Source organism: Gracilinanus agilis, chromosome 6 (assembly GCF_016433145.1).
Source record: "Gracilinanus agilis isolate LMUSP501 chromosome 6, AgileGrace, whole genome shotgun sequence".
NCBI lineage: Eukaryota > Metazoa > Chordata > Mammalia > Didelphimorphia > Didelphidae > Gracilinanus > Gracilinanus agilis.
The window spans coordinates 277,187,389-277,259,477 of NC_058135.1; the positions used below are offsets into that span (position 1 = coordinate 277,187,389).

The 72,089-nt window shown below is 34.9% G+C and overlaps 6 protein-coding genes across 6 annotated transcripts; 1 reads left to right on the plus strand and 5 right to left on the minus strand.

Moving 5' to 3' along the window:
• The first annotated feature begins 1,395 nt into the window (after window positions 1–1,395).
• LOC123251442 (olfactory receptor 1038-like) lies at window positions 1,396–2,367 on the plus strand. Its single transcript, XM_044680696.1, has one exon. The coding sequence runs from the start codon at window positions 1,408–1,410 to the stop codon at window positions 2,365–2,367; it is 960 nt and encodes a 319-aa protein (XP_044536631.1). The 5' UTR covers window positions 1,396–1,407.
• A 20,409-nt stretch (window positions 2,368–22,776) lies between these two features.
• Window positions 22,777–23,730, minus strand: LOC123252664 (olfactory receptor 5AL1-like). The gene has a single exon (XM_044681929.1). The coding sequence runs from the start codon at window positions 23,725–23,727 to the stop codon at window positions 22,777–22,779; it is 951 nt and encodes a 316-aa protein (XP_044537864.1). The 5' UTR covers window positions 23,728–23,730.
• A 4,571-nt stretch (window positions 23,731–28,301) lies between these two features.
• On the minus strand, window positions 28,302–30,372 carry LOC123251563 (olfactory receptor 1044; the record flags this gene model as incomplete). Its single annotated transcript, XM_044680859.1, has 2 exons — window positions 29,454–30,372; window positions 28,302–28,321 (listed from the first exon to the last, which is right to left on the minus strand). Coding segments are annotated over exons 1-2 (939 nt in total), but the record flags the coding sequence as incomplete, so codon positions are not given.
• A 12,062-nt stretch (window positions 30,373–42,434) lies between these two features.
• Window positions 42,435–44,758, minus strand: LOC123252665 (olfactory receptor 1044-like). The gene is made up of 2 exons (XM_044681932.1): window positions 43,837–44,758; window positions 42,435–42,496 (listed from the first exon to the last, which is right to left on the minus strand). The coding sequence occupies exons 1-2, from the start codon at window positions 44,756–44,758 to the stop codon at window positions 42,435–42,437; spliced, it is 984 nt and encodes a 327-aa protein (XP_044537867.1).
• An 8,867-nt stretch (window positions 44,759–53,625) lies between these two features.
• LOC123251548 (olfactory receptor 8U9-like) lies at window positions 53,626–54,585 on the minus strand. The gene has a single exon (XM_044680840.1). It carries the CDS (start codon window positions 54,583–54,585, stop codon window positions 53,626–53,628), a length of 960 nt encoding a protein of 319 aa, XP_044536775.1.
• Window positions 54,586–64,490: 9,905 nt separating this feature from the next.
• LOC123251662 (olfactory receptor 1030-like) lies at window positions 64,491–65,429 on the minus strand. The gene has a single exon (XM_044680966.1). It carries the CDS (start codon window positions 65,427–65,429, stop codon window positions 64,491–64,493), a length of 939 nt encoding a protein of 312 aa, XP_044536901.1.
• Window positions 65,430–72,089: the final 6,660 nt, after the last annotated feature.

The window sequence follows — 72,089 nt, forward strand, 5'->3', positions numbered from 1 at the left end:
ATTTTTCAATGAAATTCCAACACTTAACGGTGTTGTTTAAATACAGTAGGAATTAAATATGTTTATTGTTTTACCAATTGATTTTTTAAATCATGTATCCCTCCTGAGAGGCAGCTATGTGATCCAGTGGTTAGAACAATGAACCTAAAGGCAGTAAAACCCAAATTAAAATCTAGTCTCAGACATATACCAGACATTTAATTTAGGAAATATTACTTAACCCCTGTCTGCTACAGTTTGGGGATGATATGTGTGATAATTAGATTAAATCTACTCTGTCCATCTTTAGATTTAATCACCAATGGTGAACACATTTCCATTTTTGGATGGACTGTAACCCACATGTGCTAGAGTAACAAAATCAGAAATTATTGACTGCCTCCTGAGCAGTCCTTAGAAAAGCGTCCGTTGTGATTGGACACATAAACTAAGAGGAAGGCACAGGAAGTGACACAAAAGAGGCTCCTTTAAAAAGAGAGAGTTGAATGAGTAAGGAGTTCTTCCAGTTAGTGGAGGAGTGCTGGCTGGGACCCTGAGACCTTGGTGAGACTGTTCTTAAATCTTCCTTTGGAATTCCACATGGTGAGTATAAAGACTGAATCTTCCTGAACTTCTTTTAAGGAACTTCCCTTTTAATAGAGGCTTTGTGACTGAAGCTTTTGCTTCATTCGCCTCTGAGGCCCTCTGGCCCTCTGAGTCTCCTACTTTGGGAATCAAGGCCAGATTTTCCTTGGCTGAGGGTTAATTAGATCTACCTGGATTAACTAGGGATGGGAGCAAATTACCTACTGTGTTAGATTCTTATTTCCTTATTTCTTCTTCCTCTTCTCAGTTGTAAATAAACTTCCATAAAAGTCATTTTAACTTGAGGTTACTCTTTATTTGGAGATTGATAATTAATAAATCCCCTGGTGACCTAACCTTTTAATATATTTACCCCCAAACCCCTTTTCCTCATTACATATGGGGAAAATAATAGTATCTATTTCATAAATTTGTTGTAAGGTTTGAGATTTGTAAAATTTTCAATGCAGGTGTTAGCATAGAGTAGGGGCTTAATAAATGCCTATCCAATAATTCCACTCACTCTATTATAATAAATAGGTTTTCTGGAATAATGATGATGAAGAAGAATTATTTTTGTAGACCTTCATTGTTTTTAAAGTGGTTTATATATCTCATTTTCTCAGTCATTCAACTCTTTTTGTTTTCAACATGTTCAGTCCAGTTTTAAGCACACAATGGGTGACCTTAATGCTTAAATGACTGAAAAAGGGGGAGGGACTAATTTCATATCTAGTAAATCTGGAATTCAGGGAACTCTACTTTTCCATAGGTATATATTCTTCCCAAGATTTATGTGGCATTTCCATTCCTCTTTCCCCACAGATCATACCCATGGAATAGATGGCAAAATTCAACTTCACCCAAGTGACTGAATTTATTCTCAAAGGAATTACAGATCGTCCTGAGCTCCAGGCACCACTCTTTCTAATTTTCTTAGCCATCTACACAGTCACAGTGGTAGGAAACCTTGGACTAATTACATTAATCAGGATGGACTCTCGACTTCACACACCTATGTACTTTTTTCTTTGTCATTTAGCTTTTGTTGACTTCTCCTATTCCTCAACTGTCACACCCAAGATGCTAGTACATTTTGTAGTGGAGAAAAATACCATTTCATTCAATGCATGTGCAGCCCAAGTAGGATGTTTTGTTACATTTGTAATAGCAGAGTGCTTTATTTTAGCTTCCATGGCCTATGATCGTTATGTAGCCATTTGTAATCCATTGCTTTACTTAGTTGTTATGTCTCAGAAAATCTGTATTCAGATAGTTGCTGTTGCTTATACATATAGTTTTGTGGGTGCCTTGACCAATACTATTGTCACATTCCGCCTATCGTACTGTGGTTCCAATGTCATCAATAATTTTTATTGTGATGATGTTGCCCTCTTACCTCTGTCCTGCTCAAACACATACACAAAACAGATGATGATATTTGTCTTTGCTGGGTTTAACATAATTTCTTCTTCATTGATTATCATAATCTCCTACATTTTCATCATTGGTTCTATCTTGCGTATCCGTTCTGCGGAGGGCAGGCTCAAAGCTTTCTCTACCTGTGGTTCCCACATGGTGGCTGTCACCATTTTCTATGGTACATTGATTTTTATGTACCTGCTACCAAAGTCAAAAGATTCCCTGGACACTGATAAAATAACATCTGTGTTTTACACAATGGTTATTCCCATGCTGAATCCTTTAATTTACAGTTTAAGGAACAAAGATGTGAAAGAGGCCTTAAGGAAAGCTGGAGGGAAAGGATTTGAAAAACTAAAAAAGATTCAGTCCAGAAAGTGAAGGTATTTCAAAAGCATTTGGGAGAAGGATGAATTTTCCTTTATTTTTTTCAGTTGCTTTTAGTAATTTGACTTCTATGTCTCATTCATTCATTTTCTGTATTATCTTAAGACTTTGTCTTCTTCACAAGGGGCAATCCTGTACTGTACTGGAGATTGTGTGATATCAGAGCTTTCTGTCAGGATTCTCTAGTCTCATTAACTGCCATTTTAATCCTACAAGAAGCCAAGATGTTTTGGTGAATATCCCAAACTTTATAACATAATAGAGCTACTAGCTTGAAGCTGTTATGGCTAAAGGAACCTCTCAGTAAGCCACCTAGTGGTATAGTCAAAAGAGCAGACTCTAGAATCAGAAGACAGATCTGCAGTCCTACCTCTAATGGATTTTTATTTGCCTGACTCAGACAAAATCTCCCAAGTGTGGTGGACCTTTGCTTCCTCATTTGTAAAATAAGGAGATTAAGACAACTGACCTCTAGAGACTCCTATGGCTTTGTGAGTTTGATGGTAATTAGATTGATTTGCAGATTTTAAAATATGGTGCCAAATATAGTAATGCAACTCATTTTTTGAGGTAATTCTAGCATTGGAAGACTCTTCTAAGCATTCCTAATTCTAATAATAAAATAATCCTAATATCCTCTCCTGTCACACCTTTTAAGAACTCAGGTAGCTTCTATGCCCTGGAAAGGCAGCCTTGGAAGAATGCCAGATCCTTCTTAGAGTTCCTCCTTCAAAGAATGTTTCCTTTTCACTGGTAGTCTACTATGAATATGCTGATATTCTTGGCCATTGTTAGTTCATACTGTATCAAAAAAAGTAACTCAGCTCTCTGTGAATAGCTGAGAACAAAGATGATCTACCATCTCTTATGCAGCCCTACCAACAAAATAAGATTTATTTTTTGAGGGAAAAATGAGACAATGAATGTGAAAGTGGTTCTGAATTATGTCACACCCTACATATAAAAATAAAACTATTATTCATTCCATGCAACAGTCAAGATATCACATATTACATGAATATTTATTTTTTCCTTGAAAGGATTATAAAATGCTAAGTTCCCTATAAGACATTTACATGAAATATGTTATCCCATAATAATATATTTAGTCACCGGATGAGGGGTTTTCCAGAAAAAGTTGGGCACCTAAAGATCATCAATAATGCATATGCTCTGTGGTTTCTTTTAAAGCTTTATTATTTTTTAAATTGGTTTGAGGGTTTAATTCAACCAGTCATAAAATTTTTCAACCTAGATTATGTCCAGAGAATAATTTTGTTTTTCCCCCTTTCTCCAAGATAGCCAGGGAAAGTAGAATTTGAATATTTTTATCTTGAGACAAAATTTCTCTCATCCTATTGTTGGTTCTCCCGAGATAAACTCTCATTTATAAAATGAACATATAAATACACATATCCACACATAAATAAATTTAACGATAAATAAACAGTTCAATCAATAGATGGAAATAGATATAGATATAGATATATAGGTATAGATATCTATCTAGCAGGTACATTTGTGTGTCTGCATGTGTTTCTGTGTGTGTGTATAGGGTCTGGGTTCAGTTGCCTTACATTACAATTATCAACAACATAAAGAACATTTAGAAAAGGCTTAACAGTATTTTTCAAAAGTGAAAGACCTTCAGTCCATATCATTTCAGGAGCAATTAAAGGAATTAGAATGCTTAGAAGAGAAAACTCAGGAAGAAACAGGAATGATAGGTTGAATTTATAAGGATTCAAATTTAGACTTGATATCGGGGTATATAATAAAAATAATTTTAATGATTTCCTAGCAGTTACAGATGATCAAAATAATAATAGGATCCTTCAGTAAGGAATGAGTTTCCCTGCATTAGAGGTTTTCAAGACTGGTAAAATATACCAAAATATGAAATATATTACAAATATGCCTTAATGGCATTTCTAATCTTCCAGAAGCCTTCCTTGTAGCCTTAAAATTGATCTTAAGATAGTATTAAGGCTTTTGAAACACTTCAAATACTGAATAAGAAAATAAGCAAAATACATTTTTAAATTCACTTATAGGTAATATATGACATATTTTTAATTGAACTTTTTAAATATTCTGGATTATTTCTGGGGTTGTTTGGCTTTATTTCCTTTTCTCTTTTCCAACTCCAGATTTTGTGATTCTGTGACTAAGAATTGGGATACATTGTAATGCTTAAATGAGAAAATGGATTTAAAGCCCATTGTAAACCTTAAAGTGCTATATAAATGCCAATATTTTTATTAATAGCATATAGTTCCCAGGCCTCTTGTTTAGCAATGACTTCATTCCATGAATTTTCTACTACACTTCAAGAAACCTTGAACAACCTTGGTAGAACAATAAAGGGCTATGCTATAGTAAATATTTAATAACTGGGTCCTCCTGGAAAAAGTACATATTCAAATTTTTAAGTTTTATCTAAATTATTAACATTTCTTAAATCTAAGCAATCAGCAAGACAATAAATCAAGCTTGTCAATTTCTGAGGAATAAATTTTCATTTGAAAAATTTAATAATCACTTCTTACAAAAGGTTATACCAGAATCCAGCACACTCTAACAAAGGAGATATATTAACCCTTGGATACCACTTTATATATTATCTTAAAGTTTCTAGAATCATAAAATTTTAGGTAGAAGGAACAAAAATATAGTGGACCTAGTTCCAACCTGCTCCCTAGAGCTTATTATTAAATTTTCAAAATGAGCATTTATATCTGGGATCTGGAAACTCAAGTAATGAGGGTATGCTTTGTCACTTTGTTGCTTATCTAAACTTTAAAAAGTGATAAAGAAAATATTAACAATAGAGATTAATCATAAAATCATAATCATAAAATCAAAAAAATAATCAAATCAGGAGAAGATGCTGGAGTAAAATCAGCAACTCAGATGGACATTGACAACATTCACTTCCAGAAAACTTTAAAATTATTTTTCAAATTGTATTTCAGGATGTCAGAGCCAAAAAAAATCAGTGTGAGATATTTTCTAGTCCAAAACAGCTCAGCAGGTCAGCAGGAGAGGAAAACTAAATGTTTTCAAACCAGAGCTGAAAAGAAAATTAGTCATTCAAACACAAGACTGAAGAGAAGCATAAAAATATATACACAAAGAAGAAATCTTAAGGGACTCATTAAAGTTAAGCTCTTGATCTTGCCATATGGAAATATGGCATTTATCATGCCTAAGGATTTGATCATTCTTAGAGCAATTAGAATTAATATGAAATGCATGGACATGAGTTGACTGTGAAGGGATATTCTCAAAAACTTAAGATATGAGAATGAAAGATGCCTTGGGAGAAGGGGGAAAGGGGAAGAAAATGTGAAAAATTATGTCAATTAAAATTAGTGCACAAAGAATAACTTTTTAATAGAGGGGAAAATGGCAGGGAATGGCAGGTAACATATTCTTATTGGAATTGTTTCAAAGAGGGAATAGCATACACCTAGTCGAATAGAGAAATCTAATTTAGTCATCAGGGAAATAGGAGGGAAAAGGGGCAAAAGAATGGAGGGAGATGGTAGAGGGTAAGAAAGATTAAGGGAAGAAGTAGACAGAAACAAAACTGACTTTTGATGAGAGATAGAGTAAAAAGAGAAAAAGAGAAGGACAATCAAAGAAAAAATGAAATGGAAGAAAATAAAGAGTTTGTAAACATACCTGTGGATGTGAATGGGATGTACTCATCTATAAAGTTAAAATGGTGAGGGATATTTTAAAAAAAAACTGTTACAAAGGCAACTGAAGCAGATCTCTGAGTAATGATCAATTTATTAAAAATGATATGTGGTTCCTAATGAATTCATCTAAAACATTCTTTTTTGTCAAAGACCCCTCTCCTTATACTCTGCAGGATTTTATTAAGCTTCTAAGATCACTAATGGGAATTACAAGTTCATTATTGATCAATTCCAAATTTAGGGATATCTTATGAATCGCTAAAGGAGAAATTCATCATCATCAATGTTTAGTTGACGTAGGATTGCAAAGAATTATAGTTTTAAAATGTATTTTAAAAATCAGGTACCCCTTAAAAATCTATCCTATGAACCTCATATTAAGAATCTCTGGATTCTATGATCTCTAAGGTCTTGTTTGATTCTCGTGGTCTATGTTTTAATGTTCAATATAGTTCCAAATGCTCTGCTTCTAAGTGCCTGATCTATTTCCTATTATTTTGGGGCCCTTGATCTGGTCACTGAAACTTTAGAACTTCCATCTTCTCTAAAACAGGGCCACTATTCCTCCCCGTGTTGTTGTGAAGAAAAAAATGATTTTGTTCATTGTGAAGTGCTCTAGGAATATTTCTTTTTTCTGGTTTTAATATCTAGATTTGTTTTATTCTATAATTAAAAACTGGGCTTGTTGTGAAGATCAAATGAGATAATGAAATTAAAGCACTTTGTAAATGTTAAAGGGCTATGTAAAATATCATTTAGCTTCTAGTTTCCAGACCTCCAGAGTAGTGATGACTTCATTCCCTGGTGACTTCATTCTCTGATCCATCTAGTACATTGCTAATAAGATTAGACAATATCATTAGGACAACATAAGAGTGAGTTTAATAACTAATTCTGAAAAAAAGGATATGCACAAACTTTTATATTTAATCTGCTTAATTGATGCTTGCTTAAATCTGAACAATAAATCAAGCTTACCGGCATCTGACAAGCACATGCTCACAATGAATATTTAGTTATAAGGAGTTATATAGAGTTTGCTCCAGCAATCTCTTGCAAAGTAGACACATTGGACACCACTTTACATACTAGTGTATAGTTCAGAAATTCGTAGAATAACAGAACCAAGAGTCTGATGAAGAGATAGTTATTTGTCATTTACTAACACATGGCTTACTCAGAAAGCATCTGGTTCAACTCCTTCCTAAACAGTAATCATTTTTCAAAATCCTTGACAAGAAGTTATCAAGCTTTTTTTTTTTTAACACTTCCACCGAAAGGAATCCATTTCTTCCTAAGGTAGCCCATTCATGTATGTGTTTTATTTATACCTTATAAAAACTTAACTCTTTTTCCCATGAACCAATTTTATTCCTACTTCAGTCTTTTGGAACATAGGAGAATAATTTTTATCCCTTTTCCACTACGTAATTCTTCAGTGTCTTAAATAAAACTCTCATATTGCTCTCATGTTTTCCTTCTTTAAGGTAAATATCCTCATATTCTTCAACTGACCTTCGTATGGTATGGTCTTGATGTTTCATTCCCTTCTACTGCTTATGAATGTAATTCTTACAAGGCAGTTCTCAGAAATGAATATGATATTCTCAAGGTATTTGAGAGAAATTGAATGGAGTGGTAGTGTCACCTCACTAGTCCTTGATGCCATGCTTTTCTTAATGGAAATTGTCCACCTATTTTGTTTTATATTCACAAAGCAACTGAGTCTTTCAGATAAATGATTCTCTAAACACCTCCCTTTCATCTTGTAAATAATAACATTAGTAGTAGTAGTGATAGCAACAGCAATCTGTAGTATATTTTGCTATTTTAAAATTTATAAAATATTTTTAAAATGATACCTCTTTTTAATTATCACAACAAACATGAGAGATAGGTGTTTTTGCTATATTAATTTTATAGAAGAAAGAAATGAGAATCACCCAGCTGGTAAATACTTGACTTGGATTTGAAATACAATTTCAGTGATTCCAGGTATGCCATCTAGCAACCTCTAGTACTTAAGAGTATGACTTTTTTAAGAGTAAGATTTTGCATACATCTCTGTTAAATTTCATCAAGACAAATGTGACATAGTAGATTAAGAAATGAACTTGAAGTCACAATGACCTTTTTTCAAGTTTTGCTCCTGATCTACTCTTGCTGGGGAAACATAGGTGAATAATTGAAAACTCTTAGTGGTTCAGAAAACTTTGTATGCCTGCAAACTATAGTGGAGGATATATTCATAATCAGAATTAATCATGCCAACAAAATCAGGTCCGTCTCCTTCCCTTCCCTTCCCACGTATACAAAAGAAATTATATCAGATTTTCTCCATTTTTCTAGCCTGTAGTGATTTTTCTTTTTTTGGGGGGGACTCTATCTCAAACATCTTCTATCCTTCATAGTGTGACATTTTGCTCATATATGAATATTGGTTTTGTGTAGGTGTTTCTATCCTGTCTTATTTTCATTGACTTCCCATTAGAGATTTTCTTGGCAAAGATACTGGAGAGGTTCGTGATTTCCTTCTCCAGTTAATTTTACAAATGAAGAAACTGAGGCAAACAAGGTTAAACAACTTTCCCAGGAGCACACATCTAGTAAATGACTGAGACAATATTTGGACTCATGAAGAAGAATCTTTCTGACTCTAGGCCTGGCACTCTATCTACTGTACCACCTACTTGCCCTTGGTAGGGATACCATTTATGCACGATAGAATCACAGATTAAGAGCTGAGACTCAGGGGATATATTCCCTAATGTCTTCAATTTACAAATAAGGAAACATGCTCATCCAAATTAAGTGACTTCCTCTATAACAGAACACTCATAAATATCAGAGGTAATGTTGAAATCCAGGTGCTCCTAATTGGACATCCATATTTTCTGTCCATGATGTCATGGTGCTTCTCATTATTTTCCAAGATGATAAAAATATTAATTAAGAACAAATTTCCTAGGGCATTTCATTAGATGATTCCATCCATGTTTAAATAAAACTATAAAAAAATCTTCTGGGAGCAGCTGGATAGCTCAGTAGATTGAGAACCAGGCCTAGAGACACGAGGTCCTAGGTTCAAGTCTGACTTCAGACACTTCCCAGCTGTGTGACCCTTGGAAATTCACTTGACCCCCATTGCCTACTCTTATCACTCTTCTGCCTTGGAGCCAATACACAGTATTGACACCAAGACGGAAGGTAAGGGTTGAAAAATAAATCTTCCCAACTCATAAACTCTGTAACTATTACAAAGGACGATTTAAATTTTTTTTAAATAATTTTTATTTTTTAGAAAAGTTATCATGGTTACATGATTCATGTTCTTACTTCCCCCTTCATGCCCCAACCTCCTCCCCACCCCACATATCTAACTAACATTTCCACTAGTTTTAACGTGTGTCATCCATCAAGACTTATTTCCAAATTGTTGATAGTTACATTGGTGTGGTAGTTTCGAGTCTACATCCCCAATCATGTCCACCTCAACTGTGTTCAATCAGTTGCTTTTCTTCTGTGTTTCCTCTCCTGTAGTTCTTTCTCTGAATGTGGGTAGTGTTCTTTTCCATAAGTCCCTCAGAATTGTTATGGATCATTGCATTGCTGCTAGTACAGAAGTCCATTACATTCTATTTTACCACAGTGTATTGGTCTCTGTGTACAATGTTCTTTTGGCTCTGCTCCTTTCACTCTGCATCAATTCCTGGAGGTCTTCCCAGTTCACATGGAATTCCTCCTGTTTATTATTCCTTTGAGCACAATAGTATTCCATCACCAGCATATACCACAATTTGTTTAGCCATTCCACACTAGAAGGGCATACCCTCGTTTTCCAGTTTTTTGCCACCACAAAAAGCATGGCTATAAATATTTTCGTACAAGTCTGTTTATCTATGATCTTTTTGGGGTATAAACCCAATAATGGTATGGCTGGATCAAAAGGCAGGCAATCTTTTATAGCCCTTTGAGCATAGTTCCAAATTGCCAGCCAAAATGGTTGTATCAGTTCACAACTCCACCAGCAATGCATTAATGTCCCAATTTTGCCACATCCCCTCCAACATTCATTACTCTACCCTTCTTTCATTTTAGCCAATCTGTTTGGTGTGAGGTGATACCTCAGCTTTGTTTTGATTTGGATTTCTCTGATTATTAGAGATTTAGAACACTTTATCATGTGCTTATTAATAGTTTTGATTTTTTTATCCGAAAATTGCCTATTCATGTCCCTTGTCCATTTATCAATTGGGGAATGGCTTGATTTTTTATACAATTGATTTAACTCCTTGTACATTTGGGTAATTAGACCCCTGTCAGAGTTTTTTGTTATAAAGATTTTTTTCCCAGCTTGCTTTTTCCCTTCTGATTTTCTTGCATTGTTTTTGTTTGTACAAAAGCTTTTTAATTTAGTATAATCGAAATCATTTATTTTACATTTTGGAATTTTCTCTAACTCTATCTTGGTTTTAAAATCTTTCCTTTCCCAGAGATCTGACAAGTATACTATTCTGTGTTCACTAAGTTTATTTATAGTTTCCCTCTTTATATTCAGGTCAGTCACCCATTCTGAATTTACCTTGGTGTAGGCACGCTATCTACTGTACCACCTAGTTGCCCTTGGTAGGGATACCATTTATGCATGATAGAATCACAGATTAAGAGCTGAGACTCAGGGGATATATTCCCTAATGTCTTCCTTTTACAAATAAGGCAACATGCTCATCCAAATTAAGTGACTTCCTCAATAACAGAACAGTCATAAATGTCAGAGGTAACGTTGATGTGAGATGTTGGTCTAAACCTAATCTCTCCCATATTGTTTCCCAATTTTCCCAGCAGTTTTTGTCAAATACTGGATTTTTGTCCCAAAAGTTGGGCTTTTGGGGTTCATCATACACTGTCTTACTGATGTCACTTACCCCAAGTCTATTCCACTGATCCTCCCTTCTGTCTGTTGTGAGGAAGATTAGGTATTTATTGATTAAGAATTAAGGTTGACCTGGCAGGAAGGAGCTGGAGCTGGGAATTCCAAGATGGAATGAAGGAGCAGGAAGAAGTGCCTTGTGCCCTGAGAGAGGACTCCATTAGTGGTGGGCAAAAACTGTTGCCAGCCTGGAAGAACTCAGAGTAAAAGGACTTCCTTCATCCTTATTTTCCCTGGGATTCTGTGTAGTGGTAGCATCTAGCAAAGAGTCGAGATCTTCAATGCTGTACCAAGGGAAGAGGAGAAGTTTGATATCTGGTGGACAGTGTCTTAAGCACACCCTCCCTACTTGGTACCTGAGACCACCTTTGCTCTTGGCATCCAGAGATCATCGGTGGATTGCAGTGTAAACCCCACAGCCCTTAGCTGTGCTCAAACCTGGCAGGTCCAGGTCTGACGCAGTCACCCAGAGACTCCATTACAGCTCCTTGGGCCCTGTCTGTTTAGGTCACTAAGTTAATGTAGAAACAAGTCCTCCCCTTTCCCTGTGGGTTTTCTCCTTAAGTTTTAAGGTTTTAGAATAGACATCCCTTTCCCACCTTTAGTTGTTCATAATTAAAACCAGTTATAACCTGTTACCTTGCCTGTTGGATTCAAAGCCTCTGGCCCAGGGTGACAGTTGATCAACTGTCCCTTTGTCAGTTAGGAGAAGCTTGGCTGTTCTGGTCTCCATGTCCAGGTCTAGTCTCTCATAAACCCCAGTGTGTGTAACCACAAATCACTTATTTTTATTATAATATCCCTGGTGTATCCATCACCTTTACTTATCATTTTTTACAGCCAGTACCATATTGTTTTTTTTTTAAACCCTTGTACTTTGGTGTATTGTCTCATAGGTGGAAGATTGGTAAGGGTGGGCAATGGGGGTCAAGTGACTTGCCCAGGGTCACACAGCTGGGAAGTGGCTGAGGCCGGGTTTGAACCTAGGACCTCCCGTCTCTAGGCCTGGCTCTCACTCCACTGAGCTACCCAGCTGCCCCAGTACCATATTGTTTTGATGACTGCTGCTTTATAGTATAATTTAATATCTGATACTGCTAGGTCACCTTCCATCACATTTTTTTCATTATTTCCCTTGATATTCTTGATCTTTTGTTCTTCCAGTTGAACTTTGTTATATTTTTTTCTAATTCAGTAAAGAAGTTTTTTGGTAGTTTGATAGGTATGGCACTAAATAAAGAAATTAATTTGGGTAGAATGGTCATTTTTATTATGTTAGCTCATCCTAAACCATGAGCAATCAATGTTTTCCCATTGTTTAGATCTAGTTTTAATTGTTTGGAAAGTGTTTTGTAGTTGTGTTCATATAATTCCTCTGTTTGTTTTGATAGATAGATTCCTAAGTATTTTATATTGACTAGGGTGATTTTAAATGGTGTTTCTCTTTCTGACTCTTGCTGCTGTGATGTGTTGGAGATATATAGAAATGCTGATGATTTATGTGCATTTATTTTTAATCCTGCAACTTTGCTAAAGTTGTTAATTATTTCTACTAGCTTTTTAGTTAATTCTCTGGGATGTTTTAAGTAGACCATCATATTATCTGCAAAGAGTAATAGCTTAGTCTCCTCATTGCCTATTTTAATACCTTCAATTTCTTTTTCTTCTCTAATTGCTAATGCTAGTGTTCCTAGTACAATATTAAATAATAGAGGTGATAATGGGCATCCTTGTTTCACTCCTGAACTTATTGGGAAGGCTGCTAACTTATCCCCATTGCAGATGATGCTTGTTGATGGTTTTAGATATAAACTGTTTATTATTTTTCGGAAAGGCCCTTCTATTCCTATACTTTCTAGTGTTTTCAATAGGAATGGGTGTTGTATTTTGTCAAAGGCTTTTTAAGCATCTATTGAAATAATCATGTGATTTTTGTTTGTTAGCTTGTTGATATGGTCAATTATGTGGATGATGTTCTTCATGTTGAACCATCCTTGCATGCATGGTATAAATCCCACCTGATCATTGTGAATAATCCTCTTGATCACTTCCTGGAGTCTTTTTGCTAGTATTCTATTTAACATTTTTGCATCTATGTTCATTAGGGAGATTGGTCTGTAGTTTTCTTTCTCTGTTTTTGATCTACCTGGCTTTGGAATCAGTACCCTATTTGTGTCATAAAAGGAATTTGGTAGGACTCTTTCTTTGCTGATTATATCAAATAATTTGTATAGTATTGGGATTAGTTGTTCTTTGAATGTTTGATAGAATTCACTTGTGAATCCATCTGGCCCTTGTGATTTTTCTTAGGGAGTTCTTTGATGGATTGTTCAATTTCTTTTTATGATATGGGATTGTTTAGGTATTCTATTTCTTCTGCTGTTAATCTAGGCAATTTATATTTTTGTAAATATTAATCCACATCACCTAGATATCCATATTTATTGCCATAGTCCCAAATTCGAGGGACTTATGGAAAAGAACCATTTGAGAAGCTCAAGTTGAAAAAAAATTCTGTCTCCATTTTTCAGAATTGATCCCTAAGGATGGCAAGAAGGATCAATAGGTAAGAGATAAGTACAATCAACAGAAAAAGAAGTGTGTTGACACAGCAAAGAGACCTATTGATAGTTTTTGAATGTGTCAGAATAGGCCAAAGCAACCAGAGCAACATCATCACAGTAGAAATCATCAATTACATTAGAGGCACAAAAGGGCACATGGAAAGCAACAATGGTCTATAGGATGCCAAGAAACAAGCGATAAGTATAACTGCTTACAGCTATTCCTTTGGAATAGAAGCTTGTTAAGACATAACAAATGTATAGGGGAGGGGATTGCAGATGGCCATATAGTGGTCATAAGCCATGGCTTAGAAGAGGAAGACCCCACAAAATACACATGTAATGAAGTGGCATATCTGAATGGCTCATGCAATGAAGCATATCCTTTTAACATCTTGCATGAAGTTCAGGAGAATGTTTGAGCAATGGAGGACATATAGCAGGAGTCAATAGAAGTCATATTACTAAGAAAAAAGTACATAATGTATAATAAATATGAAAGTTTTAAAGTAATATTGTGGTTGCTGGTTTAAAAAAATTAACTCTTAAGTCATGAGTCAGTTAGCTGCTCTTAACAATTTAGTTTAATAGAGATATAATAAAAAAGAGAAATGTAAGAATGAAATAGAAAGTATTGCCTAGCTAGATACCCTATAATTTCTGTCCAGCTCACCAAGGGCTCTCAAGTCCCAATCTCCATTGGAGTCATGGTAGTCTCTTAAGCCAGGAGTCTTAGTAGTGTCTTCAGCAAGGGTTCCACCAATACAGCCTCCTCCAGGAAAGGAAGGTCTCTCTGGAACCAATTTTTCCAGAAGCCAGGAAAGGAAGGCCAGTTACTCACTCAGCAAGCCAATACAGGATCCATGGAAAGAGTCTCCTCCTTCAGTCCAGCTCATGAAAGCAGAGTGTCCAAAGACAAACTCCGAAGGAGTTCTTCTCTGTTCTGCTAATTTAAGCAGAAGGATTTAATGAGCTTTGATGAAAGGTATTTCTCCAGGTGGCAATGGAGGTTTATAGTTACATTACCTGCAGTCTATGAGGGATGGGTATTGGAGTATCCCTGCCCTCTAAAGACTTCTTGCCTGTCCAATTGATTGGATTAAGCATGGACTGGATTAGTCTTTATTGCTTAATGTGCCATGAGGCTAAAATAGAAAGAGAGAGAGAGAGAGAGAGAGAGAGAGAGAGAGAGAGAGAGAGAGAGAGAGAGAAGGTTGTGGTGGGGAACAAAATGATGTGTTTTCGTGAGCTGTCTAGCAGTAGGGTCCCCTGCTCTGTCCTGCTTTTAGACCTGTTTTTTTTTCCTCTTGAAGTGTTCTGTTCTCTATCTCAGTGTGGTAAAGTATGTAAGTCTGAAGTTTTACTCCATATAAGCCTTCATCTTCCAAGCATTTTTGCTGTGTTTCTCTGGCTTTCTCCTCTAGCCACCTCCCCGGTGCCTATGTTCAACTTCCTGATTCTGGAGCCAGCAAGGTCCTCTCTCTGGGCTGGTGTGCCCACCCACCCAGAGATTTCAGGGGCTGCTGGAGACTCTGCATAGCCCATGGGAGAGGGGTCCTTGGATTCCCCTTCTATACCCTAAGACCCAATAGTTCAAGAATTCAAACCTTTTTCTTGGTATACCTCTTGAGCTGTCCAACAATAGGATACCCCTGCTCTGTCCTGTTGTTAGATTTGTAGATTTGGTCCTCTTTCTTCTTAAAGTGCTTTGTTTTCTATCTTGGTGTGGAAAGGGTGAGGAGGTGTTAAGATTTGCTCTATCCAAGCCACCATCTTCCCAGAATTCTTGGAGAAGTTCAAAAGAGAAGTCAGAAGGAGAAGTACCTTGGACAGGAAGTTCAGGACTTTTTATAGTCCTTTTTCAACATCACTTCCTGTCCTTTCCCCACTTTACAAGAACAATTACATGGGGGAGTCTTTCAATTTGCTTAGCACTGCCCAAGGGGAGTGGCAATAGCTTTTGGAAGTGTGAGCTTACTCTAGTAAGTGACTGATGAATTATCTCACTTAGTGTTAAATAGAGGTGCTTTGAGTTTTTTATTTGTTTAACTAAAAATAGGCAAGGGGAGAGTTAATCCTATCTTTACAATAGGGGTATTAAGTTGAAGACAGATCAGGATTAAAACAATAAAGTCAAGGTTTTCTACAGCACTAAACACATAAATCATTAGAAAGACCCCTAAAGAAAAAGCTGGAGTTCTACTGGGTCTGTGAGCTGTAAGAATTAACAAAATTTGTGGGCAAAAATTCTGAGATGAAAACTGACTTTACTCATGGGTAAACAGTCTGTGACTTCACCACCTGAGTCTGTAACAACAAATATTTTGTGGATGTTCACAGTTGTTTTCATAGGCATTTGGCAGTTACTACAATTTACCCATAAAACACAAGTTTCTAATGAGAAGTGATTAAAAACCAGAATCCAACCCAATGTTTTTACAGGATACACAATTGAAACAGAGACATAGAAAGCCAAAATAAGGGGTGGGAATGGAATCTATTATGTTTCAGCTATAGTAAATGAAGTAGAGCTAGCAGTCATGATTTCAAAGAAAAATTAAAAAATAGACCAAATCAAATATAATACCACCTAAATTCTCTTGGAAATCTTCAATGAATTATAGAAGTAATTATGCAATAAAATTATACTGGTCACATGTCAACATCCCCACTCACAACAAGATAAATCTTATAAATAAGAAAAGTTAAAGGGGCAGTTGGGTAGCTCAGTGGATTGAGAGCCAGGCCTAGAAACTGGAGGTCCTAGGTTCAAATCTGACCTCAGACACTTCCTAGCTGTGTGACTTGACGCCCATTGCCTACCCTTACCACTCTTCTGCCTTGGAGCCATTGGCTCCAAGACAGAAGGTGAGCATTTTAAAAAAAATAAGAAAAGTTAAGGAGATGAATAGAATCTTAGCAAAACTGGAAAGCATTTTGTTCATTGTAAAGTTTTCTAGGAATATTTCTTTTTTATTTTAATCTCCAGATTTCCTTTGTTCTGTGACTAAGAATCCTTTAGGGAAGGATCCTATGTCTATTAAGGATATCATTGAGTCAATTTATGCAATTTAATAACTTTGAGGTTCTAGTTACAAATTATTTTTCCAGAATATCTGTATCAATTCACAATTCCAATAATAGCACATTATAATATTTTTAACAAAGCTTTTCCAATATTTTTTATTTCCTAACTCCTATTATACTAGTTAACATATTTAAATGTCAGAGAAGTAATATAATCACTCCTATGTTCCAAGTAATTCCCTTCTTTTTGGATTTAGTGAGTTTATATTAGAAAAAATGTTATGTTCAGGCACAATTACTCTGAGTCCTCAGTTATGAAATTTTCTAGCATTTAGGCAGAGTTTGAGCTCTCTGTTTAGTTTTCAATTATATAGGCATATAATTTACGCTATTAGTACAGTGGATAAAGTGTCAAGCCTGGAATCAGGAAGCTTCATCTTTGTGAATTCAAATCTGACCTCAGACACTTATAGCTTTTTGACCCTGGTAAGTCACTTAACATTGTTTTCCTTAGTTCTCTCATTTATAAAATGAATTGCGGAAGGAAACATCATGAAATGTTGGACATGACTTAAATGACTAAATAACAATTACAACTTAATCCTTGACTTCTTTAGGGCTGAAGAAAAATTAGTTTACTATAAAAGTGTGGGTAATAGGGCCAATTAAATTATGATGTTTTGGGAATAGAAAAAATATTAGGAGAGAAAGGTCTGGGGGAAATCACCCTTTTTGCTGTGCTTAGCTCAATCTCAGTCTTTTATTCTAAGATGCTTATAAATCAGAGCCAGTGGGTCTGATCAGTATTGCCTTTCTCTGCCACAGCTCAGTCCTAGGCTGTTACTCAGGAACAGGCAGGAATGCTACATTTGCTTTAATTCTCTCAAATGAATTTCTTCTTTACTTGATTGATAATCTACTGATGACTCTTTGGGCATGGCTAAATCTCCTTAGCTTGAACTCAATTTTATGCATTTTTATTGGCTATTCTCCCTATGTAGAATTCTCTCTTTCCTTACCTCCATCTCTATGAATTCTTTCAAATCTCAACTAAGAACTGATCTTCTGCAAAAAGCTTAATATTAGCTCATTAATCTCTCTTGGTTATCTCTAATTGATCCTGCATATATCTTTTTTCATATTGTTCTCATATTATCACCTCTATTAGATTTGAGCTTCTTGAGGGCAGGGATAGTTGTTTTATTTGTTGCTTCTTTGTATCCCCAAAACTTGGAATGGTTATCAGGATATAATCTTTGTATAAGAAGGAACTTGGGCTCACTAGAAGCATTCATTGATCTCTCTGTAATACCATACCTCTATGAGTCAAGGAATAGTCTCTGAAAAAAAGGTTGTGGGTTACCCAGAAGAGGGCAGATTCATAGTGGCTGTAAGCATATTATCTGTCTAGAATTGCTTGGAATAAGTCTAATGGACAGCATCATATATAATATATGACAGGGAGATGAGGTAAGTCTTCAAGTTAGCTAGAGTAAGGGATAAAGTAGTCTGTCTTCTTCCCTTCCTCTCTCTCTCCTTTTCTCTATATATTTCTCCCCCTTTTCTCACTCCCTTCTCTCTCTATAAATGTTTGTATTGTAACTCATTTTATACACTCACAAATTAATATACGTAAATATTATATATGTAATACATGGGTATTAATACATGCATTGTTACTTTATAAGGATTTAATGTATGTATTTATATTTTCTTTTATATATAACACATTAGAATGGAAACTCACTACGAATGAAGGTTGTTTCATTCTTTGTTCTTGTATTCCAGTACCTAGTCCAGAGCCTGCTATGTAGTAGACATTTACAATAGAGTTGCTGTTTTTTCACATTGATTCACATGTCCAACATGGTACTCATTCAATGATTGAAATAGATAAAGAAAGGTCCTACTTTTGATGATTTCAAAGAACACATAGACAAGAATGAAAAAGGATATGAAGATAGTGATATGTTGTACTCATAATAGGGACATGCAGATCTAATGAACATGAGAATAAGGTACAATGGCTTCTTTTTACTTCCACAGCTTGTCATTTGTTAGGGTAATTCATACCAATGCAGTATTGATGAGACAGGATTCTGTCCATGAGTCTCTCACTGGGGTAAAGGGTATGGCCCTAGGTTTACAGGAGGGCCAATCCCATCCAAGGACCATGCAGACCAGTCTCTTAGTGCAGGGACAAAATTTAATAGATTGGGGTCTACAATTTATAGGGTAGATGAAGTAAGTAAAGAGATTAGGTAAGCTTCATACAGAAACAATAAGTAATTATTTATGAGATAAGGATAGTGGAAGTGAACTACTTCAGTGATTCTTGACAGGAGTTTCTATAGGTAATAGATCAATATGTCAATGGGTGACTCCCTAGTTAAGTTTCTCATGGAGTTCTTGCACCAATGATTCCTGGCAGGATATTTGGTAACTTGGAGAGGAGAATAGATTGGGTTCATGCTAAATGGAAAGGGTGTCTAGCTCTTTCTAAGTTAAAGGCCACCCTGAGGTCTTGCATTCTGGGGTGCACTCTCACTACTGGGGGAAACAAGTATAAAATTCCTCTTTAGGTAAGCAGTTGGTCTTCATGAGTGTGTATATATCTATATATCTATATATACACACATAATTCTGTTTTATTACATAATATAGTATATATAATTAAGTTTTATCATATATTATGTAATATATGTATATTACTTCAATCAATTGAGTGAATATTTCTAAGGTTGTTCTCATGAAACAAATACAATCTCTCATGTTCTCTGAGCTTGAAGTTTTTCCAACTTGGTACAAACTGCTAGATGTAATGAGCTATTATAGTCTTTGGAAATCCACAGTCACTGTCATGCCTCAGGGAGTCACCAGAGTGTGATTTTTCTGATCAAGAGAAGCTAATGAAAACCACTGGGGCTATAAGATACAATGAAATCTCTTGGCAGGGATGGGATTGGGTGGAGTATTTATCACACTGGATTTTATATTGAGTTTTTCAGCCCATTCAGTAAAAATAACTGTTCTGGAAACTACTAAAAAAATCTCTGTCCATTTTATCACTTTTCCTAATGTTTTTGGGGGCTGGAAAATTACTGAGAAGGGAACATCAGATTATGATATAATAATCTTGGACAACATGGATGGTTATGTATCCATACTTCTTTTTTGGTGATTATTTTCCATGGCCTCCTGTAAATCCTCCAGAGGGAATTTACTCAATGTATTGGAGGCTGGTTTCTAGGTCTTTTCCCTTACTGAGAATATCAGTAAAGAACATAGGCTGTTAATCTTTTATCATTATCTCCTGAAAAACATCTGGACCAATTCCTTTCTCCATTGAATATTTCCAGGGAAATGCTTTATTATCCTCTTTTTGAGTGAATTAGTGATAGGGATATTCCACAATTCAATTATACCTAATGCATCCATTGTCCTGGTCATCCCCAATTTTAATATCCTGGAGTTTGGGTGTTAAAATATTTTCTTATAAAATTATTTGTACTTTTAGTTTGTTTTTGGCAGGCATGTAGAGTGTTTGTGTGTGTCTGCGTGTGCACATGAATATGTGTGTATGTGTATGTGCATTTCTTAAATGTGATATCTAAATTGAAAACAGTCCAATAACACATCCCCAAACCATCCAGGTTCCCTTTCTTTTCTTGGTATTTTGTACTTCACAGTAACTGGGGGAAAAGGATTGTAAGATCTTTTGTTTGTCTCTCATTTTTCTGAGATGAACTGGGAAAAAATGGACAAAGGAGAAAATTAATCTAAGCTTACAATAAATTGACCATAATGATTTATTTAAATTTTCTATACTTTAGTGTGGGAAATCTAAGAGAATGGATTATAAGAGACTCTCTCATCTTGGATATATTTAAGTTTGAAAGATTTGAGAAGCCTAAGCCAAAAGCCAAGAAATATTTGCATGTTTGTTTTCCTTTTTTTTTTTTTTCATTGCCTGGTAAGACATTTTTCTAAGTAAATTTGATTCAATCTGCTAGATTCCCCTTCATGACTGCCATGAATTTTAGTAGCATGATAGTTATTTGAAAAAGCACATTATAAACTTTAGTCATTTAGCCATCAAAATTTAGCACTGAATACCTTTTCTATCACTCATTGCCCTGAAGATTAGTAAAAAAAATTGCCCAATATTTCAATAAGGTCATATATACATGAGCACAGATACATGATGAGTTTTAACCATTAATTGATTGTATGCCACGATGTTGTGTTATATTATGCTTTCTTTTTTGTTCCAATTTACAGTCTTCATTGCTGAAATTAACCTGATAATAAATATGCAACACAAATATTAAAATATTCACAAAACAAGAGAATGATGGAAAGGTACTTGCTACTCTGATAAAGGAAATGCAATTCAGAATACATTAATGAGAAGTTTCCTGGATATAGTGAGTTCCTGCAGTTTCTTTAGTTTGTGGGTGACACTAGGTAGGTTGCATCACATCCCAGAAATGTACATGAACTCCTGAAAGATATCTAAGAATCAGGTCTAACTACTCATGCAGAAAAGTCCAACTCAATTGAGACAAACTTTTGCCCAAATTATGGCATCAAATTAAATGGACAATGTATAGTGTTCATACATTGGAATGCATATCCAAGACAGACAGTGCAGATAAACAAAGAATCAGGCCAAAAGTTGAAAAAAGAATAGAATGGGTTGCTTTTAGTAAATTGCAAACTTTCTTCAGTGTCATCAAACTTCACCCATACACTCCCTAAAGACATATATTTTCAGTATCAGCATTCTATTGGTATTACTGTATGGCCTTGAGACATGGGACACAACTACCTCCAATGGACTCTGAAAATGATTATCACACAGAAACCATACTGTGAGCTTCACAGTATATGTAAAGAACTCCAAAGAACAACAAGGAGCTTAGACAGCAATTAGTTTATTTTTCCCATATCAATTTATCTCAACAATCTAAGTTTATGTCATGATATTCTGAAATAAATACATCTTTGTATCCATAATACCTAGCACAATAATCTTCATGTGAAAGAAGTTAATTTTTCATTGAATGCATGTATGCTTTACTAAATGGAGCTATTGTTATTTTGTGATAAGCTTATTTAGTGATGGTTGAATAACAACACATTTATATAGGCAGTCTTTCAATAAGCATTTGTTAAGCACCTGATGTATGCTAGTCATTGTGCTAAGTGCCAGAGATACAAAGAAATGCAAAATAAATAAATAAATAAAGCTCAGTCCTTGTGCTTGAGGAGCTCTCAATTTAATGGGAGAGATAAGCAGTCTAATATAAATATAGGCAAGTTATATTCAGGAAAGTTGGGTATAATCAAAAGAAGGAAGGAAGTAGAATTAAAAGAGATTGGGAAAGGCTTGCTTTCCATAGATCAAATAAATTCACCTAATACTTAAAGGAAATCAGGGAAACCAGGAGGTGAAGTTGAAGAAGGAGGACATTATAGGCATGGGACATAGCTACAGAAAATGCATAGACACTAAATATTGACTATTTTATTCACAGGACAAGAAGGAGGCCACTATTGTGTATTGAAGAACTGTTAGGGAAGATGTAACCTGTAAGAAAACAGGAAATGTATTGGGGGAGAGGTTACATTATGAATGGTTTTTAACACCAAAGAAAGGATTTTATATTAGATATTAGAAATGATGTGGAACAACTGGAATTTATTGGGTGGAAAAGAGTATTGTGATTAGACTTACATGGTAGGAAAATCCCTTTAGTGCCTGAATGGAAAACAGATTGGAGAAAGGTGAGATGAGACATTTGGACCTACAAGCAGAATATTGCAATTGTCCAAGTTTGAGGTGATGAGGTCCTGATCCAGGACGGTGTCAGTACTAGAGGAGACAAGGGGCCATATTGAAAAGATGTTGTAAAGGCAAAATCAACAGACCTTGGCAGCAAATGGGATATGGAATGTGGCAGTCAGATGTTGAGGATGATACCATTGTTATAAGCTTAGAGACTTTCCTTACAACAACCCTGGGAATACGCTGCAATTATTAATACCTCCAACTCACAGATGAAGACAATGTGGTGCTATAAGTTTAAAATGGTTTGCCTAAAAATCACATAGATACTAAATGTCCAAAGCAAGAATTGAATACTGATTTCATGACTAAAAGTCCATATTTCTATGAACTATGTGATGTTGAAGTACTCACTTTCCTTATAACTTTCTGCAAGGCACTTTTTACCTCCTTGTTCCTCAGGCTGTAGATGAGGGGGTTCAGCATGGGTATGACCACTGTGTAGAATACAGAAGCTATTTTATCAGTGTCCAAGGAATGGCTTGATTTGGGTTGAAGGTACATGAAGATGATTGTACCATAAAATATGGTAATGGACATCAAGTGGGAACTACAGGTAGAAAAGGCTTTCTGTCTCCCTGTAGCAGAATTGATCCTCAGGATAGAAATGAGGATAAACATATAGGAGATGAGGACAATGAGAAGGGAGAGAAGAGTGTTGAAACCAGCAATGACAAAAAGCATCATTTCTTTGACATGAGTGTCAGAACAGGCCAAGGCTACCAAAGGTACATCATCGCAGTAAAAGTGATTAATTACATTAGAGGAACAGAAGGACAAATGGAACGTAACAGTGGTCTGTAGGATTCCAATAAATAAGCCATAAGCATATGTACTGGCAACCATTGGGATACAGGCTTTTTGAGACATAACAACTGTGTAGAGTAAAGGGTTACAGATGGCCACATACCGATCATAGGCCATGACTGAGAGAAGAAACATTTCACAAACTACAAAAGTGATAAAACATGCCACTTGGGTAGCACAGGCAAAGAAGGTTATCCTTTTAACCTCCTGCATAAAATTCACCAGCATATTTGGAGTGATGGAGGAAGTATAACAGAAGTCAACAAAAGCCAGGTGACTGAGGAAAAAATACATGGGGGTATGAAGCTGAGGACTGATCTGTATTAAGACAATCAAACCAAGGTTTCCCACAACACTGATCATATAGATGACTAGAAAAACCACTAAGAAGATAGCTTGAAGGTCTTTCCTGTCTGTGAGTCCCAGGAGAATGAACTCAGTCAGCACTGAATTATTGCTTGTGGCCATAGAATGTGTGTTGAAGAGTGGCTTCCAAAACTCACCAGAACAAGATCCACCAAGTCATCTTGACTTTGGTTGTGAATAAAAAGATACTGGAAAGTGACTCCTGGCCCCAGTGATACTTCCTAAAGTCTAACAGTTACACTTGGAACTGTCTTCTTCTTTTGGCACACAAGGAAATGATGTCAGATGGAATTCTGAAAAAAAAAGGACACATACTCAGACCTCCTATTGAGGAAGAAATTAATTTGGTTCCTTTAAATGCATATTTATGTTTTCAGTCTAATATCCAGTCATTTAGTCAATTTAAAACTGCTCATAACATTGAAGGGAAGGAAGAAGTCGTACAAATTAGAGCTAGAAAGGGTTCAATAAATCATTTAATTCAAAGTTTTCATTTCTCAGGTGAGGAAACTGAGATTCATGGAGTAGATGTGCCCAAGATTATATAGGAGTAAGTGGCATATCCTACATTCAAAACCAAGTCTTCAGATTCCAAATCTAGTGACTATCATGTCACATAGTAGTCTAGGTTAAAAAAATAAGATTTTGATTTAAAAATATTCCTCAATTTGTAGAAAACAAATAAATAGCAAAATATTAAGAAAAAGTATAATGCCCTAGTGTTAACAGTTAAAAAGTGATATTGTGGATCTCCGGAGCTGGAGTCAAAAAATCTAGTTCCAGTATTCCCTTTGCCATTTACTATTTTGGGGACACATAACAAACAGGCCACTTAACTTCGCTAAAACTCATTTTTCTTTTCTATAAAACAGAGGTTTAAGGGGGCAGCTGGGTAGCTCAGTGGATTGAGAGTCAGGCCTAGAGACGGGAGGTCCTAGGTTCAAATCTTGCCTCAGACACTTCCCAGTTGTGTGACCCTGGGCAGGTCACTTGACCCCCATTTCCCCCCTTACCACTCTTCTGCCTTGGAGCCAATACACAGAAGTTAAGGGTTTAAAAAAAACAGATTTAATATTACCTGTTACTACCCTCACAGGGTTTTCATAAAGATCAAATGATATCCTGGATGGAAAAGTGTTTTGCAAACTGTAAAATATTTGGCAAATGCAATATTTTTAAAAATTCATATACATTCGTTCTCACAATATAGTAGTTTCCCCCATGACAAGGGATTGGGGCAGGTCTCAGGGAAGAAGGGGATCATAGGGTTAGCTCAATATAGCAATTATTAGTCTCTCTGCCTCTATGCAGAACCTTCAGAATTTGCTATCTAAGGTACTAAGCAGTAATATTAGAAAAGAAAAAAAAAGCAGGAAGATGATGGATAACTCCAAAACTACAAAAAAAATTCTGAGAAAACTAAAATATTTTCATTTGAATCCTTCATCTTTATAGAATAGTGTATCAATGATAAATTAATTATTGTCATGATTTTTAATGTTAAATAATACTTTCCACTCAGCTGAGTCTTCCTTCTGCCCATTTTCTTTAAACACATTAAAGAAATGATTCATTATGTCTATCTCGAACAAAACCTCACAGAGTTGAACATACCTGAGGGGTCTGAGCCACTGTGAAATATCAATGGTTGCATTTGTGGGGAACCTGGTTGAATTTGAGTACAATGTTGTGACTCCCTTGGGATCTTATGCCTGTGTTACATCATTTAAAAATGATTTCTCTGAAGAGACAATTATAACGATTTACCCAGAGGCAACAGAAAGAGATTTTTTAAAGTGATCCCTTTCTGAGATTTAATGAGTAGGGAGTGTGGTGTGGCAGAAAGATTACTGATGTTGGAGTGAGATGACTTGGGCTCAAGTTCTGTCTCCAATAAATTCTAGTAAAACTAAGTAAGCTATCCACTAAGAGTCTTAATTTTTTTAATCTGTATAAAAGGACAACATTTGTGACATCTATCACTCAAAATTGCTTCTGTTTATCTTATCATCCAAATAGACAGGATTTATGGTCATATAATTGGGAAACTGCAACCTATTTTATGAGGATCAAAAAGGTAATTCTCAGATTGACAGTATTGAGGACATTGTGAGTGGATCAATGGGACTTCATAGTACAGCATTTGGTGACATGAGGACATTTGTGTAGTCTGGAGAAAACATCGATTTTTCCTTTTTTTTTAAATGACATTAAGGCAATAACAAAACAGACAGAGCTGTAAGAGTTTTCAGAACATATGCAGGCCAATAGCCTGGTTTTATAGATTAAGAAACTGAGGCCCGAGAGTAATTGTCAGAGGTGACAGTTAAACACAGGGCATGTGATCCCAGAGACAATATTCTTAATATCACGTTACAAATCCTAAAGCAACAAACAGGTTGCTGTTTTCATGGATAGTTTTGCAATCCCTTCTTATATTGTGTTTTTATAAACACTGGATTCAATAGGTCTGAAAATTTTTGAAGAAAGGTAAATATATATATATTGTGTGTGTGTGTGTGTAAAATGTATGTGATTATGACTTAGTCCTGGAAATCTTTTAGATCTCTTGAATTTAGCCTTTTTAATTGCAGAGAGCAATGGAGGTGAACAAATACCAAAAATATTCTGGACATTGAATTAAATTTTGGCGACCCGGTATTTTTTGGAGGCTTCTCCTGAAAATAACATAAGGTACTAATAATGTGTTCTTACCAAGAAACATTTTGCCTTGAGTTGAACTGAGCTTTATATCATTGAAGAGATTTAAGCAACGACCTTTTGGTATAGTGGTGGGGAGAGATGAGATGTCTAGCTGATTATTGCTGCTTGTTCTTGGGAGAATCAAAATTTCCCTCAGATTCCATTTCTCCTCTTCAAAATGAGTAGGTGGATTAGAAGAGGAGTTCTTAACCATTTTGTTTCACAGACCCCTTTGGCCATCTGGTAAAACTTATAGACCCAAATTCAGAATAATATATAACCAAAATGACATAGCATTACACAGAAAACTGATTGTGTTGAAATATAGCATTATATTATATGTAACATATTTAAACATATTTAACAAGTAAATATAAATATTAAGGATCCTTTGAAAAATGTATCAATGGATTTTCGATCCCAGGTTTGTATTACCTGAATTAGATTATCTCTAAGGTTCTGTTCAATGTTCTCATTTTATATTTTAAATTTTACAATTCCTCCAAATGTTCAGTATCTAAGTCCCATCACTCTACTTGTTTATAGTTGTGAAGCATTTGACTGGCTATTAAACCTTTAGAATTTCCCTCATGTATACCCTGAATTACCATGAAAGAAGTATTTTGTAAATTATGCAGAGCTCTAAGAATGTTAGCTCTTATTGTTTAAAAGTGACTGTCACAATTAGAACAAAATTTGTAGCAATGCAAAAAAATATATAAAATTTTGATAATCTTAATTCCATTTAAAAGTAGTCTTTTTATATTAACATAAAAATTCCTTTGAAACCTTGGGATTTGGGGAAAGGAATACATCAAGACATTCTATAAGTACTTCAGAGATAATTGAAAGGACCATGTGCTACAATAGACATTTAGGTGCCATTTCACAAACCTCTTCTTCTGTTTGCCCATACTTCCTTCCACTGTAGATCCACTATTTCTTGAGAGAGTCTGGACTCCAGTAAAATAAATGATTAAATAATGAGCCATCAGGATAGTTCTCTTTACAAAGTCCTGTCTTGGAGAAAGTTTTTTCAGCAGGAATGATGCTGTCATACAATGCCAAAATTTTAACTGTCTTTAAGGAGTAACTTGGAAAGGAGTGTGTGTGTGTGTGTGTGTGTGTGTGTGTGTGTGTGTGTGTGTGTGTGTGTGTGTTNGTGTGTGTGTGTGTGTGTGTGTGTGTGTGTGTGTGTGTGTGTGTGTGTGACAAAGGGTCCTTATGAACCTAATGAAGCTGTGCCATTCCCAAGTCCCTGGGTTCAGGAAAATTCTAGAACCAGTACTTGATTATCTCTCTCCTAGCACCTGCAAGTCCTATGGAGACTATTGTAACAAAATGTAAAATCACAAGCTATTTTTTTTAGTTTCACTCATTTCTTATAATTTTTTTCTTTTTTCTTTCTTTTAATCTTAGTAACATTTATTTTATTTTTAGAAAAAAAAATAAATTTTATGTAGTCAAAATTGTCTTCTTTACACTTCACAATGCTCTCTATCTCTAGTTGACTCATAAATTCTTCTCCTATCCAAAAATCTGATTGGTAATATTTACCCTGTTCTTCTAATTTACTTATATCTCTTTTTTATGTCTAGATCATATATCCATTTTGGTCTTATATTGGTAAGTGGTGTAAGATATTGGTCTCTACCTCGTTTCTGCCAAACTATTTTTTAGTTTGCCAACAATTTTTATCAAATAGTGATTTCTTATCCCCCAAACCTGGATCTATACTTTTGTCGAATAGAAGGTTACTACAATTTTTTACAACTATGTTATGTTGGACCCTTTCCATTGATCTAACTGTCTATTTCTTACTGATAGTTTCATTAATTACCACTTTATAATAAAATTCAAAATCTGGTGCTACTAGACCTCCTTCCTTTATACTTTTCATTAATTTTCTTGCTATGCTTAATCTTTTGTTCTTCCAAATAATTTTATAATTTTTCTAAATCAAAAAATATATTTTTGTAATTTTTGCAAGGGCATTGAAAAAGGAGATTAGTTTAGGTAAGATTGTCATTTTGATCATATTGGCACTACCTATACTTTTGCTGTGTAAAAAATTTTATCTAATTATGTTTGTGTAATTCCTGAATTTATTTTGGTTGATCAATTCCTAGGTGTTTTGTTCTATCTGTGGTTATTTTAAATGGAGTATTTCTTTGTGTCTCTTTTTGCAAAACTTTGTCAGTGATATATAAAAATGCTAATGCTATATATGGGTTTATTTTATATCTTGTTGTTTTGCTAAAACTATTCATAGTTTAATCAACTCTTCAGTTGAATCTCTATGTCATCATGTCATCCACAAACGGAGAGGATTTTATTATCTCTTTGCTCATATTGATTCCTTCCACTTCTCTTATTGCCATTATAAGCATTTCTAATACCATGTTAAAAAATAGTGGTGAAAATGGACATTGTTGTTTCACTCCTAATCTTATTGGGAAGGTTTCTAGCTTTTCTCCAGGATAACATGTTTTTACAAAGCATAGATAATCAATCCAATTTAAACAAAGATCCCAGAAGACTTTAAGATTTTGTTCATCCATCAGCTCCATTATACTTCTTTTGAGACATTTTGTCAAGAACAAGAGCATGTCTGCACCATTCCCATCCCCTAAATCTGAGGTTGAGCATGAGGTCAAAATTACTTTAATGAAGACAAATTTAAGTCAATAGTCAGGTAAGGAAAGGGAGATTTGTATACATCTTCACCCTTTTATTTCCCCAGAATAAGCTCATAAATATTTCCAGGGCACCTAACTCCATCCAGTACCTCAGTAGAGGGATGTGTCTATCCTTTCTTACTAATACTTTTATTTGTCAGTATTTTCCTTGATAAAGATGTTTTATTTTTCTACTTGTTGTGAACTCCCTGCTTCCTTTGTTGGGCTTTTGGCTTTCTGAATTGTCCTGAGTGGTTATCAAGACATGTGATAGGGGAGAGATTTTGGGCTAAATGATTTCCAAAATCCATTCTACGATTGTCTAATTTCTTTTCATTATATTGCATGAATCAATGTTCAAGATAAGAAGAAAAGAAGAAAACAGGAAAAATAACAGTTTCCTAAGTCAGTTTGTTAATTTTATCATAATAAGAACATGATTGCTATTGCTTAAGGCCCTCTTCAAAGCATCCTTCACCTCTTTGTTTCTCAAACTATAGATCAAAGGATTTAACATGGGAATGATCACTGTATAGAAGACTGAAGCCATCTTATCCGTATCAAGAGAATGGTTTGAGCTAGGCTGTAAGTACATAAATATCAGGGTTCCATAGAAAATAGTAACAGCCACCATATGTGAGCCACAGGTAGAGAAGGCTTTACGCCTACCATCAGCTGATTGCATCTTTAGAATTGCAGAAATAATATACATGTAGGAGACAAAGACAATCATAAGGGAAGAGATAAACATGATACCTGCACATGCAAAAATCCATATTTGTTTGGAGTGGGTGTCAGAGCAGGACAGCCTTAAGAGAGGCATGTCATCGCAGTAGAAATGGTTGATAATATTAGAACCACAGTAGGACAGGCGGAATGTAAGGATAACATGGAACAATGCAACCAGAAAGCTGTAGCTATAAGGTACAGCTACAAGTTGAATGCAGATTTTAGGAGACATCAAAACCATATAAAGCAAAGGGTTGCAAATAGCCACATAGCGATCATAGGCCATAGAAGCTAGCAACAAGCATTCTGCTGTCATGAAGGCAAGAAAGCAACCCAGTTGGGCAGCACATGCATTGAAAGAAATAGTATTTTTCTCATACAAGAAATTGCCTAACATCTTGGGAGTAATAGAGGAAGAATAACAGAAATCAACAAAAGCAAGATGACTGAGGAAAAAATACATTGGAGTTTTTAGTCGCGAATCCATTCTGATGACAATGATGAGACCCAGATTGCCCACCACTGTGAACATATAGATGGACAAGAACACCACAAAGAGGGGCATCTTCAGCTCCAGCTTGTCAGTGATGCCCAAGAGAATGAATTCAGTCACCTGAGTAAAATTAATCTCAGCCATTTTTTCCATATAGGAGCCTGGAAGAAGGAATGGATAAAATAACTTGAATTCTGGGTTTCCTCTTATCTAAATGCCATTCTTAATTATCCCCACCATCATCTTAGATAATAATTGTTCATAGTACAAAATCATTTTTTAAATTTAAAATGTTATCATTTTTTTGCCTTGGCAGAATACTAATATTATTATATCCAATTTACAATTAAGCAATGAGGTTTATGGATTTTGTGACTTTTCCAAGATTGTACACCTAACAAATGTCAACATAAATAGCTGAGAGTCTTGACCATGACCAGATTTACAGTTCTTTGATATGTAATGTTGTTACTCTCTGTGTATAAGGAATTGCTTTTGTTAATAGTTACTTTGTATAATTACTATTTTTGCCACTTATTTTCAAAGTCTCTCTCTCTGTCTCTCTCTGTCCCTCTCCATTTCTTTCTCTGTCTTACTCATTCTCTGACTCCCCTCTTTGTTTCTATAAATTATTTTAAGATCACTATTAAAAAGAGCTAAAATGAATTTTAGTAACCCCAATAATATAAAAAAAGATTTAAAAGGACATTTAGAAATGGAGCTAAAGTGATAATGTTGATCTTTCTCATTAGGTTGCTTATCAGTCATTTCTTTTCCTCTTATGGTCCATTACCTATCAACTTTTGTCCCATGGATTCTATCTAAACTCTGTCTCTCACATTTTTTCGTTTTTCTTAATTGATGTGATTATCACTCTGATTCATTTGCTTATCAATTTTTCCCTGAACTGTTACAATAGCCTTATAATTGGAATTACTTCTGCTAATGTCTTCACTCTCTTATCCCTCCTTTGCACAGCTTCCCAAATGATATTAGTAAAATATGGATCAGAATATGTCACTTTCCAAATGGAATATCATCAATGACTCCTCATTGTTTCCATGCTGAAATATAAAATCTTCACCATGGCATTTAAAGCCTTTACAATCAGGACCTTATCTCCATTCCCAATATAAGTTAATATTACTCCCCATCACGTATTTTTTCTATTGAGCAAACCTATTTGCTATTGCTATTAAACAGGATATATCTCCTTCCATTATGCTTACTTTTTTCTCACACCTTTACCTCTTGGAATACTTACCTTCAATCAAAATTGAAGTGCCAGTTCCTAAAAAAGACTTTTCTTTAATGTCTTCAGATTTTAAGCTCTTTTTTTATCTCCCAAATAGCATTGTATTTTCTTTCCGGGCATAAGAATGTATTACTTGCCTACTCTTCTTCAGGTGTAGTATTAAGTACTTAGAATTAAAGACAAAGATGAGATACTCCTGCCATCAATAAGCTTATAATGTAGCTGGGGAAAGATATTGTATATAATAGCATATATAAAATATATAATGTAATTTTGATATTTGAGGGAAGCTCTAGCAGTAGGGAGAATTATAGGTTGTAGGAACTGAGTATTTTTGAAACCCTTATATTCCACCCAAGAATTAATACTGTGTATTGGTTCCAAGGCAGAAAAGAAGTAAGGGCTAAGCGGGTCTAATTGACATGCCCAGGTCACATAGCTAGAAAGTGTCTGAGATCAGATTTGAATCCAAGACCTCCTATCTCTAGGCCTGGATTTCAATCCACTGAGCCACCCAACTGCTCTCAGAAACTGAGTTTTTTTTTTAACCCTTGTACTTTGGTGTATTGTCTCATAGGTGGAAGATTGGTAAGGGTGGGCAATGGGGGTCAAGTGACTTGCCCAGGGTCACACAGCTGGGAAGTGGCTGAGGTCGGGTTTGAACCTAGGACCTCCTGTCTCTAGGCCTGACTCTCACTCCACTGAGCTACCCAGCTGCCCCCAGAAACTGAGTTTTGATGGAAATTAAGGATTCTAAGAGACAGAGATGGAGAGGGAATAAATTTCAGAGATGAGGGATAACCATGCTGATAAGAGATGAAATATAATATATAACAAATAAGAACAGTTTTGCAGAGCAGCAATTATGTCAATTATGAAAAAGGATACAATGTGAGAAACAGAATTTAGACAGAATCCACAAAACAAAAGTTGATAGGTTATGGACCATAAGAGGAAAGGAGATGACTGATTAGCAACCTAATGAGAAATATCAAAATAATTACTTTAACTCCATTTCTAAATGTCCTTTTAAATCTTTTTTTAATATTATTGGGGTTACTAAATTTTATTTAATAGTGATCTTAAGATGAAGGGAATAATATATAACAGTCAGTTGGATTCAGATTGCAAAATTTTAGAATTTCAGAGGGATTTGCATTTGTCTAGAGCCATTCAGCAACACCCAGACTTTACTGAAAATGAGAGTGACATACTCAGATCTATATTTTAGGAATATCATTTTGACAGGTATTTGGAGAGGACCATTGTAGAAGGGGGAGCTATGAGTCTGAGACAAATTACAAGGGTAATATACAGCAGTTCTGGCAAAAGATGATGAATACCTGAAGTAGGTGGTGGTTATATGAGAGAAATGAATTAATGTGAGAGACATCAGTCACAGAGGTAACTGAGAAGAATGTACAGTACATCTAGGCTGACTTGCTTCTGAGAAAATCAGAAGCATTAATTTGGTAATCCTGGCTTCTTTCAGTCTTGTTTTATGCTTTTCATAAATTAATATTAGAATGAAAATGACAGAAAACTTTATGTGAACAAGAGCTTACTTAGAGAGTTTGTAATGGGAGTGAGAGAACATCTTTACTCCTTTAAACTTTTTGAAAGTTTCCAGAAGAAATCCTACCTTTGCTCTTCAGAATCCTGGTCTTCTACCAAACTTCCAACTGCCTCAGACCAGGTCAGAACATATTCTCCAATCTATTTTATCCCAAATCCTAATGATCCCAGGACCTCTGGAAACCCACCTAACATCTTAGACTTATTCCTACGAATTACCCACAAAACCAGATCTTCTTGGCCTTGAGGACTTAATTATATCTGTTTCTAGGTTATGAACATGTTACTGTCCACTTCCTCTTACTCATTCTCCTAAGTAAGATCTTTAAGAGAGAGCTAATTTAAAAACTAAGTAGGATTCTCCCTGATTTTTCTGAGCCCCAATAGAGTTCTGATATTCCTTTTAGCATCTCCTTTCTGAAAGACTACAGGATTTAAAACAAAGGAAACTAGCAAAAATCCAAAGCATAACAGAATAACCTGAAACTCTTCTCTTAATTTTTTAATATGATTAATGAATGAGCACTTTTAAAGTAACCCTATTCCTGGTACAGGTTTAGACACTGGGTTTAGAAAATGTAAATAATCAAATTTCATAATTAAGGAACTTATGTTCTGTATTGTAGGAGACATTATTTCCATATATAACTGTTGGCAATATTAACTTTTGGGGAGACAATATGAAAATAACGAGATTTGTATGAGACATATAGAGAAAAAATAGGAATATTTAAATAAATAATCTTGCATTGTAAGCTACATATTTGGTGATTTGGTCCTTCAACTATACAAATATCTAGTTGAATACTTTTGATCAAATAGGATTACCAGTTTGGAACTGGAAGGGACCTTAGAGGTCACCTAACCCAATCTCCTCATTTTACTGGAACAAAAATTTACATCCAAAAAGAGTAAGTGATTTGCCAAAAGTCACTCAGACAATAGGAAAAAGAACCAGAATCTGAGCAGTGATTGATTCAATTTTTATCCTAATTAGCTGGCATGAGATTGTCTGTTCAAAATATCCAATGAAGTAAAAAGGTATAACATGACCTTACCTGAATCTGATGTACCCTAGGTATAACATTGCAATTTAGATGCCCTCATTTTTGTTTCCATGATTACTAATGGTTGAAATGATTCCTCTCAAGTATTTGATTAACTAGAACATATTGTTAAAAGTTAAGCAACTAGCCTGAATTCTCCAGTTTTCTACTAAGTTTTGACCTACCTAGGATGAGCAAATAACTGGTTCCCCAGAAATGCAGAGAATGGCAAAAGAGTACAAGGTTTTATTGATGTGTGTGTCCCTGAAGACATTAAACTTTAACTATTCCAAATGTTCAAAGAAATTAAATTAAATCCCTATAGGAAATCCAAAGCAGACTACATGTTAATTGAGGAGCTGCTCTGGGTATTGGGAAAAGTGAGTATCAGAAACTGTTTCTCAAATAAGAGGATGTGAGGGTGTTAACTAGACAGAGAAAAGGAGTTTGACAATTGTTATAGAATATCTTTAGTGAGAAGGGTCAAGGAACTGTAATATTCCTTGTTTCTCAGGACCATTTCCAGATTCTATCCTAAGTTTACTGAACAATTATAATGGTAAAGTTGGGATTTTGACTAAATAGGAGAGTTGTAAAAAAGTGATTGCCAATTATTATGCTTTAAAATAGGAAAACTATTAGCAACATTTAGCAATTTTGTTTAATTGGAATGTTAATAAAAAAGAGGGAAATGTGGAAGGGAAAAAGGTAAGGAGACTGCCTAGCCTACGCTTAGTGCAAAATGGTGAAATGAAGCTTGCTCCCCAACAAAGTTCCAATCTCCATGTGGGAATCCTAGTCACTCACTAACCAGCCAGGTAGGATTCAGGCAAGGTCCCAATGCAGAAAAAACCCTTGTGAGCTAGGTTCACCAAGGTAGCAGTGAACCCAACAAGAAAGTCTCCAACTCCAAGAACTTCCAAAGTTGAAAGTCAAAGTCTCAAAGCCTAAAATTCCAGTTGAAAGGCCCAAAGCTCCAAGTCAAAGTAGAAGTCCAAAAGCCCCAAGGAGCTGTACTCCAAAGAAGAGGTCCAAAGGAGAAGATTCCAAGGTGAAGAGACTCCAAAGAAGAACTCCAAAAGAGAAGTCCCTTGGACAAGAAGTTTAGGATTTTTTATAGTCCTTTTTTCATGACACTTCCTGTCCCTTCCCCACTTTATGGGAACCAATTGTGGTCTTTAAATTTGCCTAGCACTGTTGTGGGATATGTGTGTATGTGTGTGTGAATGTGTACGTGTGTGTGTGTGTGTTTGTGTGTGTGTGTGCGTGTGTGTGTGTGTGTGTGTGTGTGTGTAATGGCCTATGGAGTTGTCACCCCCTCTAGCAAGTGACTTGTAAACTCTTATACTTAGTGACTGCTAAAGTACTAAGTAGGGGTACTTGAGTTTTTGATTTAACATAACCAGCTGATACTGCTAGATTCCTAGCTAAAGGTGCATACAATATTGTACTTTCTAAAATAAAATTACAAAGGTTGGAGATAAGAGGGAAATAAAAGAAAGAGAGCAAAACCAATGTTTGCTAGGCACATTGACAAAAAAACAATTGGGAGCAGTCCTCTTTGGCATAAGAGTTTACATTCAGAATAAATGATGTGTTCAACCCCCTTCAGTTCAATCAATTACATCCCTAAGTTCATTCTGGATCTTCTAATACAATGTATGTTTTTTATGGTACTTTCTTCAAATAGTTCATTTTCTTGATTTGAGGAGCTAGAGAGCTTCTTTTCCTGAAATTTCTCTCAAAAATTTTTTAATTCTTGCATTTTACAAAAAAATATATACAATCCCCTTGAGGAGGGTATTTACCAACATCTGGATCAACTTAGGATATGGGGTTGAGTTATGGAGTATATGAATCAAGTGTCAAAGGGAAAACCAAAATTATAAAAAGGATAGAAGAAAAAATTAAATTTTGGGAGAAAAAATCAAAATCAAAACAAAAATATCAAAATCTATTTCTATAAACATTTCTGAGTAAACAAGAATAAATCCATAGCAGGTTCTTAAATCCAGGTCCAAGTATTGATTTCTTTCCCACAAGCCTGTAGGACAAATGGAGTAATATTATACTTATCCATTGAGAGCCAGGACTACAGAAAAATTGCCATATTATAAGAGAGAGAAATAAAACTATATTTTTGATGTAACAGGGAAGTGTATTATTCCCTGGTCTGATTTTACTTTCACTCTAAGGGATAGGGAAGCCATAATGGCAGACAAACTAAGGTACTTGTTGAAATGTGGCAAATATATTCCTGGAATTTTCATGAATTGATATTGAGAAGAATGCTGAGCACAAATCTACTAGAGTACAGTATATATCTGTGCTAGGAATAGAGGAGATGATTATGGTTGGGCTTGGAACAACAGGATGTCTTTTTACGACATGATTATTTATAGCCCTTAAATCTAGTGCAAGTTGATATACATATTTTCCAAATGGGTCTAATTTTGGCTTTTTACCAGGTAAAAGAGGTGCAGTATATTCAGATTTGCATGGAATTATTATTCCTAGCTCAATTAATGAATTCATTTCTAGAGTAGTTCTCTCAATTGCCTCTTTTGATTGGGGATACTGAGGAATAGAAGAGGTGGGCCACCTTTTCATTTAATTTGTACAGAAATAGCTGATTTAAATAGGCCTACATCAAAAGAAGATGTGGCCCAGAGAGATTCAGGTATATCAGCTGGTATCAAAGGTGGGAGTCTCCTTTACCTCCTGACTGTCTGAGAGAAGTAGAGTGAGCAAATTTAAAGATTTCTCAGGCAATTCTAGTTTCATAGAACCATCTTGAGCATGTTATTGTGGCTCTAAGTTTATATAATAGATCTCTCTCTAACAAAATTTTAGGGGAACCAGGTATTAAAAGAAAAGAATGTTCCAATGATAGGGGCCCCAAAGATAGCACTTGAGGGGAAAGCTTTGGGACCTTTAGGGGTGTGCCTGATATGCCTACTACATTTAGAAAGCCAATAGAACTGCATTCAGCATCTGGTTTACTCACCAAAACTGCTCCAATATCTAGGAGACAATTATAATATATGTTCCCAACTTTTAGGGTCATGTGAGGTTCATTACTATGTGGGGAAGAATGGATTGGTTGGGATAACTGGCATTAAGATGTCATGTTCTGGGAAATCAAAGGTTTAACTCTCTGATTCCAGAGTTCTTTTCTCCCTCTCAGACCTTCATAAAAGTTCTTGGCCATTTCTTTGGGATTCCTCTTGTTGATAGATAAGATAAAATATCTAGGATGCCAAAAGATTGCAATTATATTAAGATGTAATTCCAAAATATTATTATAAATCTAGCAAATTGAAGGTTTTTAGGTTAAGTAACTGTTCTAACATGATGTACTGTTAGGGTGCCTATCTGCTCTGGGGTGTAAAGGGTGAAAAAAGGATCTTATGGTTTCAGTATATTAAATTCACCAGGGGAATTTTCCCCAATTAAGGAATAATCTCAAGTCAAAATTTAATTTTATGTTGATTTATTTACAATTAGAAAGGTTGAAGGTAGGGAAATTAAGAGGGAGAAACTCTTGCCTGGACCAGAGGCCCAGACCAGGAAAGGATTTAGAGGACCAGCAGTTGGGGCACAAAGGTTAATTAAACAAGGTTTCTAGTCACTAGGCCTTTTACAATTAGAGGGGCAAGAGAGGCCTCCCTGAGGGTAAAGCTTCTAGAAACACCAAAGGAAGAGAAAGAGAGTCAGCCTAACTAACCCACATGGAACAGTCTAGGTCATGAACCAGCAAAGCTCCCTCAGATCCTCTTCACTGCACCAGTTGCAGCTTCCCTCCCCATGAACCAGAAGAGGTCCTCACCAGATGCTGTCTCCCACCCAAACACTTTGCTGATTTGAGGACTTTCTCCTTTTAAAGGGGTCACTTATGCATCACTTCCTGTTCTCCCTCCTAATTTGCATGTCCAATCACAATAGATGATTCTCATAGTACTGCCTAGGGGACAGTCAGTTGACTCTAGCACAGTATAGACTTAATTTAATTATCACAGGGGGAAGTAGTTGCTTCATCTTGGAACTCCCCAGTACAATGGAATCATGATTCCCTCTCTAGATCAAGTCCTATAGTTTTTAGATTACGTCACTAGAGATTTAGATCTGCTTTAGAAGAGATGCCAGGGAGTGGATTTCTAAGGGATCTTCTGACTTCTGACTCCCTCATTCAGAGACAGAACTCAGTGTGCCTTTCTCCTCACTGAGCCAGATGCAGAATGCAGAGGCCCTACTCACTGGTGACCCATTTCTTCAGGAACAAAGAGAGAGACTTCCAGCATGCCCTGCAGTTACAGTGTCTTTCTGGCTCCGGGAAAGTTTCCCTGAACAGATCAAATTGATTTAAGAGACTGTTAGTTACACATCTTAAGTTAAGCTTGTAGTTATCCTACTTCATATTAAAAGGAAGTTTTGTGTAATATTAATTGGTTTTGGAACACATTTGAAATTTTTTCTAGTCATTCTTCTTCATCTTCTTAGATATTAAAGGAACGTAGGAATAGGCATAGGACAGGAGCTCGATGATTAGCAATGGCAAGGTAAGACTTGTTTCCCTGGTTGCCAAGAAATGAGGATGTTTTGAAGGATCCAGCTGATAGAAGGAATATGAAAATATTTGAAAGAGAATAGATGACTTGTTTTACTAAATTCTTGCATGATGTTAGAGGAAAAGCGATCAGACCAGTGATAAGAACAAGAATTAGGGGAAAGTAAAGATAGTCTTTCCATAATTAGAGAAAAAAAGGTTAGGGTCATTGCTGATATATGTGTTCAAAAATGTAGAATGAATGAATGAATGGCTATTAACACCAATCTCATAATACTATGAGAAATAGAATCCCTTCTGAATACATATTTTAGATGGGAAATAAATAAATAAGTAATATTTAGGATGCCCAAGGATAGCAATACATTGATAAAATTCTCCCCCAAAATTTTAAGCATGTGTGTTTTAAGCATGAGACTCTAATCAAGAGAGTATGCAACAAACATCTGAGGTTATGTACTGTATATTCATTATGAAATCATGAATGTTCAGAGTCTTTCTTCAGTGATGCTGAAGAGATCAAGAAAAAAAGGGAAAGAACCAATATGTTCCAAGGTATTTATAGCATCTGTGTAAGAGGATGCCAGATGCCTTTCAAATGGGAAATGGCTAGACAAATTGTTGTATATGATGGTGATGAAATATTGCTGTACCATAAGAAATGATTAAAATGTTAATTTTATTTAAAAAATTGGAAAATCTATATAAAGTAATGAAGAATGAACCTAGAAGAACCAAGAAGATATTATAGACAACTATATAATTGATATCTGAAGAATAACTTGTGAAGATCTAACTTCAGAAAATGAACTGAAAAGCTGAAACATTAAATACCATATATATATATATATCATATATATATATATATATATATNATGTACTGTATATTCATTATGAAATCATGAATGTACAGAGACTTTCTTCAGTGATGCTGAAGAGATCAAGAAAAAAAGGGAAAGAACCAATATGTTCCAAGGTATTTATAGCATCTGTGTAAGAGGATGCCAGATGCCTTTCAAATGGGAAATGGCTAGACAAATTGTTGTATATGATGGTGATGAAATATTGCTGTACCATAAGAAATGATTAAAATGTTAATTTTATTTAAAAAATTGGAAAATCTATATAAAGTAATGAAGAATGAACCTAGAAGAACCAAGAAGATATTATAGACAACTATATAATTGATATCTGAAGAATAACTTGTGAAGATCTAACTTCAGAAAATGAACTGAAAAGCTGAAACATTAAATACCATGTATATATATATATATATATATATATATATATATACACACACACATACACAAATCTGTTTCTCAGGTGGTACTTTCTATGGGGCAAAGACCTGAGGGAGGGATTAAGACCTGGAATAAGTTCTATTAAATAAAGAAAAAGACATCTTTAAAAAAAAAGGAGTTGGAACAAGTAAACTAGAAGCTGAGAATTACTCAGGGAAGACAATTAGTAGATTGATAACTTCAGAATGTGAAAAGCTAAGGGATTCTAACATAGTGGCTAGTGATACATTAAAGAAATAGCCCATGGGATTCAAGATTGGATTTGGACCCAAGTGAAGTACCAATTAGGATCAACTGGAATATTCAAAGGACCATTTCTAGGCATCATAATGAGCATATAGACAGCTAATGTGAGAAAGAGGAGAAGTGAAAAGACAAAAGGTTGTAGTTGGTGAGCAGAATTTCCAAATTACAAATATTGGAAGTCATGCAATTTTGAAAGATAGAGAAGTCTGAAATTCTAGTTTGTGGCTGATGAGGTGATTTAAAAAGTATTTTTCTTTTGATTTTGAAGTATTTTTATAAGAATAGTTTAATATGGAATTCCTTCATGTTTAAGTTATTCTAAGTCTCATATCATTCCCTCTCTTAGAAGAACTAGAATTAATCATTTAACTTCCTAACTTCATCTTCCTTATAAAAAAAATAACAAACAACCCCCCCCCCAAAAAAAAAACTTCTTAAATCCCATATTCATATGAGAGATAGTGTGAAAAGAGATAATGGTAACTGATACAGAGTATCAGTGTGGAATGAAGTGGTAATGTATAAAGTTATTTTAGGACTTCTGGGAGAGGGAGCCAAGGTTGCAGAGCAAGGCAGAGAAGCTCAAAGCCACCATCATAATCCCCTCCAGTCAATATTTAAAAAACACCACAAAACAAATATAGAAGTAAAAGAATTAACAAGGAGACAGACAAGCAACTTTCAAGAAAATAACAAGACTTCAAAGGGAAGAGAGAACACCTGGGGCACTAGGGTGATAGGGGAGCACAGTCAGCAATACTATATCAAAGAGTGAAGAGCACGTCAAAAACAAGTCACACACTCCCACCTAACATCTATTGTCCCAGATTTGGAACCTAAACCCAAGCCAATATTCAGATACTGAGATCCTATCTGTGCAAATAGAGGTCCAAGCCAACCCAAACCTCCTTGATGTTTCAAATCTGTGGTGAAGTCTGGAATCCCAGCCCAGGGCAGTCTGTGCTGAGGTGGGCTGATCAGTGTGGGCTCAGAGTAAGCCAAGAGTCCTAGTCTGGGCCTGTAGTGAGGATATAGATCCCAGCTTACAATATTTGGTTGATGCAAGGAGGGTCCAGATCTTTTTGTCAGGGGCTCAGGATTTTTCTCAGGACAGGACAATAAATTGTGTGACTGATTGGATCAAGTACACAGTGAGACCAAAAACTGGTGCCTAAGCCTGGGGCTAGAATTTGAGCAGCCCCTGACCTGATGAAGTTTAGAGTGAGATCAAAAGCTTACACCCAAGCCTGAGGCAAGTCTTTAAGCTATCAGCAGCTCAAGGGTTAATTGAATCAGCAGTGGGAGGAGGGCCTCAGAGCTCCCAGCCCTTAGACAATCATACCACCCTGGAAGAGCTAAAACTAGCAAAAACCCAGAAAAAAAAGCTAAGGGAAACATCAAGGAAGTATTAAAGTTTAAGAGGGCATCCTAACCTCCCAGAAAACAGAGCCTACCTACAAAAATGTAGGAAAAATGAGCAAACAAAAAATGCCCAACTCTAAAGACTTTTTTATGGAGACAAAAAGACAAGGTACAGAAAAAGAAGGGGACAATGAAAGCAAAGCAAACACACACAAAGACAGAAAGAAAAATATGGATTTGACATAGATTCTGGAAGAGCTCAAAAAAGACTTCAAAACCAATTAACAGAGGCAGAGGAAAAGTGGGGAAGAGTAATGAAAGAGATGCAAGAAGAAAAGGCTCAGTAGAAAAAGGAGAACCAAAAAGTGACAGAGGAAATTCAGGTCTTAAAAATGAGAATTGAACAACTAGAAAGTAATGATTTCATGAGAAATCAAGAAACAATAAAGCAGAATCAAAGGAACGGAAAATAGAGAAAAATATGAAATATCTTATTGGAAAATAGCTGATCTTGAAAATAAATCCAGGAAAGACAATTTAAGAATTATTAGACGTCCTCAAAGCCATGATCAAAAAAAAAAGCTTTGACATCATAATACAAGAAATTATGAAAACATTTTGTATTTCTTGACTTTCTACTATGCTTCATTTCATTCCACAGATCATCTGGAACTATTTTTCCTTCTATTTGTGTATACAGAAGGGAAGATTTGAGCAGGAGGTGATAGGTATTTTCTAGCACTAGAAAGACTATATGGTGAAAGAAGGATTACACTTGATCTTACTATTTCACAATTTTCAAGGATGTAGCAGAGCTCTCTATTGCTAATAACTTCCTTGGTATCTATTTCCTTTCATGCACTCTTTCCAGACATGTTGGCACACTGGTTTTTCCCTGAATTCAACATTTCATTTCCTAAAATTTTGTACTTTTTTTTCTTTCTTTGATATGGACTCCCATCTTCATTTTACCTCTTAGAATCATGAATTTTCTTGAAGGCTCAATCTTTAAGCACCTAGGTGAAGCCCTTCTTGATTCCCCTGGTAGTTATTACCATGTCCCTCCTCATTCTCCAACAAGAACATAAATCCTTTGTGGACATCAGGTAATTTTTTTTGTATCCCTGGGGCAGAGGATAGTGCTGTGCACATAGTCAATGTGTGATAAATAATTTTTAATTGAAGTGAGTTAAGATTGTTTTACTTTTTGATATTTGAAGAATAGGAATAGCAGTACTTTGTTGCTCATATATGATAACACTTTTGCCTTGATATAGATTTGGTGATTTTCAAAATGATGAAACCACCAGGCCTGCCTGCGTAGAGAGTTCAATAATGGCATTGGAGTATTTTCTAAGACACTGGGAAAGTTTGCATGATGTGGATGTGTTGCTATATATAGTCTTTCTTGGTGTTCTAAACAACATGAAAAGAAGCCTTGGATATCAGTGTTATACACTCATCTTTTCTTCTCCAAGGTGTTTTCTTTTATGCTTTGACCATGCTTAGACCCAAGAGTGAGGGGACCTGATTTTGAGTAAGTTATTTTTGTAAATAATATTATTTTTATAAAAAATTACGAATAAATTTAAAAATAATTTCTAAAGATTGTAAAAACTATCTTTACTAATATATTTTTTTCAGAGAAAAGGAAGGATAGACTTCTTTGATGGCAATAATTTTGAAACAATATTACCTTTACTATGTCCATGTTGAGAGACAATGATGTAAGTTGGTCTGAGTAAAGCCATGGACTAGTGATGCTTCCCAAGGAGAGTGTCCCAAAGGGAAAGAAACAAAGAATTACAGATATACATATATCCCATGAAATACTTGATTGAAGGAGTGATCAATATTTAATTTAGAGCTAAAATTTATATGGACAATTTTGATAGGTGGGAGAATCTTGACAGTCAATAATAGTTAGTTATATAGTTATATGTAGTTAGACTAAATAAAGTAACAATATAAAGTCTTTGAAGGCTGGGATTCTTTGATTTTTGTCTTTGTATCCACAATTAGTCTGGCAAATGGTAGATAATAATAATAAATGCTTATTGGATATTGATATCAGTTGGGCATATGTTGGTGAATTAGATGATTTCCGAAGTCCCTTCTACCATGAACGTTCTATGAATTTATGCCATTTCTTTTCATTAAAGTCATTTCACTAAATCATATTCAAAATGAAGGGAAAATAAGAAAATAATAAAGTTCCTTAAGTCAATATCTAAGTTTACCTAAATCCATGATTGCTATTTCTTAAGATCTTCTTCAGGGCATCCTTCACCTCCTTATTTCTTAGACTGTAGATCAAAGGATTTAACATGGGAATGATCACTGTGTAAAAGACAGAGGCCATCTTATCTGTATCAAGGGAATGGTTTGAGCTGGGCTGTAAGTACATAAATATCAGGGTTCCATAGAAAATAGTGACAGCCACCATGTGTGAGCCACAGGTAGAGAAGGCTTTGTGCCTGCCTTCAGCTGATTGCATCTTTAGAATTGCAGAGATAATATACATGTAGGAGACAAAGACAACCAAGAAAGAAGCGATAAGCATGACGCCTGCGCATATAAAAATCCATATTTGTTTGGAATGTGTGTCAGAGCAGGACAGTCTCAAGAGGGGCATATCATCACAGTAGAAATGGTTGATAATGTTAGAGCCACAGAAGGACAGACGGAAGGTAAGGATAACATGGTAGAGTGCAACTAGAAAGCTATAGATATAGGGAATGGCTACAAGCTGAATACAGATTTTAGGGGACATCAAAACCATATAAAGCAAAGGGTTGCAAATGGCCACATAGCGATCATAGGCCATGGAAGCTAGCAATAAGCATTCTGCATCCATGAAAGCAATGAAGCATCCTAGTTGAGTAGCACATGCATTGAAAGAGATTGTATTTTCTTCATATAGGAAACTCCCCAACATTTTGGGAGTAATGGAGGAAGAGTAACAGAAATCAACAAAAGCAAGATGACTAAGGAAAAAATACATTGGAGTTTTCAGTCGTGAATCCATTCTAATGACCATAATTAGGCCCACATTGCCAACAACTGTGAACATATAGATAAATAAAAAGACCACGAAGAGAGGCATCTTCAGTTCTTGCTTCTCTGTGATTCCCAAGAGAATGAACTCAGTCACCTGGGTAAAATTAATCGTAGCCATTTATTCCATTTGGAATCCTGGGCAAAAGAAAAACAAAGATGAGAGATTCATTAGTTCTCAGCTTTTTCCTTGCTTTAAATCATAGTTTTCATCATTGTCATCAAATATCAGAATGTACAATAATGGATAGTTAATAGTAAAAATAAAATGAAACACAAAATCTGGTGTAATTGCCAACTATTGGATTGAAATGATCCTATTAAGTAGGTTGTACAGATATTAGTAATCCCATTTTATTGTTTGAGAAAATTTAGATATAGTTTCACATACAAAATTACTCAATAAATGCTGAAAGATCTGGGTCTGGATTTTGGCTCTTATGCCTATTATATACTTGTTCCACTCTTCTATATTGACTTTCCACAGAAAATAATTTTCATTTCTATTTTTGGTAGTAAAGACATAGTGTTTAAATGTCATTCTTGTTCTTGCCTATGCATTCAAATTCAATGAATATGTCTTTGTCACCTATATTGGCAAAGGAATCATGTACCTGGATTTAAGTCCTGCTTCTTGCATGGGCTGACACTGTGATCCTCATATACTTACTTATTAAGACTTCAAGACAAACCTTAGGAAATGTATTTCAGAGTAGTTATTGATCTGGATTATTGGGCTGCATGTATATATGTATGTGGAAGCTAGATGGCAAGTGAATAGAGTTCCAGAATTGGAGTCAGGAAGATCCATCTTCTGCATTCAAATCTAGCCTCAGACATTAGCCTGGTGACACTGTACGACTGATTTTTCCCTGTTTACTTTAGTTTTTTCATCTATAAAAGTGAGTTTGAAAAGGAAATGGCACATCACTCCAGTTTCTTTGCCAGTAAAATCACAAATAGAGTTATGAAGAGTCCAACACAACTGATAAAAACTAAGTTGTATATATGTATGTATATTGTGCATACTGTGTATATATGTAATACATAAACACATATACATATATAATACAAATATAAATACATATGCTATGTGATGAGAAAACAAAAAATAAATTAAAAATAATCCCTGTTCCCAAGGAATTTACATTCTCTTGTAGAAGATTCAGTACATTTAAAAATCCACCACTACCTCTAACCTTTAACTAGCACTTGAAGGTTGAGTACTTTGGAGGTACTCAACATTTCCACTTTGAAAGTACTCTGAGTCCCCTTTCTTAAAAGCGTAGATTACCAAATCCCACTGATGTTTGACTCTATCATCAGTAAGGGAAGACAATGCAAAGTAATTTTCTGACACAGCAAAGTGAAAAGGAAGATGATTTGGCATTTAGTGAAGAAACTGATGAGATTTGGAGTCTGAAGACACTGATTAAAATCTCAATTGTGCCATTTAGTACCTCTGTGACCTAAATTTCTCTAGGCACCAGTTTTCTCATATATAGAGTGAGGGGATTGTACCACATTGCACTACCTCAGAGGTCTATTTAAGCATTTAATTTGATTTTTAGAATTACATAAATGCAGAAGATGTTCCAAAACTCTTAGAGTAGTTTTAACCTTAAAACTACACTAAGACTTTTAGAATCCCCTATTATCTTTTCTTTATTCTTAAAAAGGACCAATGACATTATGAAAGTGATGATATGTGCCTGAGTCAGAGTTAGGTTAGTCATAAAAGACCAGTGGCAGGACAAAAGTCACGACAACTGGTAATAGGCCTAGTGGATGATCTTGGCATCTTTATGTCTGACCAGCTCTAAGTGCTCCACATGTTTATTTCAGACAAATTGATGACCATTGGAATAACTTGTTCCCATCCACTTTTTCTTCTTGGGAAAGTCTTTGCATGCACAGGGGAGACTTCCTCCACCTACCTCACTGACAGGTCTGACACCTGTTATTTACCCTCAACCTGGTTTTACATATCTGTCAAAGATGTGTTATCAGAGTATGGCCACTGCACATTCTATAGCTTCCTGGAGCCATGAGTGAGAGTTGAAAAGGTGGATACCAAAGGTAGGTGAGCAGCCCTGAAAAGGGCTCATCAATTCTTCACACCAGAGGTGCTAGTCCTCTAGAACACTTTGTACTCCCTGTACAATTTGAGGAAGGGTAGAATACAATTAGGGGTTCATGATTTGAGGTGATAATCAATTGATCCTTTAGGGAAACTAAGGTGAGAACAGAAATAGGATTTAGAATAATGAGTCAGAGGAAAAACAAATAGATCATTGGGATTCAAATAGAGTTTACAAGTAAGTGATGTGGAATACATGTAAAAATAGCTGAAGCTCAATTAATAAGGCTTTAAATGCCAAGAAGAGGAATATGGATTTTATCTTTAAGGCATTAAGTAGCCACTACAAATAAAACATTAGGGGAATGAAATTGTAAGTAGATTTTTATCACTTGCCTAAAGGATGAATTGAAATTAAAAACAAAAATTGGAAGCAAGAAATATTGATAGGCAACCTGGAATATTACTATAAGCTGAGTCTAATTAGGAGGCTGTGGATTTAGTCCAAATGATAGGTAAAAGCCCACCTAAATTTGAAATATGGATTTGAGCATATTGTATGAAATACTTTCCTAATGTTGAATTTTACCTGGTATTCTATGTGCTAGGCACCTATAACTTGGTTTTTGATTGCTTATATGAAAATTTCAGAACCAAGAACAAGATAATGACATCAAAATGACCTCCCATTGGATTTCTGAACTGAAACAATCCCAAAATCCAAATATAGCCATAGTAAATATTATTAAACTTCTTTTAGGAGTGCTTAGAGCAATATAAACTCGAATACTGAATTTGTATTTCCTGTAAATTACTGACCACTTCAACGAGGGGAAACGATAAGCAAATGAAACAGATTGGTGTTTGTGCATTAGTGTATACTTTGTTGATAATTTTTTATACTTTTTAGCCAACTATTTTAATATTATGTAGACATGATCTAAACTCATATTATCCCATGTTTTTGATATATAAATAGAGTGAATCTCCATTACTCTAACTTATATAGTTCTTTGGAAGAAGTACCAAAGATGCTTAGTTTGTGAAATTAATTCGAGGAAACAAAAGAGTGCTGGCTCAAAAAGATTAAGTCTTCTAGCTTGGTACTTGTTTTAGGATGAATGAAGAATATTAGTTTAGCAATTTTGATATCTTCTACTTATGGATTTATGGATCATTATAAAACATATCTCAAAAAGAGAATTTGGATTTCTTAAAATTGTACATCTGGAATTTGTATCTTACATATGTCATTATCATGTTTTTAAATGTATCGTCAAGAAAATCCTCTTCTGACTCCTGAATCTCTGCCATCAAAGAATAAGTAAATGAATCTGCTCTTACCTTCCTCATGCATGGGACATCCAATCTGGCCTAACAATGGTCTGAAGAAATATTTTGTGACCCTTTAAGTCAGCCATATAATATTGCCACCACATTTTCCCCTCTTACTTGTCCCTGGATCCACCCCACTTAAGTTTTGTCCATTTGACCTTGTTTGACTTGGTTAACCCCACTATCATCTGCTTCAAAAGCAGTTCACTCCTCACTAACCTAGTCTCAGAAGAAATCCTTATAAAGTTGAGAGACCCAACTCACCAGCATCATGGAGCTAGCTAGGAGAACCCTGGAGAGTCTCACATCACCTCAGAGTCCTTTTATCTCAACTTATTTTAAAAAAAGTAAAAGACAAAGCATTTATATTATAAGATATTCAGGTAAGTATACTCTCTTACTTTTTTTGTTCTTGTTTTAACAATCCTTATTAGTTTCCTTCCCATCATTTGGGAATAATATTTTTAAAATCAATATTTTTAAATTAATAGATTAACAGCATAATTGCTTCCTAATTCTTTGAAGACCAGAGTCTCCTATCCCCTGTCAATAGAAATTATAGTAATGGAACCTGGTCTTCTGTAACCACATGCCAGTAAGACTACTGGGGCTCTAGAAGCCAACATGGTTATGTTCACTAATTCCCTAACTCCTAACCCTTTATTAGCTCTATATTTGAAAGATGTTTTGGCAAATTAACAGTAATTGACCAGTTTATTTGGCCCAAACCGTCTTTTGCCTAGAGATGACTCTTGGGTCTAATGAAATCCCATTATTTCATTTATTATACAAGATTCTTCTTCATGTGGATATTCCCATTAATGGGATCACAGCCTCCAAACTAGTGCAGAACTTATGAAGTCTCTATCTTCAACCTTCAATTTTACAAATGGAGAAACTGAGACCCATATTAACAATGTGCCTAAAGTTAGATAGAAAATTATTGACTGAGTTGAGATTCTTCCTTGGAATTCAAATCCAATACTCTTTCTATAATACTGAAATGCTTGCTTAACAGAAGAGAAAATGAAAGGATTGTCTCCTAGGCTATTCTCAGAGTGCCCTAACATGCTTTTCTGCTTAAATGTTCTGGTGAAATATTCATATAAACTATGACCTTGTCATTTTAGATATCAAGAATAATGTCATTTCTTTTGTTGTGTTGCCCTAATTTTAGTTTCTACCACTAATTATTTTTAAAGTAATATAGATTCTAAGCTATTAAAGATATTAAACAATTGATTTGCTCTCCCAAGACACCTGGAATATTTTTGTCTTACCTTAGATGAGCAAGTAGCTAGATATTCATAAATGCACAGGATAGCATTTGAGTACAAGGTTTTATTAATATATATGCCCCAAAGGGAACTCACCTTTAACTGTTCCTGAAATTCATAACTCAAAGCACTTGTTCCTTGGGGAATGTTAAATAAACTGAATTTTAATTGAAGAGGTGCTCTGGGATATTGTAAAGACTGAAAATCTAAGCCAGCTTCTTATGAAGTGAGAAATGTGGCAAATTAACAATTTTAAGTGAATTTTGTTTTATAAACATTCTCTTCTAATAATATTATATATCAATATAACCATAATCACTTTCAAGTTTCATGAATTTTTTAAAGAAAAAATATTGCATTTAACATCCATCCCAAATATAATTCTTACTCTGAATCTTTAGATTCAATCAAAATTTATAAAATGCTCATGGTGGGCAAAGTAGTAAAAGGTCCTGTATAGAGAAAGTTAAAAGCAAAACAGCTCCTACTATCAAGGAATTTATATAATTACTTACATATTTTATTCAAGCTAAACATTCCCAGTGCATTCAGTTAATTTAAAGGCCCTTCACAATTTCATCACTCATCTCTTGGTACTCTCTACCTTATCAATACCCTTCATAAAATATTAGTTTCAAAAATTAGCATAATACACCATCTCTGAGATGACAAAAAAAAACCCATGTCTTTGTAATCAGATGACCTTGCCTCAAATCTAATTTCAACTACTGCCTGCTTGAGACTGAGTATCTGTTTCCTCATGTATGAGAACTGGACTAAATGGCTATTAAAGTCCCTTCCTGCCTTAAATTTCTAATCATTTGAATGTCATCTTCCTAGTCATGGACACTTCAGTGCTTGAATATCTAACTTCCTCCATCCAAGTACCTCCTTCAACAATGCAAATTGCAATTCATCCATTAGCACATGAACAGTTCACACTTTTCTGGTTGTACATCATTCTCATGATATCCTTAATAAAGAAAGCTTCTCTTCGATATTTCAATGATACATTGCAGCCTAGACAATTGAAGTCCATCAAGTTCTTTTTGGGTGAACATTAATTTGGATGCTTCAGAGATTCTAATATCACATCCAGACTATTATCAGAAGAATCTCAATGTTTAAAAGAAGATAAACCTTTTTGATAAGCAGATGCTTAGAGATATTAAAATATTTACACAATTTCCCAAAGCTTATTTCCTCAGTTTTCCCTCTTTTCATTACTTCACGCAGTCAATACTTCCATTGCAATTCATACAAAATATGTATATAATATATAATAAAATACATGTAGTCTTTCTATAGGTTGCTCATCAACTTCATATCATAGTCTAGACAATAGACTTTTTTATCCTCTTGTTTTATGGCCTCTATGTATAGGGAGAAATGTTTTGATTTATTTAAAAAAATAAACAAAATAACAAAGAAAAACATTTTTCTCACAAGCTGATAAAAAAGGCAATCCATTTCAAATGTTCCTAATAATTTCAATATTTCTCCTATGGGAGTAATTTCGAAGTCTTTTCATTCCTTTTGAAATTATGCATGACTAATTCTCCCCCCATCATTTTGGCTGAAAACTTTACCTCAAAACTTACTGAAAAAATTGAACCATTCAAGAAGAACTCTTTTTCTTTTCCCTTCCTCCTCTTCATCTCATATTACTAAGATATCAACTCATGTTATCTTCCTCTTCATCTCTATATTGCCCAAAGAAGTAGGTCTTGCGATAAGCCAACTGCATAACCAACCTTTTTTTTTTTTTTATCCTTTCTCCTCCAGCATATTTCTTGCTCTATCTTCTCAGCTCTTTTAATTTATCTTTAATCTCCTCCGTTTCTATTGGCTACTTTCCTATAAATATGCCATGCCCTTTTCAGGAAAAAAAAATCATTTATTTAGTCATTTTATCTTTTTGTCAATATTATATATTTTGTGTTTTCTAGGTATTCTTTTGATTTTATAGTTTAAAAACTGAATATTTTATAACTTAAAAAATTTGTTCTCCTATGAGAACTGTTTTTTTTTCTTTTTTTGGGGGGACAAACAAAAATATAATTTTTGTCCTTTTCAACCTTCCACTCCTACTCCTTATTGAAATTAATGTGTTTAGCCAAGCAAAACAAATTCCCACACTGGCTATATATGTATACATAACATGTATATATATACATATATATATATACACTCATAAACACACACATATATACATATGTATATGTGTATGTATATATATATATATATATATATGTATATCTGAATTGTGAATCTTTAGTCCCTATGTCAGGAGGTCAGTAACATGTTTCATCATAGATCTTCCAGAATTGTCTGCTTGGCCATTGTGTTGTTTATTTTTTAATCTTTTAAAGTTATTTATGTCTATAATGTTGTTATAATATAAATTATTCTCCTGGTTCTGTTCACTTTTTATCAGTTCATGTAACTCTAGATTTCTTTGAAACCATCTTTTCATATAATAATAAACTATAATTCAGCAATTACCCAATTAATGTGCCCTCCCTAATCTTACAGTTATTTGCCAACACACACACACACACACATGCACACACACATACATGCACAAAGTTGCTGTAAATATTCATTGGAGAATTCTCTTAGATTGGAGAGGAATAAGACCTATTGGTAGGGGTTTACTTATCATTGGAGGGTAAATGAGTCTGATGATTGATGATTAAGACAGATTAATAAATCCTTTCACAGGAGAAGAAGGAAGAGAGAAAAAGGAACTTTAAGGAAGAAAGAAGGAGGAATGTTCTGGGAAAATATTTTCCATTAAGGTGGAAAGATTCACAATCAGATTGAGAAAATGTTTCCTATTTGAGTACAGAATATAAAAGGTGACCAAATACTATTTTTTTCTCAGTTCTTAAAGGAGTCCATTAAAAAAATAAAACTACAAAGTTGAAGAAACTACTGAAGAAGACTTGCAGGCCTCTCTTATCATAGGATACTAAATTTTTATTGTTGTTCAGTCATTCAGTTTTATTTAATTCTTCTTGACTCTTGGGACCAGCATGCCAAAATTGTACATGATATTTTGTTGACAAAATTATTAGGATGGTTGGTCATTTCCAACTCCATTGAATTAAAGAAAACAGAGGTTAAGTGACTTCTGCAGATTTAGAGAGCTAGTAAGTAACTGAGGTCAGATTTGAATTTAGGAGTTCCTAATTCTAAGCCTACTACTGAGCCATCTAACTGCCTCCCACTTACATAGTTATTACAGCAGTAGAGGAGACCATCTACTTTACCATGACCTTGTATAGTCTGTTACATTTTATTTCTCCTTCATTAGTAATGAGAGACTTTTCTGTTAGGCCTCCAGATGGTTGAGATTTTAACATGAAATCATTGAGATTCCTATTTTCCTCCTTTTTTGTATAAACAAGTTCTTTTTCTTCTTTCCTTTCTTTTTTTAAAAATAATTTTGGTGTACATGCTTAGCATAGTATCGTTGTATAAAGAAATAAGCAGAATTCCTAGTATTTTACAAAATAACCTCATGTATTCACAGTTTTGAGGGCACTGTTTCTATTGAAGCCCGAGTTTTAGAATATTCTCAGTTTTTTAAACACACACATTATATTTATATACATACAAATATAATATCACATATCCACATATATCCTATGACATTATATAATATACACATTATATATTTTGCCACATAATTATTGTTTCTATAATTGTTATTCTGGTTGTTATTAAGTTCCCACTGTCTATATTTTGACTTTGTTTCTTTTTTAATGACTATTTGAAAAAAATAGATTCTGCAGACTATATGTTTTTGTCTTAAAAACATTTATTTAGGTAATACACTCACTGAAGATGTAGAAAGCAACGAGGTAGAGTACTGCATATATTGTCAGACATTGCTGGTTGTTTTTGTTGAACTTTTTTCTCATACTTAATGAAAACATTGTCATATTTCTGAAGGGGTAAAATGAATTATCTAGTTTGGATTTAAAAAATGAGGAAGGGAGGAACTGGAATTGAGTTGATGTAAAAAAAACATAAAAGATAATAGCAAGATAACATTTTAAAATAAACAAATACACATGGTATTGTGTTTCGGGATTAGATCAAGTTGAGCCCTTTTGAGATTGATTTTCTATCATCTTTTATGTGTTGGTGAACTGAGAGAGAATCAAGCTGGATAATTTTCAAAGTCTCTTCCTTCAAAGTCCTAAAGTTCTATTCAGGTATGTTATTTTTTTCATTATGGTTTTTCAATGTTTAAATGATTAAGATAACTTTGAAAAATTAATTTTGTCACTTTTTTGATTTAATCAAAATGAGGACATAATTACTATTGCTTAAGGCCTTCTTCAGAGCATCTTTCACCTCCTTATTTCTTAGACTGTAGATCAAAGGATTTAACATGGGAATGATCACTGTGTAAAAGACAGAGGCCATCTTATCTGTATCAAGGGAATGATTTGAACTGGGCTGTAAGTACATAAATATCAGGGTTCCATAGAAAATAGTGACAGCTACCATGTGTGAGCCACAGGTAGAGAAGGCTTTACGCCTACCTTCAGCTGATTTTATCTTTAGAATTGCAGAGATAATATACATGTAGGAGACAAAGACAACCAAAAAGGAAGAGATAAGCATGATTCCCGCACAAGCAAAAATCCATATTTGTTTGAAATGGGTATCAGAGCAGGACAGTCTCAGGAGGGGCATGTCATCACAGTAGAAATGGTTGATGATGTTAGAGCCACAGAAGGACAGGCGGAAGGTAAGGATAACATGGTAGAGTGCTACCATCAAACTGTAGATGTAGGGCGCAGCTACAAGCTGAATACAGATTTTAGGGGACATCAAAACCATATAAAGCAAAGGGTTGCAAATAGCCACATATCGATCATAGGCCATGGAAGCTAGCAATAAGCATTCTGCATTCATGAAGTTAATAAAACAACCTAGTTGAGTAGCACATGCATAGAAAGAAATCATATTTTTTTCAAATAAAAAATTTCCCAACATCTTGGGTGTTATTGAAGAAGAATAACAGAAATCTACAAACGCAAGGTGACTTAAGAAGAAATACATTGGGGTTTTTAGTCGCGAGTCCATTCTGATGACTGTGATGAGACCCAGATTGCCCACCACTGTGAACACATAGATGAACAAGAATATCACAAAGAGAGGCATCTTCAGTTCCTTCTTCTCAGTGATTCCCAAGAGAATGAACTCAGTCACCCTAGTGAAATTAATTTCAGCCATTTATTCCATCTGAGAATCTAAATGAGGGACCAGAGATAACAGATCAGTTAGATGTTACCTTTCTTCCTCCCTTCTAAGTTACTTTCATCACTTCCTTCCATTGCTGACAATAAGGAATAGGTCCCAATCTTTTTATTTTGCTTTGATTTTTGTAATTGACTATTTTTTCCCCTTTAAATTCACCATTTGTAATAAGTGGTACCAAGATTATCATTCTCATTTTGTAGCTAAGAACACTGAGGTTCAATTTGGCATCCAGTATTATACATCTGAATATCTTCAAGATTGTTGTTTTTCTCATCATATGTACTGTCTTAACTGCAGTATAAAAGCTATTATGTTTATATATTTCTTAGCACAGAAGCTATGTGTAACTTTTATTCTTCCCCTCCCCTCCCACATATTTTAATCATCTTTAATTTCCTGGAATTCTTCTAGATTCTGGAATACAACAAAACTGAAAATAGTTCCTACTCTCAGTAAGCATATATTCTACTGAAATTAAGATGACATTTAAATACTTTTAAAAACATGGTGAATTTTGATGATATAACAAAAATATTGAGAAAAACCTCCCATGAAAGTTTGCATCTGAGTTTAATATAATTATGATAGAATTCATTGTGTTTTATATCCTCATTTCTTAGCACATTGCTTAGAACATAGAAAGCTCTTAATTCATGTTTGTTGACTGGCTGACTGACTTGTAAAAATGTAAATATTCAAGTTAAAGAATGAAAGAAACAAGTATTTAAGTGTCTACTAGGTGTCAGGTTCTCAGGTAAATGTTTTTAAAAATCTCATATAATCCTCACAGGAACCTAGGTAATATTACACTCCTGTGGGGATCAACTAAGATGTTAGATAATAATTATTATACATTTTACACTTTAGAAAACTGAGATTAACAGGTTGAATGACTTACCCAGGGTCATGTAGCTCAAAAGTGTCTGAAGGCTTATTTGAACTTAAATATTCCAATATCAGGATGAATACTCTAACCATTGCACCATCTAGTTAAAATAATGAGTTGAAGGGAGGAAGTGATGCTTTCCAGTCATGAAAGAAAGCCTGCTTGAATAGACAGAGATGACATATGTAAGACTTATTTAGGGAAATAGCTAGTAGTCTTTTTAAATGAAAAGAGGGAGTACAGTATACTCATTTAATTTTTTGTTTATTTTTTAAATGTTTTAATTAGTATTACAATATATTTGTTTTAGGGCAGCTGGGTGGCTCAGTAGATTGAGAGCCAGACCTGGAGATGGGAGATCCTAGGTTCAAATCTGACCTCAGGCACTTCCTAGCTGTGTGACATGGACAAGTCTCTTAATGCCCAGTTCTAGTAATGATTCTAACGTGGAAGGTAAGGGTTTAAAAAAATACAGTTGTTTCCTCTCCATTCCTACATGCTTTAGTTTATATATTTAAAAGCATTATTCTGAAATGTAGTCCATTGACTTTACATAGACTGCCACCAGGTTCCATGATACCAAAAAAGAAAGAAACAAACAAAAAGTGGTTATGAATCATTACTCTGAATGCTGGTCTTGGACCTAGACTGAATTTAAATATTAAGCTGAGATATTTCCATTTTATCTTAGAAAGAAGAAAGCCCCTGAAGATTCTTGATCAAGGAAATGACATGATCATAGCTGCTTCCTTTATGGAATATAATTTTCATTTTCTGAATTTTGCCAGAATGTGTGCCTCTAATTGGGTTTAAGATTATTCTTATCACAAACCCAGAATCAAGAATTGGACTGTGTGGGATGGGCATCTCCAGTGATGGAACCCTCTCACTAGCAATACAGTTCTGGAGTCATGGAACCGAAGTACAAGACAGACTTTTATCTTTCACAAAAGAAGACACCTGTGACTTTGGATGCACAGGCATGCCTGGCAGATGCCCTGAATAACAAATGCCCTGGATAGCAAATGAATGGCAGATGCTCTAATAGCAAAATGCAAATACCTATGGGTAAAACAGACTTTTTATAGTCTTTTATATGGATTGTGAGATTCCCCCCTCTGACATTATAGTCTTCTGATACATAATCTAGGTTTCAATATACAAAAGAATTACAAACTCCTTACAAGAGATTCAGTCTCCAACATTTCCTTTCCTCCCATCCTGCTAAGTTTCATTTTATCAAATCCATGATTTTCCAGGCTCAGTCTTGAGAGTCAATGAGGTAGGTTCAGAGAGAACCTATTGTACATGTTCTTCTTTATAAAATAAGAAAGCCTTGAATGGAGGATTTCTTATTATTGTCATATCCTGAAGCGTGCCTCCATTTTCCTTGTTATCAATCATCCTTCTTGGATTTGTTCCCGGATCTCTTAGCACCAAAATTAATAAACCAGTCCCTAACATTTCTTTCCTTAGTCAGGAGAAAAACTATTCTTTAAACTGTACTTTAAATTGTGCTTCTTTACCCCCAACCCCCAAGAATATTGGGATTATAAACCAAATGTCACTTCCTTGAGAATTACACATTTAATCCCATCTCACATAGGACTGATTTGTAATAATACCAGTAATGGAACCCAAAGAAGATAAAAGCGAACATGAACAGTGAATCTAAATATAATTCTAATATTCGTTCCTAATGAATTTTTAGTGTTTTAGTCATATGGTTCTGTAAAGGGTAAAAATTAGTATGGTTGGACTGAATATTGAAAAGGGTGATCACCAGGAATTGATTACCCAATTTTCAATGATTTTTTAGCAATTTATTTATAAAATATAGGAAGAGAGTGAAAGTAGAGAAATGAGAAAAGGGCAGAAGATTAACTAGCTAAAGTCCAGTGATGGGCAAACTATTCCCCACAGGCCAGATCCAGGCTGTAGTTTGCCCATCACTGCCTTAAGCAATTCCCTAATCACTACACCACCATGTCCAGATATAGTGATTAGGGAATTGCTTAAGGCAGTAATGGGCAAACAATGGCCTGGATCTGGCCTGTGGGGAATAGTTTGCCCATCACTGAGGTAGACTATGTGTTCAAGCCCTGGTTTTACTCCGGCAGGGCTCCAGAGGCCCCAGCCAGAGAGCCTAAAGGCCAGTTAACAAGGGTTTTAGCCACAAGGCCTCTTCCCAATCAAGGGGCCCCTCTGGAGGCTAGTACCTCCAGGGAAGCTAAGGAAGGGAGTCACCCTTTTTTCACTCACCCACGTGATAGTTCTAAGGAGAAATATAAAACAGTTCAACGTCCTTAGCCAGAGCTCCAGTTCAAGGCTGAAGAGAGAGCTTTCCAGGAAGTTCTTGTAATTTATAAAGACCATTACTTTCATCACTTCCTGTGCCTTCCTCCCATTTCACATGCACCAATTACAGCAAAGGCTTTACTTAGGACTACCCAAGGGGAAGTCAGTCAATTCTGATTCGTCACCCACTCTTGCACACGTGGGTCACAGACCTCCCTCACTTGAGGATTAAGTGGGGTGTTTACACTTTTGGTGATGAAATCTAAAAATGGGCAAGGTAGGATTAATCCCATCTTCACAGTTCTCATAAGTAGCATGAATCCTAGCAGATACCAGGTACCAGGTACCAGAATAGCCATAGTAATTATGGCATCACCAGTTTAGGTGACCATAGAGCAGTTTGAATTTTATGACTGATTTCTTCTATCATTTGTCTTGAGCTAGTACCCAATTCAACGGTGGGGCTTGGTGTTGGAGAAAAGGATGATTGCACATTGTAAATATATAACCACTTATAAAGCAATTTTTTTCACTTTTCATATGATTATTTTGGGGTTCCAAAGATATAACCTGAACCATGAGACCCTGTGACTTATACACAGAAGCAGCATGATGCCTTGTAAATATGTAGGTTACCAAAGCGACTGACTGGGCAAAGAAATGAATCAGGATATTGTAGCATACTAGGTAAGAGAAACTTAATCAGAAAGAGATGGGAATGAAATTCATTTAGGCAGATCCTTTCCTTTGAAACAATCAAATATATTGGAGTGGCCATTGTGGTGTCTTGTAGGTCTCAGCTTTTAGATATTTCATGAATTTTATCTTAAAATGGGAGTGCATTTCTTATAATTACAGATTAGGAATTTGAGAACATGATCTCACTAAGGATTTTGATCAAAAACTAAAGGAAAACCTAAAGCATTTCATGATTATAAAATAAAACCAATAATAACAGCAAAAAAATAACTCTGGGAAAACTGCCTTCTGATTTCTGGACCCTTGATCTTTTTTTTTTTTTAAACCTTTAACTTCTGTGTTTTGGCTCTTAGGTGGAAGAGTGGTAAGGGTGGGCAATGGGGGTCAAGTGACATGCCCAGGGTCACACAGCTGGGAAGCATCTGAGGCCAGATTTGAACCTAGGATCTCCCATCTCTAGGCCTGACTCTCAATCCACTGAGCTACCCAGCTGCCCCTGGACCCTTGGTCTTAATGATGAATTAACATTGCCACTCATCCCAGGGGAAATCTTAGTCTGTTCTGACTAATATTTGAGTCCTATACAGGAGGTTTATAGATCTCCATTTCAGCCATCTCTTCTCTCTAACCCTCACCCATTAACAGTTCTCGGGATCCAATACAGGGGACACATTAAGCTCCTTTGGACTAATTTCTGTTACCATCATTTGCTCTTTGTCTATGTCATTATACACTGACAAATACAGTGAGAAAATAAAATTGATTCCATTTCTCAACTGATTCTCTTTTGAAAATAGTTCTATTTTATTTTATTTTATTCTATATTTTGTATAACCCCTTACACTCATTTCTTCATCTCAGAGTTGAGAAGTTTGTACTTTCAGTTCAGCATTTTCTGAGCTAAATAATACCATTAATCACCTAAATTTAAAATATATATCATCCCTATACATCTTATTGCCAATATACAACTAAGGGAGACCTGTTATCACACTAAAAAGTTTCACAAAATGCAAATGGATGCCAGAAAGTCTGTGATCTCTTTTGCACTAATAAGCCCTGCAGGATGCAAATAGGTCCCATGAATCAATCAGCATTCTTTATGGTTATTGCTAGACCTGCATTCCAAATTTCTAAACAATCATATTGTTTTTCCATCTATGGTTGTGCAGGTTTTGTAACTAATCATATTGTTTTCCTCTTCTATAATGCTGCTTTCTAGATTTGGAAAGCCCCTCCTTTTTTCTGTAAAAATTATTAACCTGCCCTCATTTGAGAGCGTTTTTGCATACTGGGGACCCAAGCCTCTTTTATTGGTAATTGCTACCCTTTACAATAAGATGAACTTATCCAGAACTTTGTGATTCAGTTTACCTTAATTTCAATATCAACAACAGAACAGATCCCTTTAATGGCAAACTAATTTACACATAAGCCTGATGAGACTTTCCTTGACAACTTCAAATTCTCACTTAATTCAGAGCCCTGTTAACTCATTGTGCTCACCTGATAACTGCTTGTCTGTTGTCTTGAACCCAACCTGGTGTCAGCATTGCCATCCCCACCTAACCATAGGAAAAAAGAAGAAATGTCTTACCAGTGTTAGAATATTTCATTATACTACTTTCAGGGAAACTGTGTATTCCTCTGTTCTTGATTCTTGTTTCAATGTCTTTTTAGCAAGCTTTCCCATGATTTAAAAATGTTATTAATTGTTGCCTATCATGAAAATTCGAAAAAAGTCATTCTTAATAAATTATCATCATAGTTCTTTCCAGACCCTCAAATTTTTTGCTTCCCATTAATTTTACTGATATTAAAGAAACCTATTCTGATAATATCTCATATAGATACTAGAAGACAATATAGTCATGGTCATTAATTTGCTAATTCTTAATTGTTCATTATTCATAAGTTTGACATATTCTTATTAATAACGAACAACAAACCAACCTATGTAGTCAAAGCTATTCCTCTCTTTTCTTGTTTATAAACACATACTTAGGATTTTATCAAGGCCCCATTATTTTACCTATTTATGTAAATTATTAATTTAAATAATAATATTCCCACTATTGGATCATAGCTTTAGAGCTGAAGAGTCCTTAGAAACTACTTGCTCAACCTTTGGATATAATAAAAGTAGAATTTTCACCTTTACTATCATAAAGGTAATAAGATGACAGAGGTAAGGCTTAAACTTTTATACCCTGAATTCTATTCAAGTTGACTTTTCATCAGATGATAAGAAATGATGATCACATAGATCTTTTTCAGAATTCTTAAATGTAACTGTTTCAAAAATACCTATTCAGATTTTCCAGTGATAAACATGATCTTCACTGCCTCATTATTGTTGATGCTGGTGGTAGAATTATTACTGTAATTGTTTTTTTTTCCCAAATTAATAACTATTACAATGGTTCTTCTCAGCTATTTAGTTGACTAATTTATATGATTGAAATATTACCCAACTCATCAGTTTATAAACCATGTGAAATATTCTTACCTGCCTAGAATGAGGAGACAATTTTCTTCTTGGAAATGTTTGGAGTTTGTAATTAACTTATTTATTAAACACTGGTAGAGTCATGATCTTTGGGGACAAAAGACAGTATTTTTTTAACACAAACACCAATAAAACCATATATTTAGTTGGCATATTAAACATTTGGAGGTGGTCAAGAATTTTAGTGGAAAAAAAGAAAGAGTGTAAGCCATATTTCAAAAGAGTTAGTAAGGAGGAAGAATTACCCAGATGTCCATAGGCATTAGCAACAAGAATCTGGACTAGATGGACTGGTTTTTATTATTATTCAGTGACTATTCTCCTCAATTCTATATTTGCCTTCCTAGTTCTATTCTATTCTTCATTTCCCCCAATCACATTTATTTTTAAAAGCCCTTCATAATTGCTTTGCCCTTTTTATCATTCAAATTTTTGTCCACATTTTGCTCTCCTTGGTGGGTTACATAATCTACTAATACTGTCCTTCTTGTTCTGTCTCCTGACTCAGTGCTTTTTAAGGGCTGTTCCTCTTACCTGGAGTAGCTAGGTGGTGCTATTTATAGCTTATTGGGCCTAGATTAAAGAAAACTCATTTTCTTGAATTCACTTCTACTGTGAGACATTACTAGGTGTGTGAGATTCTAGGCAGCCTCTTAACACTATTTGCCTCAGTTTCCTCATCTGTAAGGTAAGATGGAAAAGGAAATGGCCAACCACTCCAGTATTTTTACCAAGAAAATTCCAAATGGGCTCAGAAAGGGTAGAACTTGACTGAAACAACAGAACAGCAACAAATAACCCTATACTTGGAATGTATCCTTCTTATCTGTCATCCCCTGCCAAAGAGTGAAGAGAATTGTGGGACACTGTCATTGCATTATTCACTTTCTGAATTTGCCTATGAGTTCCTCTGGTTTCTTTATAACTTATGCTTTTTCTATGGGATGAAATAAAGATTCATGATATACTTCTGTTGCCTTGAATCATTAAGAAGAAAGGACACTATTATTTACCTTTGAGGAAATCTAGTCATAAACTCTACAGGAATCATATTCAAAGAATTACCAGAGTAAGCTTGAGGTGGAGAAGCAAAGTGAAACAAAGATAATATGATCAATCAGGAAGACCCCAGCAATGAAGCCAGTCTATGTGAGCCCAGAGAATGTTACACTTGAAATAATTAGTCTATGAACTCCTTCAGAATAGCTGTTCATATCTACCATTTAGTTTCCAGTGCTTAGCCTAGGGCATGGAACTTAATGGACATTTAATAAATGCTTATTGACTTAATGAAATATTGTTGTAAATATTATTTCTGATGAGACAATCCTATAATCAAAAGCCATAGTTATAATTTTACGTCCCTATTTTCTAAACTGGTAGATACAATCATGAGCTTGTTCAAATAATGAAAAGGCAACAGTATTATATTAAAGGAGACACTGAACAACAAGGAAAATACATCCACTTCTCCTCTATCTCCCTGTTCCCATAATGATTTTTAATAATGAATTTGTCATCCATGGTGTCAAATTTTTTTAAACGCTTTAACTTGTTCCCAGCCTATGATGTCTTGGTTTTTGTTCTATTCTCCCCATAACTATAAAGGAGAGTTGCACCCCTCATTGGGGGCCCTAATATTGCCGAGGAATCTGAACTCCTATATATTGATAAATTTGTTCTTTGCTAATTAATTGTGCTCAAAACATTGTGTCTCAGTCTACCTTAATTCTAACTGTTAAGTGAAAAATTTCATTCACTAGTGTGACCTCTAAGTAGATAGGGTTTATTATGAAATACAACACTGGAAATAAATACAAAGGAGCCATTCTAGTCATGAGCCAATGTTTTCCAATTAATGAGGTAAGCATTATGTATTTTTGGGGTAGTATTTATCCTTTCTAATTAGTCCCAAAGGAAATTATGTCTATGGTTGTGGATATTATTCCCTAGGAAATAAGCAAAAATTTTAAAAAATACTTATAAAGAAATTTAGTCCTAATAAACTTCATCAACAGTCAGTTACCAGTCTATTCCACAAGAATATATTATTTCACTTTGTATTCCCTAGTATTGCCTACATTAAGTTCCTCAGCATTCTTTTAATAGTCTAAATGTTAACAGACAACTAATCTAATATTATGGTTTAAACTAGATCTATCATACCCCTGAATTGAACTTTTATATAAGAAATATTAATATGGCAGTAATACAAAATATGAATTTCCCTTATCCTTTACAGCCTGTTAGGAATAATGGAAGAAAGCAAAACATGTTAGTAGGCTATTGCAATTAATCTGGTAGAGGGTAGTCTGGGTCTCTACTGTAGTGGAAAAAGAAATGAGGGAAAGGTCTGAAAAGTTTTGTGGAGATGGGTATTGCCTCTTCTCCTTCCTTTTTATTAGCCAGTTTAACCAGAGAAGAAAGAAAAACTGTTTACAGGAAAACAACAACAACCAAGTTGATTTTGGAAATGTTTAATTTTTCAGAATATGACTACAAAGTGAGTCTTTCTAAGAGTAGCAAATGCATTTCCATTTAATTTTGAAGGTCTATCACATGTAAATCCATGTTTAAGGCATTAACAAATAATGCTTATTTCAAGAATGCATGTCATTTCATTGTTAAGAATTTAACAACTTTTTTATTTGAGCAAGTGGAAGTAGACTAGTGTAGAAAGCATGCTGAATCTGGAGTAAGGAGAGACTGAAGTTTTAACTCTGCCTCTGACAAAAATTATATGACATAGACAAGCCCCTTAACTCTCTATTATGGTTTCCTGATTTTTTTCTTTTTTATTCTTTTTTTGGTATTCTGATTTTTAAAATGTGGATAATACTAATATTTCTATGAGAGTCAAATGAAATAAAATATTTGCAAATAAGCTGCAAACAATATTTTGCAAAATATTAAGCATCTCCAGGTCTGGCTCTCAATCTACTGAGCCACCCAGCTGCCCTAAAAAAAATAAAAATAAAAGAGATAATAGGAACCTGAATTAAACTGTTTAGAGAGAAATTAGAAGGGAATATTTGTGACACAATAGATCTGTCTGAGATGTTTCATCTGACTTTATAAATTCATTGGCCCCTGCCCCCTGGTCCCTCCTGTCACAGATTTCCATTGATTTCAGTTCTTTTAATATATCCATCTCACTATCTAATTATAGTTAGAGAGATGGATATATTAAAAGACTATGCCTGAGGTTATAGCATCATTTGCATGACATAACTCATGACTTTTTCTTTTTTTAATTTTATTTCATCAAGAATTTAAATTAAAAACTTAAGATTTTTAATCTCAAAAGCCAATCTTTCTTCCTTTTATTTAGCATAAGTAGGAAAAGTTAGATATACTGTATCTGTATCTGTATCTGTATATAATGTATCTATCATATAGAATAAATTTAAGTGACATAGAACCCTAGGAAAAGAGAAATAATTCGTTCATAATTTTTTTTCAAAAAGGTAATAGAATAGTATTTTTTTATTTAGTCAGAACTTTCCTTCCAATTGCTTTGGTCAGGGCTTCCTTCACATCTTTGTTCCTGAGACCATAGATCATGGGGTTCAACATGGGGATCACTGTTGTATAAAACACAGCTACCATTTTGCCCTGCTCTACAGACTCTTCAGTGGGACGTCTTAAATGCATACAGAAGAGGGTCCCATAGAAGATGGTGACCACTGTAAGGTGGGACCCACATGTAGAGAAAGCCTTGCGCCTTCCCTCTGCAGAACGGCTACGGAGGATGGCCACAAGGATGAACATGTATGATGTAAGAATGATCAGAAGAGACTGGACATTGCTGTACCCAGCCACTATATACATGGATAGCTCTTTGCTATATGTATCAGAACATGCTAGTTTGATGAGAGGGGGGTCAGCACAGTAGAAATGGTTAATCTCATTGTCTCCACAGAAGGATAAATTATAGGTCCTCAAGGTCTCCATCAAACTGAGAAGAAATCCATAGACATAGGGAATGATGACCAGCCTGATGCAGACAGCATTTGACATTTTACTGCTATACAGTAGTGGGTTGCAGATGGCCATGTAGCGATCATAGGCCATGACAGCCAGCATACAGTGTTCAGTGAGCACCACAGCAATGACAATGTAGCACTGGACCAAACAACTGGTGTAGGAAATGGTCTTCTTCTCTGATAAGAAGTTTTCTAGCATCTTTGGAGTAACATTTGTGGAGAAACATAGATCCAGAAATGATAAGCTAGAGAGGAAAAAGTACATGGGGGTGTGAAGTCGAGAATCAATCTTGATTAAAACAATCATGCCAACATTTCCTACCACAGTGATCATATAGATCATCAGAAACAGGGCAAAGAAAGCAGAGCGTAGCTCTGGACGACTGGTCAATCCCAAAAGAATGAATTCAGTCACTTGAGTGTAGTTTCTGCTGGGCATTTCCTGTTTGTTTTTCTTCTTGAGGTTCATTGATTCTGTGTGATTTAACAAGAAAGGTAGAAACAAATGAGTATCCTTTTGTCCTTGTATCATGACCTCTACAGATTCAAAGGGCTTCATTGATATGATCTCAACACCGTTTATATTGAAATAATAAGAAAATGAAACAAAATTCATTTTAAATTCCACAGCCTAATCAACAAGAATCTCAAATCTGCATTCTTTTTCTTTTGGAAAATAAAGAGTTTCTTTCAATATCACATAAGCCACTTCACTGAGCCTTTACCATCAATCTGTTGTTTTGGAATCCTCTTAATTTGAAACATCCAGGTAGTCTCTCCCATTTCTTGACTGAATGTGAACATGTGTTTCCCCTTCTAAATTTCAATTCTCTGTGTAGCATAAGCTCATGTAATACAGTCTCAGAGACCATCTAATCCAAATCTTGTCCAAATGATGAATTCCAATTATAGCAACTTTATCCAGTGTTCTTTTAGCTGACTAAACACTTATAGTGATGACAAGCCTACTACCTACATCCAAATTCAACACATTCCACTTTGACATAGTGATAGTTGTGAGGGCACATCCCCCCCCCTTGATTTGAACCAAAATCTTCCTTCTATGAGTGCTAGTCTCATACATACACTATAGAACCAAACATAATAAATATGATTTACCTTTCATTTCATAGTCTTTTAAATAGTTAAAGAAATATATAAATCCCATTGAATCATTGCTTCCCAACAACTCCAATTAATCCTTTATTTTTTGTGAGATGGTCTTTGGTCTTCTTACTATACTGAACAATCTGCTCCAAATCTACTCCAACTTGTCAGTTTAAAATGTGGTATATTTTATTGTATATGGTACACAATAATACAAAATGTAGAATTACAAGGACATTGTAGAGCAGAATAATCACCTCCCTTACTCTATACACTCTATTGACATATAAGCAAGACAATTCTTGGTCCTTAATTCCCTGAATAATATACAAGAAATCAATTCCATTTTAAGTCCACAAAAATTATTAAATGTATCATGTGAGCTACTAAATTATTAGGGCATTTTTCATGCCATGATAAAATTTAAAAAATAGTGAAGTTTGACTTTACCTCCTACCTCTCTTTGTGTTCTGCCATTTCTTTGACTCTACCTTTTCTGACTTTCTGATTGCTCTGGTCTCCTTACTTATTATTCTACTCATGTTTGCTTTTTTAAAGCCTGTGTTTTTATCCTTCCTAGGTATCTTGCAGTACTGTTTAAATACAACTAGTAAAAGTCTTAGAGAGTCTCTTTGGTATATAGAGAGGTCAAGTGACTTGCACATGGTGCTATAATTAGTATATGTCAAAAGTAAGACATAAACCAATATGTTACTAACAGCAAGGCTGTTACTTCATAGTCCTATACTCATTTGCCTTCCCCTCAGTATATCATTTTTTCTACTCAAAATAAAAGTTATCACAGTCAAAAGCTATCAATACGCAATTCTCAGATAAAGAAAAAAAAACATTTATAGTCATATAAAAAAGCTCCAAATGCAAGTTAAAACAATTAAAACAACTCTGGATACTACCTCACAATGATCAGATTGACTAATATGACAAAAAAGAAAACTGATAAACTCTGAAGAAGATCTGGGGAAACTGGAACAGTAATACACTATTTTTGGAGATGTGAACTGATACACCCACTCTGGAGAGCAATTTGAAGCTATGCCCAAAAGGCTATAAAAGTTGTATACCCTTTGACCCAGCATTACCCTTACTAGTTCCATAACCCCAGAGGATCATAGAGAAGGGAAAATGGTCCAAGTGTACAAAAATATTTAGAGTAGATCCCTTTGTGGTAGCAAAAAATTGGAAACTGAAGGGATGTCTATGGTTGGGGAATGGAGAGAGAGAGAAATTGTGGTATATGGTTTTTATGGAATACTACTGCACTATAATGCATGAAAAATGGGATTATTTCAGAAAAAAAAAACCTTGGAAATATTTGTATGAAATGATTGAAAGTGAAGTGAGTAGAATGAGAACAATGTATACAGTAACAGAAATATCATGCAACTTTGAAGGACTAAACTATTATTAGCAAAGTAAGAGCTCAAGACAAGCCCAAGAACTCATCACATATCGACAGCCATAGAAGTAACTCCCAGGCTATGAATCCAGAACAAACCATGTAATTTCTTCTTATTTCTTTCATAATTTTTTCCCTTACATATGTAATACCTCTTCTTTCACTACATAAAAAATAGGGAAATTTGTATCATATGACAACACTGGAATAACTTTTATCAGATCTGTTGCTCCCTGAGAAGGGAGACAAAAAGAGAATTTGGATTGCAAAAGATCAGAAAGTAATGGTTTAAAATTGTTTCTTCCTATAATTGAAAAAAAAGATGAAAAGAAAAATATATAAAAAAGATAAAAGAGATAAAAAGTAAAAAAAGAGTAATCATATGTATTAACTTATGATACAATAAGAATAACTGATTCCTGAGTTATCATATTGATCACAATTTTTTTAAAAATCATGTAATTCTTCTTGTACCATTTAAAAAAATCCATGTACCTCAGTAAGCTATTATTTTTGTTGCATTACTATAGAATGAATTTCAAAAGCAAGCTATGAAAAGATGACAAGTATTTTAAATTATGACTTTCTGGTGATTTTTTTCAGTCTTCAGGCTCTAAATGCTGTTCCAATCATAAGAATAATCTTATTCATAGAATAAAATAGTTGTACAACTATTGGATAAGCTTTTAAAATAATTCAGGAAGAGCTTAGTATCCCAAAATATCTCCATTCTATAGTCATATCTGTTTAGATTCCAGAAATTCTACCAGTAGAGAATGCAAAGGAATTTATTGAATTTAAAGATATGCTCAGCATCAAACAGTTATTAAGTGTCTGAAACAAGAGTTGAATTCAAGTCTCTCTAACTCCAGGCCTGTAAGGCAATCCACTAATGCCCTTAGGCATTTTCATAAATACTGTCACCCATTCTACCATCCTGTCTGTGCTTGCCAAGTAGATGTTGGGATATAAGGATAAATCTTTCCTTTTACCCAAATTTGGAGTTCAGGTTATTATTTGATCCAGAATTCAAACCTGGATACATATCTTTTGATGGTAATTGTATTCTGTAAGGAAGAGCCTTCAAGATTCTATAGTCAACTTTATCCTAAGATAAAACTTTGGGAAAGAAACTGATGGGGATTGAAAAAACCATTATACCTGAAAATTGATGTTTTTGATTAAACAGAAGATTATGGAGTACATTTTCCCAGAAGTTTGAAATCATGTTTCATAAATTAAATTCATCTTGATAAAAATTTTATATATTTGCTGGACTCTTTTAAGTCCTGCAGCACTTGGTCTTTCCAGAATTCCTGTATTCCATGCAGAGTAGATATCTTTTGCTTCACTTGACAGAAGAAGAAATGGAGACCTAGAAAAATAAATTGACTTTCTGAAGGTAACATAATGAGTTGATATTGCCATTCAAAGGGAATATAGAGGAATATAATCTTGAAAAAATTTATTAATCCATCAGAAACAAAAAGGGGAGCTTATTCAGAAGGGAAATCTCTTTTACCTATGAATGAATCATTGAATGATGGCATTTATTTTAGAAATTTATTTTTTCTTTCATTTGAAAGTCCAAAGAAAATGTATTGCAGGAGAAAGAGTGCTAAACTGAAAATCACAAGAACTGAGTTTGGATCCTGGCTTTGTCCCTTCATATTTGGGCAAAATAGTTACCCTATCTGTACTTCAGCTGAGCCATTTGAAAACTAGAAGGCTGGGATAGATGAGTCTGTAGAACCATCGCAGCTGTAGATCTAGTAATAATCTAAGCAAAACAGTTTATAAAAATATTGTGACCTTGGTAATACTCCGAGGAAAGAGTAAATAAGAGGTTGGGACATAAAAAGAGAATATTAAGAGGAATGTCTGTGGATAGTAATGACTGCATGTATTAGAAACCAACCCTATCTATTTCTGCTATCTACTTGCCTTCTCTGAGACTATTTCATTTTTTGTAAAATGGGTATGATAAAATATACATAGCCTGTCTCTCAATGTGGTGGTGACAAATGAATTTAATAAATTTAAAATGCCATGGAAATGTCTGTCCACCATCATTATTAAATGCAAGATTATCTGCATGATAAGTGGTATGGGTGATCTCTAAGGTCCATTCCTTCTCAAAATCTATTTTTATGGATCTATTAATAAGTACATAGATAATATTCCAGAACTTTTGTAATAAGAAGAAAAAATACACTCAGCCTTCTTTCCAATCCTAGAACCTTTATATTGAATATTGGATATATACATATACATATGTGTATGTGTATATATATAAAACCTTAAAGATAATAGTGTCATAAAACTAATAGTTAGACTATATCTTAGATTTTGTCCAGTCCCCACAAACAGACAAGGTACAATGAAGAGAGGAGAAAAACAAAACAAAACAGAATCTTGTTCCAGTCAGTGGAGTCACTCTAAGTCCTATCTCCTGACCTACTATCTAGATTCTTACCGCCTCAATTATTTCTGGGAAAATTTCGTCAAATGATTTTTCCACTTTTCCAACCCAGAGTTATGTGCATTAAATTATCATATCTTAGAATATGAAAGCATTACACATATTTTTTCATCCTACCTGTGAAAGAAATGGCATTCTTGCAGTGACACCAAGATCAAAAGTTTCCTCGGTGAGACTCTATTTATACATAGACTGATAATTTGTTATTTGTTCCCCAAAGAATTTATCAAACATATCAAGAAGGAGCAATTCGAGTGGGAATCTTGAATGTCTCCAGAGCAATGGGCCAATTAGTAGGATAGTACTTTTTTTAAACAGTAGATTTGGAAACATAGACCTGTTTTCTTTTGTACTCAGCATTCTTTGCATTGCATCATGATTTTGTCATGGGTCCATGAAGAAATCATATATTTATAATCTGTTAACAGTTTGGGAGTAGAGTAATACTCCCAAGCCAGTGAGAGAGCTACACATAGATTCTGTAGAATGTTACAACTGAGAATACTTAAGTAATCCCATATCAGAAAAAGAAATTGAACAAACCATCAAAGAACTCCCTAAGAAAAAATCCCCCGGACCAGATGATTCACAAGTGAATTCTATCAAACATTCAAGGAAAAACTAATCCCAATACTATACAAACTATATGACATAATAAGCAAAGAAGGAGTTCTACCAAATTCCTTCTATGACATAAATATGGTACTGATCCTAAAGCCAGGTAGATCAAAAACAGAGAAAGAAAACTATAGACCAATCTCCTTAATGAACATAGATGCAAAAATCTTAAATAGAATACTAGCAAAAAGACTCCAACAAGTGATCATGAGGATTATTCATTATGATCAGGTGGGATTTATACCAGGAATGCAAAGATATTTCAATATTAGGAAAAGCATCCACGAAATTGACCATATCAACAAGAAAACCAACAAAAATCACATGATTATCTCAATGGATATGGGAAAAGTCTTTGAAAAATACAACATCCATTCCTATTGAAAACGCTAGGAGGTTTAGGAATAGAAGGGCCTTTCCAAAAAATAATGAACAGTATATATCTAAAACAATCAACAAGCATCATCTACAATGGAGATAAATTAGAAGCCTTCCCAATAAAATCAGGAGTGAAGCAAGGATGCCCATTATCACCTCTATTATTTAAAATTATCCTAGAAACTCTAGAGATAGGAATTAGAGAAGAAAAAGAAATTGAAAGTATTAAAGTAGGCAATGAGAAAATTAAACTATCACTTTTTGCAGATGTTATGATGGTATACTTAAAGAATTCGAGAAAATCAACTAAAAGACTGGTGGAAATAATTAACAGCTTTAGCAAAGTTGCAGGATACAAAATAAACCAACAAAAATCATCAGCATTTCTATATATTTCCAACATATCCCAGCAGCAAGAGTTAGAAAGAGAAACTGCATTTAAAATCACCCTAGACAAAATAAAACACTTACGAATCTATCTGTCAAGACATACACAGGAATTATACGAACACAACTACAAAACACTTTCCACACAATTAAAACTAGAGCTAAAGAATTGGGAAAACATTAATTGCTCATGGGTTGGATGAGTTAACATAATAAAAATGACCATCTTCCCCAAATTAATCTATTTATTTAGTGCAATACCTATCAAGCTACCACATTTATTTTTACTGAACAACAATTTGCCCTTCCCAACTGTCACCTCAGGGCCCTCGGCCCCTGTGGGGAGGAGCTTGCAAGCATCGCCTCTCAGAAGAAGATCCTCAGCAGAAGGGGAAATAACGACGACCACATCTTATCCTGCTACCTCAAGTTACGGCCAGTGAAAATCAAGAATAAAGGACGTTCTCGTAAGAAGCAGTGAATCCCGGTCCTGCTAAGTGCAGGGGACCTGGTCCTCCTCACATACGATGAGACCCTTCAGATCAAGGCACTGGCCTCCGATGTGCCAGTGTGGGACCGAGAAAAGTTTTTACAAGTCACGGACATGCTTTGTGGTGGCCGCCGCCACCTCCGCTGCCGCCACCACCGCCGCCGCCGCCACAGGCATCGTGGTCATAGTCACCATCTGCATCAGCATCCTGGTGTGAGTG

Excerpts from the sequence above, each read along its gene's own strand:
- LOC123252664 (XM_044681929.1), bottom strand. The coding sequence starts at position 23,727 with ATGGCCACAAGCAATAATTCAGTGCTGACTGAGTTCATTCTCCTGGGA.
- LOC123251548 (XM_044680840.1), bottom strand. The coding sequence starts at position 54,585 with ATGGCTGAAATTAATTTCACTAGGGTGACTGAGTTCATTCTCTTGGGA.
- LOC123251442 (XM_044680696.1), top strand. The coding sequence starts at position 1,408 with ATGGCAAAATTCAACTTCACCCAAGTGACTGAATTTATTCTCAAAGGA.
- LOC123252665 (XM_044681932.1), bottom strand. The coding sequence starts at position 44,758 with ATGGCTACGATTAATTTTACCCAGGTGACTGAGTTCATTCTCTTGGGA. Across the intron at positions 42,497-43,836 it reads GAAGAAGATCTTAAGAAATA|GAAATGAAATGTTGAATTCA; the intron begins GCAATCATGGAT and ends ACAAAATTTTAG.
- LOC123251662 (XM_044680966.1), bottom strand. The coding sequence starts at position 65,429 with ATGCCCAGCAGAAACTACACTCAAGTGACTGAATTCATTCTTTTGGGA.